The following is a 58,142-nucleotide window of genomic DNA, read 5'->3' on the forward strand; positions in this document are numbered from 1 at the left end:
AGTATCTCCAGTATGGCCGTGCATCCGGGTGACTGATCAAACCGTGACGTAAGTGCAAAGCTTCTACAGGAAAATAAAGCCATGTAGAAATCCTGGTCAGGAAATTAAAAGTTAAAATATAAATATTTATGCCCTAAATTATTCACTTTAAAATGTTAAAAGACATGCACAGGTCAAATCCTCAAGCTTTTGTTTTGGTGCACTACTGATGAAATGTTGTTCACTTCTGTCCGCAAAAAATGTTGGAAAGCACGTGAATGTAATGTGAACCGAACGCACATTGCTTTTCCAAAACAAACAGGGCATACAGAGATGGATTTTGCTGCATTTACTTTATTTATTTACTGAAACAATGAGTTGCTCATGTTTTCACTGAACACAGTGCCACACTTCGCTCTGAAACACGCAGCATATCAGACTTTATTTAAGTAAATCTCAGCCTTTAATTTGATAATTGCACTAAGCTATATGCTTATCATGATTATTATGCTGCCCCATTTACTGTAATTTTACAATATTTTACAGTTCTTTGTTATAAAAAGTTAGCATTACTCTGCTGTACAACTGATGATCTTATTCTGGATATATGTTAAAAGTATATTATTTCACATTTTATTATTTGCATGTTCCTACCAAATAATCAAAGGTAATATGATATTTATTTAGCAAGCAGGCAAAGAAAGTATGCTGAGAAATATTTAATTTTGCCATCTATACTTACATAATAAACTGACTATGTGCTAATCACAAAATTTCTGATATGACATAATCATTCTAGAGTGAGCTATTTGAAGCCTGCAACAAAAAATAGCTACGTTATAAAGGAAGTCACAGATAAGTTTAAATGTATGATTCATCTTATTGCACTATGCATTCATTTCTGTCTGAAGAGTGTCATAAATGTCTAAAAGTAATTCAATGACATAAGGATCATAATATGATTGTCTTATGAGCTGCACGTGATCCAAGATGACTAAGTGTTTTTTGGTGATACTGAAGTTGCCATCTCCTTAAATAAATTATAAATTATATGCAATTTCTTATGTAACTTTGAAACACATTTCCCTGGTTTCACAGACAAGGCTTAAGCCTAGTCCCAGACTAAAATGTAAGTCTGAGTTGGTTCAACTGAAAGAAACTTGTAAGACTAATCTTAAAGGAACACTCCACTTCTTTTTGAAAATAGGCTCATTGTCAAACTCCTCTAGAGTTAAACAGTTGAGTTTTACCCATAGACTCTAAAAAAATATGGACGTGGTGTCCGTGACGTCACCCGTAGGTTTCTGAAGAGCATTTTTGAAGCTCTTAGTGGGCGGGAGTCGGCCGTCGCCATCTTGGAATCGCGTCACTGCACGTCACTCCAGGATAATCGAAAATGGGCAAAGAGGCGGGACGTGGGTGGAGCTGGCTGCTGAAACCACGCCCGCCTAGCGCGACAGTGTTGACAGCAGCGGCAATCCACCTGTCACTCAAGTGGCCACGCCCTAAATTATGCAGAACTTTAAGGCTTAATATAATTTAAACGGATGAGTTATAAAAAAATTCACCCCCCTCACAGCTGACATGAAGGGCAAAGTTAGCTATGTAGACCAAAACCACTTTTTGTACCAGGCTGTAAACATATTTTTTTCTGCTGTAAAGTTGGGCATTTTAACATGGGGAGCCTATGGGATTGACTCCCTTTTGCATCCAGTCTCTAGCGGCCAGTTGATGAATTGCAGTTTTAGTCACTTTCGTGTTGGCTTCAAGAGGGAGTCCGGGAGGTTGCTGCTTGGTTTTACCATTTTCGAATCCATTCAGCCGATCTCCGGGTCTGGTGGTAGCACTTTCAGCATAGCTTAGCATAGATCATTGAATCTGATTAGACCAATAGCATCTTGCTCAAAAATGACCATATATAATGATGATATTTTTCCTATTTAAAACTTGACACTTCTGTAGTTATATCGTGTACTAAGAATGGCGGAATATGAAAAGTTGCAATTTTCTAGGCTGATATGGCTAGGAACTGTATTCTCATTCCGGCGTAATAATCAAGGAAGTTTGCTGCCGTACCATGGGTGCAGCAGGTGCAATGATATATATATATATATATATATATATATATACAGTGCCTGAAAGTGACCGGCACTAAGTCTGTATAGATGCAGAGTTGTATCATTGCGCCTGCTGCATCCATAGTACGGCATCAAAGTTCCCTGATTATTACGCCGAAATGAGAATATTGTTCCTAGTCATATCGACTTAGAAAAATTACAACTTTTCATTTTTCATCCGTCTTTGTACACGATGTACAGAAAAGTCAAGTTTTAAATAGAAAAAATATCAAAACTCTTGGGTCATTTTTGAGCGAGATGCTATCGGTCTAATCAGATTCAATGATCTATGCTAAGCTATGCTAAAAGTGCTACCGCCAGATCCTGAGATCGGCTGAATGGATTCAAAAACGGTAAAACTCAACTGTTTAACTCTAGGGGACTTGGAAAATAAGCCTATTTAAAAAAAGTGGAGTGTTCCTTTATCAGTGCCTTTGCTTTGTCTCAAGATACACACCAGTATTGTTTTTTTAAGTCACGCTTACAAAAATGACTTAAATGTGCTTATTGAAATATGGCCTAATCCTGGCTTAGTTTAAACCCTGGTCTAAACTAATGCAATTTTAAAATTTAAAATACTAGAAATTAACATTAGTTAATGTATTATGAACAAACATGAAAATATGTACCCAGACCTGTAAATGCTGTAAAAATTCTGAAGATTCTGAAAATCTTTTAAAATAAACTTTGCAATCCGACTCACAACTTTTATTTGTGTAGTACACATATTCTGATTAATGTCACTGGAGCTACTGTAAATATTTGAGTAATTGTTAGCAAATATTTAGTGATACAGATATTCATAAGACATAAAATGTGTGTAAATATGCTTGTCATGAATATTTTTGAATCTAACACTGGATTCAAGAATTTTTCAAGAATTTAAAACTATCATGTAACGTATTGCATTAACTGATATTAATGAATTGAACTTCATTGTAAAGAGTCATTTTAATGGAATTTACTTTGTTACGAATGAGGATATATAATACAGTGTAAGCAAATGATGACAGTTTACAAGCAACTGAAATGAATCTGCCAAATTCCAAACAGGAGAAACCTCAAAAACTGGTTTTAACAAAACACAGCTTTGCTTTATTCCAGAAATGCAGCTGACTTCCAAATACAGCAAGACTGGCCTGCACAGATATGCTCTGACGGGGATTTCCACCACCCATCCTCTTTCCTGCTTCTTTGCCCAAAAACCCAGATCTCTTCTTTCAGCACACCAGAGCCGCAGACTTTTCCCAGTCATTTGTAACTTTACTGCAAACAGCAATGCTGTTAAAACCAGAACAGCTCAAATTCTACAATTTCATCATTACTAGACTTTACTGTATTGCCAGCCTTTTTTACATTTCTGCATTTACAAACATGCACAGTCATTTCTACATTCCTCTCTTAGCACAATGCAGAATCAAGGAAATGCATGAGCCTACAAGATTCAAGAAACTAGCTAATTAAAATAATTTAATATTATCTATCTATCTGTCTATCTATCTATCTACACTTTTGCACGCAAGGGTATCAAAACCAGCAAACAAGCATGTGTAAAGGCTACTTGTAACGTGCTGTGAGAAGAGTGCTAAAGATAAAACGCTGTTTCTCCCTGAGCGCTGGAAAGTCCCCACCAGGCGCTGCCTGCTCTTCGAGCACAGACCGAGAACCTCAAAGGCAAGAGGTCAGATCTACCCTCACAGTAAGGGTGTAAACCTCAAAGCTTGAGTGAGTAGGCAAGCCCAAAAAAAAAAAAAAAAAAAAAAACGAAATTGGTTCTTCCTTTGATAATGAACACATATTGGGGAGATTTCTGGTATTTTTCAGCTGGGCTAACCATGAAATGTATTTTTGTTTGTGGCTTAGGCACCATGTGCAATCATATGCATGCCAGAGTACAAGAGATATAGTTGAAGATACTGTATGTGTAGCCCTCATCAAGGCACTTTGGTTCATATTTTGAAGTGTTGTTGCACAGGATTCATATCATTGCATATGTAAATAGGTCATCTAATGGGATTTTGACTGGAGTTTTTATTTCAAGTTCTTCTGTTAGCTAGTGTTACATAACTGTTAAATTAATGCCGTCATCAAAACCTCACTATTTACTAAGTTGTGTATAGCAATACAGACTGGTGTGGTCACTCCAGACATAAATGAGCTCATTCATAGACGGGTGTTAGTTGGGGAAATTCAGGGACATTTTGTCCAGCACTAAGCATAGCTCCAGCCCTTCATACCAACATTTCCTCTTCCTGTCTAACCCTTTGCTTTCAACAGCCCTGCACAGCATGCAATCATTATGAGAACAGGAAGACTTTGTTTTAGCTTTAATGTTTAAACTTAATGTTGTAAAGTGTGTAATTTATGTGATGAACAAAATGTTCCTCTTGCCACACCTTAGCGTGCAGAAAAAATAAAAGTCAATCATTTATACAGTTGGTTAATGGTCTTTACCACAGTTTGAGCATTTCAACACAGCTACATTTACTTAACCAATGGTGTGAGTTTAGGGTGGGACTAACTGTTTGTGCAGCCAATGACAGACATGACACAGTCATTATTTTTGCAAATCTTTATGTTTTGCTACTAGTGCAGAAGTTAAACACTTTGCCCTTAGTTGAAGCCAACTGGATCAAGGCTTCTGTTTGTGGTAGTTTATGAATGGCTATGTTTACATGTACACCAGTAGTCTGATTATTGGCAGTATAATTAGAGGAAGGAATTACTAAGACATGCACAAACTTGCAGTACATGCTACCTGATATTATTTATATTATTCCCTAAGAAATTAGGTTGTTTTAGCGCAATTTTACTGTGGTCTATTTGTTTATACCCCAATCCACAAGACGAAAATCTGGTTAAATTGGCCTGTAATAGGCCACAAATACAAATGTTTTGCACTTCTAGGGTTTCAGCCTTTTTTAAGTTTGTCAGAAAGACATCTAAAAATCTAAACATAAACTTCTGAGCTTTTTGAAGTGTGGTTTCTTCTATTCTTCCATGTTCTGGAGACTGTGTGTGAGTAACACACGATTCAGAATAATCATCAGAAAAAGTCAGAGTGTGATATAAACTCGTAATTACGAAAAATAAACTCTCAATTGCGAATTATGAAGTCAGAATAGCGAGATATAATCATAATTGCGAGAAATAAAGTGAAAATAGCTGTATATAAACTCGTAATTGCAAAAAATAAAGTCACAATTGCTGGCAAATACAAGTTAGTATCATGCAATTAAATTTTTTCTTGCAAGTCCATGTTTTTATTTCACAATTTTGACTTTTTTTCTCACATTTGCAAGTTTACATCTCACAATTCCAATTTTTTTCTCAGAATTGTGAGATATAAACTCGGATTTATGAGTTATAAAGTCAGAATAGTAGGATATAAACTCATAATTGTGAGAAATATAGTCAGAATTGCAAGAAAAGAGCTCGCAAATGCGGGTTTTTATCTTGCAATTCTTCTTTTTTTTGTCTCTCAATTCTGAGTTTTTTTCTCAGAACTGTGTGATACAAATTCACAATTCTGACTTTTTTCTCAGAGTTGTGGGTTATACAGTCAGAATAGCATGATATAAACTTGTATTTATGAAAAATAAAGTCAGAATTGAGAGAAAAAAGCTCACACATGCAAGTTTGTATCTCGCAGTTGTGAATTATGAAGTCAGAATAGCGAGATATAATCATAATTGCGAGAAATAAAGCTGTACATAAACGCGTAATTGCAAGAAATAGTCACAATTGCAAGAAAAAAGCTCGCAAATGCGAGTTTGTATCCTGCAATTCAAGTTTACATCTCGCAATTCCAACTTTTTTTCTCAGAACTGCACGATACAAACAATATCGCAATTCTGACATTTTTATATAAACTCACAACTGCAAGTGAAAAAAGCTTGCATGTGCGAGTTTGTCTCGCAATCAGATTATTTTTTTCTCAAAATTCCAATCAAAATTATTTTAATCTCACAATTCTGACTTTTTCTCACAATTGTGAGTTTACATCTTGCTATTTTTTTTGCTCAGAAATGCACGATTCAAACTAGCAATTGCGTGTTATATCTCACAATTCTGAGAAAAAAGTGAGAATTGTTAGGAGTTTATATCTCACATTTCTGACTTCATAGTTCACAACTGCGTGCTTATATCACAATTCTGAGATAAAAAGTCACAATAACCTTTTTATTTTTTTATTCGGTGGCGGAAACAGACTTCCATAGGTTTGAAACTTACATCGCAACTGTTAAACAATGAGTAGCATGTATGAAATAGTGTCACATTGTTGCATCATTTCAGTGCCATTCACAAATCATCTCCCATGGCCTCATGGGAAAGTCGTCCAGGTACTTTTTCCAGCTGCTATGAATTCAGACATACTACTCTTTTGCTGTACTGGACGTATTCAGAAACATTGTCTGTTTGCATGTGATCCTTAATCGCAGCACTTCCTTAATTGCATCGTAAGGTTATATATAAACATATTTCATTCAAAGAATTCACCGTTCTTTTTTCTTTTCAAGGAAACTTTTAACGAAGTCTGCTACCATTAAAAAAGGAAACAAAGGAACTCCCCTTATCTCTAATGTGGTACATGCGTGTAACTGCTGACGCCACTGGATCAGTACCCTTAGAAAGAGCCCCTGAAGAGGTACGGTTCCTCTTACATATTGTCACATAAAGAGCTGAGAGTTTTGTTTCATGTCTTGGGGGAAAATATGCACATCCACATCAAAGATTTGTGGTAAATGCCTTTGCTACATTGTGCACTGCATCGACCAAAAGCCCCGTTCCCATAACTCAAAGACCCATTTTTCACACATTTTGCAGAGCATGCTATAAGCGTTGGCTTTTTGGCTTTTTGATGTATGTTTTCGACAGAAACCATCGAAATACAAACTTGCCATCAGTGTGAAGGTGTAACAGAAGTAGCAGATGTTGACACCAATAGAAAAGCGTTTGCCTGCTGAGGTTTGGTTCATGTTATATTATACGCCTCGGTCATAAAAAGCAAATAGATACATGCACGAGGGAATTCCCCTGAGCGGCTGAACAATTACAGATGTGTAAATCCCCACTCCACGTCCTAAGCCAATCTCCTCCCTTTGACAGAAGCACAATATCCTCGCACTGCACTGGGAAGCAGCTGGCAGCTCATCTGAACGCAGCTTTGTGTTTTCACCAAAGACAGTTCAACAAACTCTTGATCAATTCATAGGCCTGCATCAGCAATATTATTGTTGTTTTCGCTGAAGCTCTCAGCCGCCTTGCATGCTTTCTGGGATACGCATTATCACGCACCTGGGCAGACGTGACAGGGAAAGTTCAGGGGATTTTAGAAAAGAGGAACTGTAACTATTTAAGGGAAGCTGGTGAAATGTAAAAGAGTGAATGTTATTTAACATTCATAGACTAACTACACCCTGCTGAAATGTTTGGAAACCTTGTTTAAGTTTTATACTTCATGTTTTTATGTGGGTTTTTGCAGGTTATTTTAAGAAGTGTGCAGTTTAGTTTTAATACAACTAAACTGCTGAAGTATGTTGCAAATAAATCTTTACATTAATTTCAGAGAAATTAAATTGAATGAAGACAGTTGAAGTTGTTTGCTGCTGTTTTCAATTTTTTAATAAATATGCAATAGTGATGCAAGATGTCAAAAATTATGTGAAATAGTAATAACAGATAAAAGGCTACTATTCCAATGTTTGTATTTGTTTTACAAAGGGAATTTAGTGATATATATATATATATATATATATATATATATATTCCCTACTAAATTCCCTTTCTAAAATTCCCATAGCACACAAGAAGTGACCGCACATTTATTTTTGGCACAATCCATGTACGGTCAACAAAATTCCAGCATGCAGAGCATCAGTAATGACTTCATGTTGAGTGTGTGAGGGGAATTTTGGGATATTCATGATTCACTCGTGGTGGCTTTACTAAGCGTTGCCATGTCAGATCCATAACGTGTCAGGACACATGTCCACTCGGTAGTGACTTTCAGTGAAAAGCTTGTTTCGTCATACTCGGCTCCACCAAAGCATAACAGCATTTGTCATGTTTCATAGGTGCAATCAAGATCACGTAATAGAGAAAAGACAGTTGCAATGTTTTGCTGGGATGGCTGAAACAAATCCTGTGAGAAACAAAAAGGAGGTTTGGTTTCCAAGCCTATATTCACTTAACTTCAAGGTTACATTCACCCAACTTATCCCTTGCAAAAGTTTTGCATTAAAACAATTTTTTAAATTCGCACCCAAAACACTGGCATTTGCTGAAAATCTCAGGCTATCCAAAAGTGGGATTCTTCCTCTGAACAGATTTGTTTCTTACAAACATGCAGGTTTTCACAAGATATTAATTGATGGACTGGAGTCATACAGTATGGTTTGTTAGGGCCTGAGCACCTCAGATCCATCTTCTCTAACATTAATTGGATTTTTGAGGGCCTAAACATGCTCGAAAAAATTTACACCTGATATGGGTTTCAGAAGTGCGTGTGGCAAAATGGCTCGATAGCACCATCTATAAAATTTCAGCAAAGTGCCTCTCGAGCTGTTTCACATACATGTACGAAATTCGGTAGACACACGTAACACACCAATACCTACAAAAAAGTCTCATGGTACAAAGTTCGAAACCCAACAGGAAGTCTGTTATTTTATTTTTTGGCAAGTTTTGTGCCATTTCAGGCATTGTATTTAAATAAGCTCCTCCTAGAGATTTAAACAGATCAACACCAAATTTGGACAGTCTAATCTAAAGCCCTTTGTGACGTTACATTGTGAAGATCTTGAGTTTTCATTGAAGGGCGTGTCCGTGGCAGCCTGACAAACTTCAATGTTTTGCCATGAAAAGGAAGTTGTTATAATTCAGGCATTAAATGTCTCATTTGCACCAAACTTCACATGTTTGATAAGAGTCCTGTTCTGAACACATGCCCATGCTCATAATCAGTTACAGTCATAGCGCCACCCACCTGCTGGCAAGTGCCATGTTTTACGTAACAAACTCCTCATAAAGATTTAATGACATCCACATTATATTTGGTCAGTCTAATCTAAAGGCCTTTGCGATGTTAAATTGCGAAGATCTTGAGTTTTCGTTAAGGGGCGTGTCCGTGGCGGCTTGACACAGTTCAATGTTTTGCCGTTGGAGAAGTAACCCTGAGTTGTTAGAACTCAGCTATAAAATGTCCGATCTGCCCCAAACTTGTTCACACATGTTCAATAAGACTCCTGACCTGAACACATCTAAAGGCCAATATTCTGTTACAATCATAGCGCCACCTGCTGGCAGCAGGAAATTATTTGTTTTACAGTAATTTAAACACACAATGTCCAATCTGCACCAAACTTCAAGTTTGGTGAGAGTCCAGGACATCTAAATGGCAATATTCAGTTATAATCATAGCGCCACCTGTTGGCAACAGGAAATGTCATGCTTTGCACTAACTCAAACAATGCATGTTCAATCTGCACTACATTTCACGGTAATAAAAGTGCTGGCCTGAAGACATCTACATGCCAATATCCAGTTATAGTCATATAAAGGCGCATATAAATGTGTATTGTTTTATATTTACCACCTTTGAAGCATATTGCTCACCGTTTGCTTTTTTCCTAAAGCCACTGGGTGGCACAGTGCTGATTGCAGCTTTAATTTATGAATTATGATGATGTTTTTATCAGCTGTTTGGACTCTCATTCTGACGGCACCCATTCACTGCAAAGGTGCATTGGTGAGCAAGTGTTGCTAAATTTCTCCAAATCTGTTGGGATGAGGAAACAAACTCATCTATTTCTTATATGAGTACATTTTTAAGCAAATTGTCCTTTTTGTGTGAACTACTCCTTTAACATGAATTCTAAATCTGTTGTGTTTAGTTTGTTGGCTGTATTGTGTGTACAACTCTCCAGCTGTACGGAGGTGACTTCATTCACACTTTTTATTACAGATTAATAAAATGGGAAGTGGTGATGGGGACTTTTCTATTAGGTGATTTCAAGTTGATTGTTAAAAATGTCATCAGTCTTTGATTGATCTATTTTCACCCAAACATATTCTATTTATAGTCATCTTTTTCCATTTTTAGTGGCTTTATTGTGGACAGTGACCATTATGAGTGTTTTGGCATTTACACACTTCCAGATTCACACCATCGCAAAACTCGATCTGTGCTGGTACCTGTGGAAAGGCTGTGAGAGAGCAGGAAACAGCTCTGACATACTCCCACAGTTTAACTCTCTGAGCTGAATTGGGTCACAAGGGGAATTCAGTGTGGTAGGTGTTTAAGAAATGGCCCTGTTTCTCACCAGTCTGTGCACTTCAAATACTTATGGTGCATTTCATTTTCTGCTTTTGTCTGTGAGAAAATATCACGCTGTTACTGAGCTGAAATGAATTAAAATACATTCTATAGCATCTATAGAATATTTCTTTACCCTAATCTCCTTGCCTTTAAGCATGTAATTTCTATGCATGAGCTATTCTTCTAAGAATCACATAGCAAAACCTAAAGGAAGTAAGTTGAGATAAGTCTGAACCATTTTCTCTGAAACAGAACATTCTTATAGATAAGATAGAAAACATTCACAGCTGTGTGGTCAGCACCTTTTGAAACACCAAGTCAGAACAGCCAAACATGAACCTCAGAGGTTTGGGGTCAAGAACATTTCACCTTAAATTCATAAATATGTATTTAAGAGAGAAGTTTGTTTTTATTAACTTTGAGTTAGTAGTATCTTTGGTAAGAATGTTAAAGGTCCAAAGATCTTCTTGTAAAATGTCAGTTACTTCTGAGAATGTGGTCAGTGTGAAAAACAACCACAGATTACATATGGAAACTGATGTGGAATCACTTTTAAATCAGTTAATTAAACATTCTGAGCAGAGGTTAAAGAGGGTTAGAGTTTTTAGAAGTTAAAAGCTTTATGAAGTGGCAATATTTATGGTTTTGTAAAGTCTTTAGAGCACTGTCTTTAAAGTCTTTACAACACATCAGTTTAATTGCAATGAAATGAAACTGTATAGTTTAAATGTAAATAAAATGCAATTAGTTGAATGCTTTTTGACATGCTTAAACAGTACTGAAGTACATTTTCTTTATATGTAATTTTTAAGTAACTCATACTGTCTTTGAAAGATGGCTTAACTGTACTTTCAAATGTACTGACAAGTATTTATGCTATAAAGAGAATAAATTAAAATATTGTAATGTGAATTTGTAATGATTAAGTTGCAATTTAGTGCATTTAATGTTAACTTCAATAACTTCAATATATATATAAATTTACACACTATCCATTTTATGGAAGTGTAAGTAAGCCTATGGACGAGACTTCCAGTTCATTAGCCGCTATGAGGAAATAACAAGAAGAATAACAATGTGCAGTAAATGGTAAAACTGTTTGCACTACAAACCAGTGTGTTCATAAGATAATACATTAAAATAATATAGTAAGCCACACTTATCTGCAATATCAAGCAGCAAAACAAACTCTTTTACACAGCTAAAAACAGCTGGACGCTGATGAGACCCATAGAATTTACAAATGGTTTACAAAAGTTAAATTATAATCAAGTAGGTTTGTTCAACACATCAAAATATGTTTTTTCATGATAAAAGATTGATTTAAAAATGTGCTTTAAAGTACAACTTTTGATTTGACATTTTAAAAGTCTACTTAAATGTTAAGAAACATTTAACTGCAGTATCCAGTACGTATCTGCATAGTATGCAAATTTTCTGTATGACCTATTATATTTTCCAGAATCTGTTAAATATAACTCAAGTACACTGATATCAGTATAGAAGCTGTTCTGAATGGCATACTACCATACAACACCTATTATATTGCAGTATGCTATGAGTATACTGTGAATAGTATGTGAATTTTCTTTTTCCCAGATTACGTTACATTTGCTTAAATTTGATGTATGCATCTGAAGACACTGCATGGGATACTATTTCCCAGAATGCAATGCGCTCCATGGATTGTTTCATCTTCAAATGTGTGAGTGAACTGGAGGCGGGAAATATAGCAGTTATTAAATGTACATATATGCATATACATATAAACTACAAACTGTTGCTGTGTATCTAAAAACAACGTCGTTAGTAGGACATAAATTGTACTTTATTATCTACAGCACATTTCCAATCAAGTAAAATGACGTCACTGTGATTGTTTCAAAGATATTAAATAATAATAATAATATTGCAGAAATATAATACAGAAATAACATGTAGAAATAAAAGTATTTCAGTTATGCAAACAGAATTCAATTCCACTGTAAAGCAGCTCTAAAAAGAAATGGGGTGTATTTATGTAAGGACAAATAGACCAGTTTGACCCCTGGTGAAAAAAACAGCATATGCTGGTAGGTATGTTTTGATGCTGGTTTAAGATGGTCCTTGACCAGCAACATGACCAGCAAAAACTGTTTTATAATGTACTACAGTACTGAAGAATAAATATCTTCCACCTAACTACTTTTTACATGCAATACTGCTGTTTTAGTGTAAACAGAATATATGATTATTTGCAGTTCTGTCCAATATGTAAAGCTCAGCAACTATGAAATGAGTTCAATTTTGCAATATAGCATTGTTTATTAGTATGCCCTGGTGAAAAAAACAGCATATGCTGGTAGGTATGTTTTGATGCTGGTTTATGCTGGTCCTTTGCTGGTTCGTGCTGGTCCTTGACCAGCAACATGACCAGCAAAAACCAGCAAAGGACCAGCTTAAACCAGCTAAGGACCAGCATAAACCAGCAAAGGACCAGCTTAAACCAGCATCAAAACATACCTAACCAGCATATGCTGTTTTTTTCACCAGGGACAGCAGAGGCTATTTACAATAACTGCCTTGCTGCGATAAAGGGATAAACGGATAAACAGCACTGCAAAAGACACGTTTTTTTGTAATGTCAGTGCCGCAGGGAGTAAAAGACAGGACACTGCTTTTGACGCAATTGACTTGTGTTCGAATCCGCCTTTTGTCAAACTCGTGCTTCTCCTTTTCCCATCACATACCAGATCAGAAGTAAATATTTGAAAAGTGCATATAAAACGCCTCATTAATAATACAATGTTATACTTAATTGTAGGTTTAAGGAGGTTTTTGTGCCAATAAAGTGGCAGTCAAAATGCATATATATGATAATTTACACTCAATATGTTTTTGCATACTGTTTTATAATGTACTACAGTACTGAAGAATAAATATCTTCCACCTAACTACTATTTACATGCAATGCTGCTATTTTAGTGTAAACAGAATGTATGATTATTTGCAGTTCTGTCCAATATGTAAAGCTCAGCAACTATGACATGAGTTCAATTTTGCAATATAGCATTGTTTATTAGTATGCCCTGGTGAAAAAAACAGCATATGCTGGTAGGTATGTTTTGATGCTGGTTTATGCTGGTCCTTGACCAGCAACATGACCAGCAAAAACCAGCAAAGGACCAGCTTAAACCAGCTAAGGACCAGCATAAACCAGCAAAGGACCAGCTTAAACCAGCATCAAAACATACCTAACCAGCATCCCTGGTGAAAAAAACAGCATATGCTGGTTAGGTATGCTTTGATGCTGGTTTAAGCTGGTCCTTTGCTGGTTTATGCTGGTCCTTGACCAGCAACATGACCAGCAAAAACCAGCAAAGGATCAGCTTAAACCAGTATCAAAGCATACCTAACCAGCATATGCTGTTTTTTTTCACCAGGGTGAAGCCTTATTAACAAGCTTTTGTGAAAAGAACTGTTAGCGCTCTTGTTTGTAAGGTAACAACCTTGCCAGCTGTGCTGAATTAATGTTAAAAGCTTGTCATGTGACAAGCATACTACTCTGAAAAATATTTTGCTTATACTGTTTCACACGCTACTCTTAAAAAAAGTAGGCAGTATGCACTGTGTACTGGGCAATAAGCAGTCAGCAGTCAGCAGTCTCTTTAGGTAGCCTACGTTTATGTGGCCTTTAACTTCATTGATATTGTAGGCTGTTAATAAAATAAAATAAATAAATAATAAAATAAATAAATAAGTGGACCCATAGTTTTTTAAACAAAGAACGCAAATACACATTATATAAAATTTCTTTAAGTGCAAAACTGTTTAATTAGCAAAAACATGACTGTGTAGTGTGCGCCGATACTGAACCGGAAAAACAATCCACTGTTTCCGGGTCATTCATTCTGCATGTCGCTATTCTGAATAGCCTGCAACACTTTTGCATTTTTACGCTTTATAAATTTCTTACAAACATGTCCCGGGGTTCTAGCGCGGGGTTTGACCGTCACATCACTATCTTTTCTCCGGAGGGAAGACTTTACCAAGTAGGTGAGTACGGACGACTTTATTTGACTTGAATAAGAGCTAGTAAGTGCACAGTCATGTCGCCTATAGAGCAGCTCACATCCACTCTCTCTTACACCAACACTTACTATAAATGCATATTAGTATTACTCTGCCACATATGTATATATCTACCTGTATGTGTGTACTTTTCCCATTTATTTTATATGTAAAGTCCTATTTAGTCTAATAGCTAGACCGTTAGCACTAGCAAAGAGTAAGTGATGGAGAATACACTCAGTGATGGTTAATGTAATAATTTTATCACACATTTGCAGATTTCAATTTAAAACTGTTATAAATGTATGGTAATTGATCTTCTGCAACAGTGATGTGCAGTGATATATAAGTTGGTGAGGCAGTTTTGTTTTCTTTAAGAAAATGTACCATGGCAACCGCAGTTTCCGTCAAAATACCGCAGTTTTGTATGTTAAACAATTTGTAACATTATTATTGTTATTGTTATTGTTATTGTTGTAACAATAATTATTGTTACTACTGAACAATTTACGTAAACAACTTGGCAACAACAATATGTATTTGAGATGGCAAGGTAGTATCAGCTCCATAAAAAGTATAAAAAAAATGTAAAAAATAATAAAAATGATTCAGTAAAATCAATGGACCAGGATTTTTCTTCTAAATCTTGTTTTATTACATTTTTATTTGTCCTTACGGATTTTGTATAAGCTAAAAACTCATTGCAAAATACACAAAATCTACTGTCGTTACTGCAGTTAATACATTGTTTTGATTGTTAAAGCATATTGGTGTATATATATATATATATATATTGCACTTCCCTGTGCTTGAGAAATAAACAATGATGCAATTGGCTGGGTTATAACCTTCCCACACATTAGGCAACACATTCATCTTAATTGCTTTTAATTCAGTTTTTTCCAACCTGTAAAGTCTTGGTGTATTTATTTGTTTAATATTTAATGTTTTTTTTTTTTTTTTTTTTTTTTGGTTTGTTTTTGTTTTCTCCAAACCTTTTTTTTTTTTTTTTTTTTTTTTTTTTTTTTGAGTTTTTTTGAGTTTTTTTGTTTGTTTGTTTCTTCCTCTTTTGAAGCTGTTCCCTTATAGAAATCCCTTTCAATTTTTGTATTAACTTTGCTAGTAACTTAATAACGTCATAACATTTTTACAGAATATGCATTCAAGGCCATAAACCAGGGTGGTCTGACATCAGTTGCTGTTCGAGGGAAAGACTGCGCAGTAGTCGTCACACAGAAAAAAGTCCCAGTAAGTCTGCCGTAATGTATGCATTTTCCATCGAAATTAGGCCAGGCCGTCTGAGAAATATCTCTCACAATCAGCCTGTGTTTCACTGACTTGAGAAATAAACAATGATGCAATTGGCTGCGTTATAACCTTCCCACACATTAGTCAACACATTCATCTTAATTGCTTTTAATTCAGTTTTTTTTCCAACCTGTAAAGTCTTTTGCAGAACTATTGGTGGAAAAGGTGACTTTTATTAATGTCACTGGTAAGTTCAGTTCCAGTGATGCTGGTGATCTAAGACAATCTGTGTTTTTTTTTTGTTTTTTTTCCAGGACAAGCTGCTTGATTCTTCCACCGTCACACACTTATTCAGAATCACAGAGAACATCGGCTGCGTCATGTCGGGAATGACAGGTACAGATGTCATTCAAACAGTCATTTTCATCATGTCTGCTGGAAATGATGTGCTCATCAATGGCTTGTTTTTTGCCTTCAGCTGACAGCAGGTCTCAAGTGCAGCGAGCTCGCTATGAGGCCGCCAACTGGAAGTACAAGTACGGTTATGAGATTCCAGTAGACATGCTTTGTAAAAGGATCGCTGACATCTCTCAGGTTTATACACAGAATGCAGAGATGAGGCCGCTCGGCTGCTGTAAGTGAACACTTGTGCTGAACTTTTTTTAAGGTTTTTGTCCCAAAATAAAATCATAAATGAGAGCATACAGTCATAGCGTTAACCCTCGGTTCCACAGACAAGGCTTAGTCCTAGTCCCAGACTAAAGTGTAAAGTTGTTTCAACTGAAAGAATCTTGCACTGACTAATCTGAAAATATATCAGTGCCTTTGTTTTGTCTCAAGATGCACACCAGTGATGTTTTTAAGGCATGGTTATAAAAATTACTTTAATGTCCTAACTGAACTATGGCCTAATGCTGGCTTAGTCTAAGCCCTGTCTGTGAAACCAGGCCTGTATGTTGCATGTTTTGCAAAAAGTGTATATCTTTTTTCCTAATGCAAATATCTAAACATCCTTGAATCAAGATAAATTTATTTGAATCGAAAAAGAAGATATGAAGTATTCCGAGAAGTTAGTTTATGTTCGAAATGAGAACCAGTATCTGTCAGCGGTATCAGAAAACTTGTTTTCTCTTTGAAGTACATGTATTTTTCTGAACTTGTTGGTAGATATTTGTTCTTGTTTTAATCATACTCTCATTTCATTTTGATGGATTTCAAAGAGAGCAAGTTCTTATCTTTTGTCATTTTGCATTTCAAGTGTATCTTGATTTGAGAGTCTGTAGACATATGCACTGGAAAATAAGATACTGAGAACAGTATCTCTTTCTTTTCTTTTCTTTCTTTCTTTCTTTTTTTTTTAATGAGAACATCTTTTTTTTGTATAAAAGTTATTTCCATATTTGGTGATTGGGAGCAGATGTATTCAAGTTATTTTTTTGTGAAATATATTGTAATATATAAGTAATGTAGATCTATTGAAAGTCTTTTTAATTTACATTTAGAAAACATTGACTTATTGTGCAGTGTTTTTTTAGTGTCACTGAGATACTATTAATTTTTTATTGTTTTTTTTTTTGGTATTTTACTATATTTTTGTTAAAGTTTTAGTAATTTTTGTATGCATTTTGTTTTTGTTTGTTGTCATTCTATTATTACGATAATTTTTTTAATTACATGTGTATATATTTTTATTTCAGCATTATTTATTTTAGAACATCTTTAAAATTAAAAATGTAAAAAATGTTTAAATAAAAAAGTTTAAGGATTTTTTTTTTTTTTTTTTTTTTTTTTTTTTTATGTGACCCTGGACCATAAAACCAGTCATTTAGCATGGGTATATTTGTAGCAATAGCCAACAATACATTGTATGGGTCAAAATTTTAGATTTTTGGTTTATGCCAAAGATCATGTTCCATTAAGATATTTTGTAAATTTCCTACCGTAAATATATCAAAACTTAATTTTTGATTAGTAATATGCATTGCTAAGAACTTTATTTGGACAACTTTAAAGACTATTTTCTAAATATTTGGATTTTTTTGCACCTTCAGATAGCAGATTTTTAAATAGTTGTATCTCAACCAAGTTTTGTCCTTTCCTAACAAAAGCTCATTTATTCAGCTTTCAGATGATGTGTAAATCTAAATTTCAAAAAATGTACCCTTATGACTGGTTTTGTGGTTCAGGGTCACATATAATATAATTTTATGTAATTTATAATTATTATAATAATAATTAATCTTATATATATATATATATATATATAATGGCATTTTTGAAGTTCCTAATATTGTTTTTGGAGTCTCCTACAGTAAGTTCACTTGTATGCGAGGTCAAAAAATGCTTTAGTTTTCTCAAAATATGCATTTAATATCACCTATTTTCCAGCGATTCTCAAATGATTCATTCGAAGCAGTTCAAAGATTCAGTCTCTCTAAACCCCTCCTTTCCGCGAGCGTACTCTGCTCTGATTGGTCAGATGCTCCAGTCTGTTGTGATTGTCATAGTTCTGTATTTTGAATGCTCGATAGAAAATATAAACATTTATTGTTTATTAAACTTACAGGTTGTGAATCAGTGGAGCCAGCTGGTCTAAATAAACCAGACTGATCTCACGGCAATTCGTACATGTTTTACAAGGTGGCTAATTTGTACGACCTCAGTCGTACAAATTCATGCGTTTTTATTTAGTTAGTTATTTATTTTTACTAAATCATACGTATTTTACAAGTTGCACAATTCGTATGAATTTGTACAAATTACCTACACCTAACCCCACCCCTAAACCTACGCATCACTAGGGTTTAGACAATGTACGAGTGAGGTCGTATGAATTAGCCACCTCGGAAAATACGTACGAATTGGTTGTGAGATAGCGTTGAATAAACTGGGTACTGAACCATCTTTCAAGAGCAAGTGTTTTGTGAATCCCACGTTGAACTCCCCAAGATTAGAGAAGCAGTCGTCAGTAAAATGATGTGTTTGTGGGCGGGGTCAGGTTGTTCGCAGTCGACCAATGTAGTACATAGGCGGGCATTATCCAAATGCATTACCCTGTGAAGTTTAGCTGTCACGAAAGTGGGATTCAAATTACTAATGATTTTTTGGGAGGCAAAATATTTCTTTCGTGCACTTTCAGCTTTGCAGATTGTTTACATTCACATATAGGGGCACTTTAGCATTGTATGTTAGTTGTTTATGCACAACTTGCTGTAGAAAGTTCCACAAAGGTTTGTGTTGTTGTATCTTTTCCAGGCATGATTGTAATTGGTGTAGATGAGGAGCTTGGACCCCAGGTTTATAAGTGTGATCCAGCAGGTTATTACTGTGGCTTCAAGGCTACAGCTGCAGGTGTGAAGCAGACAGAGGCTACAAGCTTCCTGGAGAAAAAAGTGAAGAAGAAACTCGATTGGACCTTTGCGCAGACAGTTGAGGTACAGTCGCTTTTAGAATGCAGAATTCAAGAAAACATTTGATGTAGCTTTATCAAAGTTGATTCCAGCTGCTAACATTGGCCACATCAGGTTATAATTTATTTAATGTAAGCAAAATACTACAGGGAAAGTTTTTAATTCTTCTCTAATGTGTCCTATTTACCTCTGATATAACAAAAATACCCCATGAATTAAAACAGATGTTTATGTGTATATACAGTTGAAGTCAAAAATTTACATACACCTTGCAGAATCAGCAAAATAGGGCTGCAACTAACGACTATTTTAATAGTCGACTAGTCACCGACTATTGAAACGATTAGTCGACTAATCGAATAATTATTAAGTTTTTCTGAAATTTAGCATGAGATTGCTTTAATTCTGTGGAAAATGATAGTAAACACAAGAAAGAAGGGGGTACTTCAATGAAAAATGCATAGTTTATTGAACTTTGCTGCTGATAGGCCGATTCATACTAAAAGTAAATAAAAATGCCCTGTCTAAAACCAATTAGGCACAGTGCTCGGTCAGTATAGACATAAATGCATAAATAAAGACACTCTATCATTTTTATAAAGGACGCTTATAAAATGTACAATGTACATCCAAAACAAAACGTATTGACTTCCATGTTATTTAAATCTTACCGAGGCGAGTCAAACCAAGTCAGTTTCATTCAACTGTCCGACGTGCTTTCTCTTTAAATGTTCGTGCATCACCGAGGTGCTGCCGTGATACGCAAGGACTGCTTTGCAAACCATGCACAGGGCTCGAAATTAACTTTTTTACTTGGTAGCACTGGTGCTCCCAACTTCCCAACTCCCAAGTTAGGAGCACCAAATGAATATTAAGGTTGTATTAAATACAATTACACAACCTATAGCCTACAGCCTAGATATGTTATATAGCCTAATTTGCGCACATTGGGGAGTCGCTCTCTAAACTTGGGGTATTAAAATTGCTTTTGAATGCGCGCGCGCGTTTTACTTTCGGTTTCGTTTTAACGATGGTGCTAAACTCTCGGCGGTGCTGAGTGTGCATTCTACAATACAAGACATTAATTTAACAAAACAATTTGAAAGTGGGGGGATTTTGAAAAGTGTGTCCCCAGTGGAAATTACGCCCCTGCGTGAGTAAAACTCTGAAGATGAGTTATCATTTGATGTGAATGTATGCCGCGTTGTACAGTATATGGAGATGGAGGCGCCAGAATTGCGTCTGACAGAATGTGCGCTGTAGCACGAAATATAGTATATTTCCTTAAAAGCAGATTGTGGAGACATTTTATTTGTCCACAATCAAAAATCGTCATATCACACACCCCTAACTGAAATGTAGTTTACAAATCCGGAACGGAGGTTGGTTGAGAGAGAGAGAGAGAAAAACGGCCGGTTCCGAGTTTCAGCGGAGCGCAGTGTCAGTGACCGGGAGTGATTGACGGCTAATGTCTAAAATCTGCAAGTGAAGAATGTACAGATCAAGTTTAATTAGTTGTGTAATGTTGGAGAAAACGGCGAAACTGTCACTGTATCAGCTCACAGCACTCTGGGCAGTATTAGGCTAGCGAAAGTTCTGTAAAGAAATGAAAACAAGTCGCACCACAACAATTTCTCGCACTCGCACAAATGCTTCCACTCGGTCGGAAAAAACATGTCTGGCGACAACTTCGACAATGAAATTCATTGTCGACTATTTCTATTATCGATTTTTGTCGACAACGTCGACGAATCGTTGCAGCCCTACAGCAAAATGTTATTTTTTTTACCAAAATAAGAGGGATGTTACAAAATGCATGTTTTTTTTTTTTTTTTTAGTACAGACCGGATTAAGATATTTCACTTAAAAGACAGAATAATAATAATAATAATAAAAATGACCCTGTTCAAAAGTGTTTTGTTTGTTTTAGTGATAGTTGTTCATGGGTCCCTTGTTTGTCCTGAACAGTTAAACTGCCTACTGTTCTTTACAAAAATCCTTCAGGTCCCACAGATTCTTTGAATTTTTTTTTTTTTTTTTTCCAGCATTGTTGTGTTTTTGAACCCCTTCCAACAATGACTGTATGATTTTGAGATCCATCTTTTCACACTGAGGACAACTGAGGTACTTGTATGTAACTATTACAAAAGCTTCAAACGCTCACTGATGCTCCAGAACGAAAAATGGTGCATTAAGAGCCAGGGGGTGAAAACTTTTGGAGATGTGGAGATGAAGATGTGTACATTTTCCTTATTTTGTCTGTATATCTTTTTTTTTTTTTTTTTCATTTAGTACTGCCTTTCAGAAGCTACAGAAGATATTTACATGTTTCCCAGGAGACAAAATACATTTTCACCCCCGGCTCTTAATGCATCGCGTGTTTCCTTCTAAAGCATCAGTGAGCATTTGAATCTTCTGTAACAGTTGCATATGAGTCCCTCAGCTGTGCTCAGTGTGGAAAGCTGGATCTCAAAATCATGCAGTCATTTTTGGAAACGGCTCAAATAACCCGGGGGGTAAAAACTTTTGGAGATGTGGAGATGAAGATGTGTACATTTTCCTTATTTTGTCTGAATATCATTTTTTTTTTTTCATTTAGTACTGCCTTTCAGAAGCTACAGAAGATATTTACATGTTTCCCAGGAGACAAAATACATTTTCACCCCCGGCTCTTAATGCATCGCGTGTTTCCTTCTGAAGCATCACTGAGCATTTGAATCTTCTGTAACAGTTGCATATGAGTCCCTCAGCTGTGCTCAGTGTGGAAAGCTGGATCTCAAAATCATACAGTCATTATTGGAAACGGCTCAAATAACCCGGGGGGTGAAAACTTTTTGAATTTAAAGATTAGGGTAAATTTAATTTATTTTGTCTCCTGGGAAACATGTAAATATCTTCTGTAGCTTCTGAAGGGCAAGGAAAAAAAAGATATTCAGGCAAAATAAGGAAAATTTACACATCTTCATTCCATTCAAAAGTTTTCACCCCCGGCTCTCAATGCACCATTTTTCGTTCTGACGCATCAGTGAGTGTTTAAACCTTCTGTAATAGTTGCATATGAGTCCCTCAGTTGTCCTCAGTGTGGAAAGATGGATCTCAAAATCATACGGTCATTGCTGGAAAGGGTTCAAATACACAAAAATGCTGAAAAATCAAAGAATCTGTGGGATCTGAAGGATTTTTGTGAAGAACAGCAGGCAGTTTAACTGTTCAGGACAAACAAGGGACTTATGAACAACTATCACTAAACATAAAAAAAAAAAAAAAAACACAGCTGTGGATCATTAATGTAACAACACAGTATTAAGAATCAATTGTATGTAAACTTTCGAACAGGGTCGTTTTTTATAATCTCAACTATTATTTTCTTGTGGACTATTTGTTAACATCTTTTACCTTACCTTATTCAGATCAGTACTAAATAAAAACTAGCATGCATTAAATTTGATCCCTCTTATTTTGGTAAAATAATTAACATTTTGCAGATTCTGCAAGGTGTATGTAAACTTTTGACTTCAATTATATGCTACTTGTGCTGCAGTAGTATGTCTTAAATACTCACGCCATTGTATCGGCATATGTTTTGGCCGTAGCAAGTTCCTGTACTTGCTTTGCAGCAGCTGTAAGTCAGCAGCGTAGCAGATCTATTAAACCAAGACCAAATACATTAACACTGTCATATGCATTACCATGCTAAGTTGTCATGATTTAACTAACTTCACATTTGTGAGCAGTTTTTGTACATTTAAGCAACTCGCCCCAAGGTGTTAAGTAGTTGGGAGTCTAGTTACCATAGTGCCATTTCTTTGGAATGGAAATATCAACTTCCTCTAAACTTGCTTTGCTCAATAATGTAGTTATTACAGAAAGGTTTGGTTAGGTATGCTTGCTTCCTGATTTATTACACAATTTCTTTGTACAGTATTGCTCATCTATGTATTGTTGAAATCTATGAAAAGGTTGTATCAACAGTGTACTAGTTTAAAATGAAATAAAGAATACATTTACATTAAAAAAATGATTTTTGTTTGTAGATTTGGACTAATAAAGTATTTCCATTCCTAGACGGCGGTCACCTGCTTATCAACTGTGCTGTCAATCGATTTCAAGCCATCTGAGTTGGAGGTAGGCGTCGTCACAGCAGAGGATCCGAAATTCAGGTGGGTGGAAAAACCGTGCTACCATCGACGTGGAGAGATCTGCACTCTGTTCTACAGAAAATCACTTCTAGAAAGGCATTCGATGTCTTCAGTATTGATATTCGTCAAGTGATGCAACATGCCTCGTTTATGTCACATTTGACGTGTCCCATATGCCAGATGCGTGTTTATTTTTATTATATTTTTTGCGGTTGTGGCACCTAAAATGACTTGCTTGTTTGCTCTGTTCCAGGATTCTGTCAGAGTCAGAGGTGGACACTCATTTGGTGTCTCTGGCTGAGAGGGACTGAGATCTCCAGGGTGCTGCTCACAGTATTGAGATATGTAGGATCCCGCTCTGAGATTTTGTTCTTGTGTAAATTCCCCGTTCCATTAAATACATTTTGAAAAAAATATTGTCAAGATTCCTGCTCTCTTCCTTTTTCTTCTCACGTAGTAGAGTGAATCTTTCGCTGGGGGAGTCCCCATCACGCGCATCTTTCATTTTCACTGCATCCCGTGTTTTCCCTAGCTGCACTGTCAACAGGGAAATCTTTAACAAACCTGTTTTTCATTTCGTGGAATTCTTTGTGGACTTTGAGCATGTTCAGTGTAACAAGAGTCAATTAGGGCAGACTAGAGATTATCACGCAAGGAACGTCAAACACATGGTTTTGAGTTTAATCACACTGATGATCTGACTTGCCCTTGTTCTTTAGTTACTTAACCAGATACTACTCAAGTTTGTAACATGTGAACAAATAAGAAGTTAGATGATCATTCCTGTTGAACTCTAATAGTAAATCTATTCCACAAATAGATGCTTGATAATAGAAAAGATCAGAAAATAATCAGATTATGTTATTAACACTGTCATGCATTCAATTAATCAAAAGTAACAGTAAAGATATTTGCAATGTTACAAAGTTCCTGAAAAAAAAAAAAAAAAAAACACTTTCAAAGACTTTTCAAGCACTACTTTTTTCATTTTTCTTCAGTCAGCGATCTCACTTATGGTTTGATGTTTTCTGCTATTTAAGAAACAGATTTTGCGAAACTATTATTTTAGATCAGAACTCAGAAATCAAATCACGCTCCGAAGTCCCGTTCTGAATCAAATGATTCACGATTCCTAGGTTTCGATCTAAAGCAAAAGATTCACAAACCCGCTCTGAATAATGATTCACGAACCATCATTTCAGATCAGAACTGGGAGTGTGCATTGCGAATCATTCAAGAACACGCTCTGAAGTTCTGATCTAAATCAAATGATTCGCGATACATGCTCCGCAACCACGATCTGAATCAAATGATTTGCAATAATGCTTTTTGAAGGCCCGATCTGAATCAAATGGAGCGCTTCGAAACAATGAATCATTTTGCAACGCAGTGGTTTAAAAGATTTAGAGTTTCGAAAAGCTCCATTTCACCCATCACTATACGTGCTTTTTAAAATCATTACAATGTCAGAATTTGAAAATGAATGGCTCTTTTAATTTGATCTGTTTTGTTTTGTTTTTTTGTTTTTTTGCTAGTGAATCGCTTGAAATGAAGGATCGATGTCACAAGTTTGAATCAATCGGAGCGGTTCCAGCATTAATGACTCACTCAATTGATTCAGTTGATCTGTTCGTCTTCAGCCATGTTTACACTTTCAGCGCTACTACTGGCTTAGATCGCTGGTTTTATGGCATTAAATGAAAAAGTATTTGTCTCTGTGTGTGTGTGTGTGTGTGTGTGTACTTGTTTTTGCTACATTGTGGGGACCAAATGTCCCCACAAGGATAGTAAAACCTGAAATTATTGACATTGTGGGGACCGGCCTATGGTCCCCACAATATTAAAAAATGATTACAAATAGTAAATGATGTTTATCTGAAAGTGTAACAATGCAAACATGTTTTCTGTGAGGGCTAGGTTTAGGGTTAGGGTTGGGTTAGGGGATAGACAATATCGTTTGGTCAGTATAAAAACTATAGAAGTCTATGGAAAGTGTGTGTGTGTGTGTTAAATCTGCATGAAAAGATATGAAGAAAAAAAAAAAAACGCTTATTTAATAGACACAATGTCTTTCAATAATTCGAACACTTTTCAATTACCTCTTCAGGAATATTACTGTTTTCAAGGGTTTTCCAGGCCTTAAATTTCAAAAAGTCAAACTTCATACTTCATTCCCTTTAAGCACCTTGTATGAACCCTGCATTCAAATCAGCATATGTGACAGTGGACCACAAAACCAGTCATAAGGGTCAATTTTTGGAAATTGAGATTAATACACAATCTGAAAGCTGAATAAATAAGCTTTCCAATGATGTGTGGTTTGTTGGGATAGGACAATATTTGGCCGAGATACAACTATTTGGAATCTGACGGTGCAAAAAAAAATCAAAATATTGAGAAAATCGCCTTTAAAGTTTTCCAAATAAAGTTGTTAGCAATGCATGTTGCTAATCAAAAATTAAGTTTTGATATATTTACAGTAGGAATTTTACTAAACATGTTCATGAAATGTGATCTTTACTTAGTTTCCTAATGTTTTTTGGCATAAAAGAAAAATCTATCATTTCGACCCATACAATGTATTTTTGGCTACTGCTACAAATATACCCTAGTGACTTAAGACTGGTTTTATGGTCCAGAGTTACATATTAGAATAATTTCCGAAGGATCATGTGACATTGAAGACTAGAGTATGTTAAAATAGAAAACTGCTATTTTAAATTGCAATAATATTTCACAAAATAAGTTTTTCTCTGTATTTTTAAGGAGATAAATACAGCCTTGAACAGAAAAAAACATTAAAAATCTTACTGTGTGTGTATATATATATATATAGAATGGGTTTGGAATTCACCTCTCACCATGTGACAGTGATGACGAAGGTTATGTCATACTGAAATCTTTCCAATGGTTTTAACAGTGTCATTGTCAGGAGAGCAAATCAATGGAATTTCCCTAAAATTCACGATCCCTGGCTCTTCCGTCTCCAGAAACATGATTAATGCTATTTAAAAAACAGGAGCTGTGACTTCGCGTTAGGTGGCGATCTGACTAATCCATAAAATTACACCGATCCATCATGTTTTATGGATAATTTGTTATTACAGACCTAGCACCTAGCATTGAATATATAATGCTTATGCACCTCAGACCACTAGTGGTCGAGTGTTCATTTCTCTTTCTTGTGGGGAACTTCATACCAAGCGTGAGTCAGTTATTCATCACTCCACTTTAGCAGACCCAAGGAATTTTATTCAAACTCTAGTGACGCATCTACGTGACTCATATGTTCCAGAAAGGAAATGATACAGTTACTGTACACACCAAGGGCTTTTTTTTTCTGAACCGACACTATGGGCTGGTATTCCACCACTACAGGGGTTTACATGTTCTTTCACAAGTTTCACAACTCAGAAAATTTCCAGGCCTTCTGAAATCATTCAAACCAAGAAACACCCAGACTCGGAAATTCATTTCATTTCTTTTGTTTTTAATGTAAAAATATTTTCACAGTGTAATATATATATAAATTTATATATAGACTATAAACATTATTGACAAGTGTTCCATTTCACATATTTACAAATATAAAAAATATATATCTCTATGTGTATTCACAAAATATACAGATTGTCCCAACTCTCTGGTTTCAGAAATATCGGTAAAGGTTTTGGTCCAGATCTCTGGGGTTCTTTCAGTGTTCAACAGCACCATCGCCATCACATCCCCCCTGTCCTGGAAGGAGTTCAGCTCTTCTTTTCCACTTCGGCGGAGTCCCATCGAGGGATTGGCGTCTTGGGATATAGCACACCTTGTCCCAGACCTTGAGAGAGCACCTACAGCCTTTGCTGCTTTGCATAATAGGAAACGTTGTCCTGACAGCCAAACTATCTCCCACAAAACTGGATGTCGTCATACATCTGTTTAAAGAAAATGAAAAACATACATAAATATGTATAATCGAGCTATGTGAGATGAATTTCACAACATCAGGAATGTCGAAACAGAGAAATTTGTCAAACTTACACAATCTTCATCAGACATGGACTCCTCATCGCTCTCCTCCGATTCGCTCTCAGGCATCGCCCTCAGCTCTTGTGCCGTCCGGTCATACAGCTGCCTCTGGATTTCGCTGTTCTGTCTGCCGAAGGTCAGGTGGTACGGCGTGTACCCGCCATAGGTTAGACTGTTAACATCGGCTCCCAGAGATATTAGCGTGTGCACCAGATCAAGGTTCTGCAGATCCACAGCCAAGTGGAGTGACGTTCGGCCGCTACATTGTTCCTGAACGCAAGAAATCGGACATTAGCTCTCTTTGCAAGCATATAAGAGTTATTTATGAAGCTGGAAAGTGTTTAGACTCATACCGTACCTTTGTGTTTACATCCGCCCCAAGCTGGACAAGACTCTCCACCATCGAGAGGTAGTTGTTAATGGCTGCTATGTGTAGACAAGTGTGTCCTGCAACAAAAAAAAGAACGACGCTACTTTAAAAACTGCACTTTGGTTATTCCAAATGATGACTGGAAGCGCTCAAAATGACGACTTACCACTGTAGTTTGGGAAGCTGAGAATGGCCTGCAGATGCTGGGTCTGAATCTGAGTCAGTACTGAGAAGCAAGCCAGCGAGCCTCTTTTGCAGGCGATGTGGAGGGCCGTGTTTCCATTTTGGTCGACCAGGCGTGGATCGCAGCCGGCCTTTAGCAATCTGTCCACCATGTGTGGCTGCTCCATGATGACGGCGAGATGCAGCGCAGTCTGCAAATGAAGGTTGACGTCAGTCAAGGTTGTAAAACGAGTTGTGCTTTTAAGTGAACGTCTCTTGGTTCAATTACCTGTCTTTGGTTGTTCTGTCTGTTCAGGAACGAGTCGTTCTGACACTGTTTGATAATCTGGACGGCGTACTCTTCCGCCTCATGTATGATGGCAAGGTGAAGATACCTGGAAAATAATGTGGGAGGGTTTTTTTTAGAAAATATTTTAAGAACACTCTCAGAGGATGTGGTTTAGCAGACACACACACAGTACGAGCAGGCGGCGTTTCGCAAGAATGGAGTTTTTAAGGTTATTTCCAACCAGTGTGGCTCCACACATCTGATACATTATCTGCGCTTGGCCGCGCGCCAGGGACTTTCCTGCCTGCGCACTTTGTTTCTTAAGGGCCTCCCACTTTGGGCGCTGCTCCAAAACGAGATTTGTTTACTTCCGCGCTTAAGCGACATTTCGCAAATTAAACTGGTTTGCAGAAGTCAGTGAAGGTTTTTTGTTTTCGGTTTACAATTATTGCTCAGTTGGTTTCAGCTGAGAATATTCTACTTGTATCCTTTTTATCAAGCGAAGGAAATATCTAACGATAAATGCATTGTTTTATTTAATGCAATCAACAATTATTTTTACACACTTGATGCAAGTTGCATTAAAAAAAACTTTTTTTTTTTTGTTTTTTTGTTTTTCTTGCTGGCAAACTACGCGTTTTTATTTTTAGAATAAAACTGGAAAATGTTACACTTACGTGTCTCCATCCTCAGTGACTTCTTGCGTCCAGGCTTCACACGTCCCCTTTGGAATCACGGTAGGGTCTTCAAAACGCAAAATCTCAATTTCCTCCACAAGTTTCCTATACTCGTCCTCCTTCAGCGAATCCACGCCGCTGTCGACGCGTTCCTCGCAGTGTTGCATTTTCCTGTTTTTCATATCCATTTCGTCCACATCACAATCCCCATAATTCATCATGCTAGCTCTGTGTACATCCATCGCGACGCTCGCTGTATCGCAGTCAAGAGTGAAGTGTGCGGAGAGGGCGGCGCAACGCGCTTTTATAGCTGCGCCTCCGGTTCCATTCTGCACATCGGGGGATTTCCAGTGTGCAACTATCTTAACCCTGCTCCGAAAAGGGGAACTCGTAGCGGGCTTTTATTTAGAGAATTTCCCTCAAGATGACTCCGCGAAGTAAGAATGAAAATCTGTATTTTCCTATTACACATTCAAATCTACCTGGTAGTATACGCAGTAAGCCAAACTCACGGGAAAATGAATGACAAGAGCTCATGAATGAAAAGTCGTGAGGAAGGGGACTATTAATAATGCAGGAAATATATATGCAGCTAGAAATAGCTGTTGACAATCAACAGTATTTTTGTTTGTTTGTTTTCATACTGAGGTGCAATGACAAAAATAATGTCTCTGCATTATGTAACAACATTTAAAAGCAATTATCATTTATTTTAAAGAAATATAACAAATCCACATAAATAAAATATATGAAATTTAATTTTAAAAGACCAGTTTTTAATATATGTTAATATATGTTAAAATTACATATGGAAACTTTTAGATTGGCAAATGTTAGTGGAACATGTGGTTAATGTGGTTATTCTGCTACAGGACACATGTGGGAACTTACAGGGGAACTTGTAAGTTCAGACATCCACTAAAAATCACCTTGACACAAATTCTGTCTGAGAAACACTATTGCACTTCCTTTATCAAATGAAAGGTGTCTAGAATTTCAGATCAGTGCATGTAGTTCCAAAACATCTGAAAAGGAAAAATCCTTCCAAAAAAGAATTAAACAATTAATTAAAACATAGCTTGTTTGCTTGCAGATGCCACTTGCTTAGATTTAGATATTGTATGTGTGGCTTGAATGTTTAAGTAATTTTGGAGCTGTTTTTTATGCCTTATAATGCAAAGGTTTTTTTTTTTTTTTTTTTTCAGTGCAAAAAGTGTTGTACAAAATTCTGAAACTTTTTCATAATTATTGTATGAATGTAAAGAGGGCTGAGTCAGTTAAAAGTAACTGAAGTGAAACATCCCACATGGAAGGCCCCTCGATGTTCCACATGATGCAGGTTTGGGGGGTCCACCATATTCCCCTGCACTTTTTTCTGGGGCTCCCCCTTCAAATTTTCTAGCGGCAACCATCTTACTTCACAGTCTTTTTAGTATTTTCCATGACAGCACTTGAAGCAAATGAAACCAGTCAAACACTGAACTATAAAGACTGGAATTTTAACAATCTTACGTCAGAAAATGCTACACAAAATGTTGGGTTATTTTCTCTTTTTTTTCTTTTTTTTCTGGGTTCAGCCTGTTGGGTCATTTTATCAGGTTATTTTTAAATATTTTTACCCAGATTTTGGGTAAATTTTCTGCAGGGTAAAATATGCTGGGTGATTTTTTTTTTTACCTCAAATGCTCAAATGTTTTTCTGCACTCTGCACACTTAATTTTTTTAACCCTAATGCAGGTTTCAACCTGTTGGGTCATTTTATTGGGTTGTTTTTTTTAAATATTTTTACCAAGGTGCTGGGTAGTTTTTCTGCACTCTAAAAAATCCTGGGTTATTTTTTTAGCCTAAATGCTGGGTTTAGCTTGTTGGGTCATTTTATTAGGTTATTTTTAATATTTATTCCCAGGTGCTGGGTAGTTTTTCTGCACTCTAAAACATGCTGGGTTATTTTTTTAGCCTAAATGCTGGGTTTAGCTTGTTGGGTCATTTTATTAGGTTATTTTTAATATTTATTCCCAGGTGCTGGGTAGTTTTTCTGCACTCTAAAACATGCTGGGTTATTTTTTTAGCCTAAATGCTGGGTTTAGCTTGTTGGGTCATTTTATTAGGTTATTTTTAATATTTATTCCCAGGTGCTGGGTAGTTTTTCTGCACTCTAAAACATGCTGGGTTATTTTTTTAGCCTAAATGCTGGGTTTAGCTTGTTGGGTCATTTTATTAGGTTATTTTTAATATTTATTCCCAGGTGCTGGCTGGGTTTAGCTTGTTGGGTAGTTTTTTCTGCACTCTAAAACATGCTGGGTTATTTTTTTAGCCTATGCTGGGTTATTTTTTTAGCCTAAATGCTGGGTTTAGCTTGTTGGGTCATTTTATTAAGTTATTTTTAATATTTATTCCCAGGTGCTGGGTAGTTTTTCTGCACTCTAAAACATGCTGGGTTATTTTTTTTTAACCCAGATACTGGGTTCAGCTTGTTTGGTCACTTTATTTGTTTTTTTGTAATATTTTTTACCCAGGTGCTGGGTAGTTTTTCTGCACTCTAAAAAATGCTGGGTTATTTTGTATTTTATTATGCTGGGTTTAGCTTGTTTTTTTTTTTGTTTGTTTGTTTTTTTATTTATTTATTTTTTGCCCAGGTGCTGGGTAGTTTTTCTGCACTCTAAATGCTGGGTTCAGCTTGATGGGTCATTTTATTGGGTTACTTTTTAATATTTTTACCCAGGTGCTGGGTAGTTTTTCTGTAACTCTGCTGCTGGGTCATTTTTACTGCCAGTACAAATGATGAACCCCCTCACACACCTGCCCAGTGCTGGGTCAGTGTAACCCAATGTTGGGTAGTCTGTGCCAAACTGGTTGCATTTGTCAGCAGTCATTTTGTGTTCTGTGCTGAGAGAAAACCTGACTGACGGGAAATTTCCTGAATGAAATTAAGGTTTGTATTATATTGTATTCCTTTCAAATTATCATTGTGTGAATAGAAAACCATCTGTAGTCTCACATATTTCCTTTTTTTGTTTAAATGCATGTCGCAGCTAACATCTGCTTGAAACACTACCCTTCTACAAACGTGGTATTCACCCGATTTACACTCAACATGACATTGAACAAAAAATATTGTATATGAAGTGTTTTTGTCCTATATATAAAACAGATCTGAGGTTACATTTTTTTCATTTAAAATGAAAAACCTTCAATAGGTTGGCCGGCCCAGCACAAAAAAAACCCAGCATGTGTTCTGTCCAATATTCACCCAGTGCTGGGTTGCCAAACAACCCAGAAATGGTTTGTTTAAACCCAGGATTTTTTAGAGTGTACACTCTTAATACAATCTGTAAAAATAGGGCACCGTATACTGTGTAATTTGAAGGAATTTTTCCTTTTTTTTTTTTTTTTTTTTTTTTTTTACAGATGTTTTACCAGTATTTTAAATTTAACACTTCATTGCATTGTGTTTTAGAGAAATGTCAGTAAAATTAATGGATAATGTCATGTGTAATGAGCTGGCAGTACTTTTTCTGTTATTTTACGGATTTATTTTTTACAGTGTAGTAAATTTCACAAATAATTATATATAAAGAAACTTCAAGAAGCATTTTGAGTTAAACAAGTGTCTCGTTAAAAAATACTTAAATAATCTGTTTTATGCAACTTTGAAAAATCTTGTTACAGTGAAACTAATCTACACTTATTTGCATGACAAAAAATATGCATTTGCCTTCTTCTTTTGATGTGCAGTCTGGTTTCGTATCCGCCTCCTCAAACAGAGCAAGACAGATGGACAGGACAAAAAAATGTAAAAAAAAAAAAAAAAAAGACACGGAAACTCCAGGTAAATAAAGCCTGAATTAGTGTGATACTGTCTATTGTACCTTTCATCACCTGACGTTCGCACTGGAAAATACTGTGGCTCTGTTTGCATGAGGGAGGAGCCATAACATAGCAACCGTTTCTACCAACAGCGCTTATGTCACTATGGCGATACCGTGACATGCGTCAAGACGGATGTCTAGGGCACACCTCGTTGCGCTCTCCTTTCTTTGTTATGAAGCAATTGAAATGATGCTTATGAACTCCAAACATTGTTTCCTAAGTTGGAGTTCAGTGAAAGGAGATTCACAGAAAGCACTAGAAGAACATTCCCTGAATTGTTACACACACAGGTTTGAACTTGAATGCACGTACTGTTCCAACTTTGGAAACTTTGGCTACAGGCTGTGTTGAATGTATGGTATGTGTGAAATCATTTTTCATGTTTTCATGCATATGCAGAGGATTAAGTTCTGTTCTGAATGGAGGGAGTTTTGGGAGGTCCAGGTGTGGGACGACAGTTTGACCCACTATTCTTAGTCTGACAACACTTTAAAGATCAGCGCGTGGGCTGTGTTAATCTGGGGTAGACCTGTTTTGAGCTTGAGTCACAATCCAGCTTCTGTTCATGCTGGTGTTCAGTGTGTCTGAGACTCTGCAAATTGCGCAAGTGCGCCAATAACCAAAGAGTCCTGTGAATGAGAGAGAATACACATACCAGGAAAACCCTTAAAAACCACTTGTTCCAGAGCCTGATGTGTGAGACCCACCCACACTCATAACAGCCAGCCAGTCTGAACAGGCATGTGTTTAATGTTTTGTTACTAATGGTAATTAATTATGTCACATTTTTTAATTTGTATGGAATGTAGCATGATAAGTTACTTTTGTGTTGCTTTTCCACAACGTCAGTTGACGCAATGTGAAAGGTATCGGCTTGGCTTGCACACATTTCTTAATTGAGTTTTTTTTTTTTTTTCTTTCTTTCATTCTTACACGAGGAAATGAGGAAGGAAGAGGTTTTGTTTTTTGGTTAAAGTATTAAGTAAGTAAGTAAGTAAGTAAGTAAGTAAGTAAATAAATAAATAAATAAGTAAATAAACAAAAAGTCAACACAAAAAATCAATTTCATTCTTTTTTTATTCAATTTGTACGTCAACTACTTAGGGAAAGGAGAAGATTTGTTTGTTGTTGTTGTTGTTGTTGTTGTTGTTATTATGCACACTGAGTGAAAAGTGAAAAATATTTAATTTCTTTCAAACTCTTTTATTAAATTTATATGTCAAATGCATGCAAAAGGAAGTTTTGTTTGTAAAATAAATAAATAAAAATACATACTACAAATAATAAGAATATTATTATTATTATTATTATTATGCACACTGGGTGAAAAGTTGAACTGGAAAATAAAAATAAAATTCAGTAATTTATTCAATGTCAAATGTAGGCAGAGGAAGATTTGTTTGTGAAATAAATAAATAAATACTGCATATTATTATTATTATTATTATGCACACTGAGTGAAGATTTTAACTGGAAAAACTTTTATGTCAAATGCATGTGAGTTATTTTTTTAATTAATACAATAAATAAATAAATAAATAAGTAGTAGTAGTTGTTGTTATGCACACTGAGTGAAAAGTTGAACTGGAAAATAAAAATAAAATTCAGTCTTTTATTCAGTTTTACGTCAAATGTAAGGGTGGTTTGTTTTTAAAACAAAAACAGACAAACAAACAAACAAATAAATAAATACTACCACTACTACTACTACTACTATTGTTGTTGTTGTTGTTGTTATGCACACTGAGTATACAGTTAAACTGGAAAATAAAAATAAAATTCAGTCTTTCATTCAATTTTACGTCAAATGCATGTGGAAGGAGGATTGTTTGTGACATAAATAAAACCAATACTAGAAATTATTATTATATTATTATTATTATTATGCACAATAAGTAAAAAGCTGATTGATTTAATTATTTTTATTCATTCTGTGTGTCAGCTATATGGGAAGGGGAGATGTTTTGTTTAAATATAATAATAATAATAATTCTTATTATTGTTATTTGAGTGAAAAGTATAACATTGGAAAATGTTTTATTTTTCTTTGTTAAAATATTGTAAAATCCTAAACCACTCTGTATATTTTCATGGGTGTTTGGACCCCACTTTATTTTCTTTTTGCTTGCCTTACAAGATCACATCATCACACGCATCATACTGACACACAAACTTTTTACTTGAAACGTAACCAGTTCACGGTTCAGTTTGTCATATTTTCAAAATGGACAGTAGTTTCCTGTAAATATGGTGTGATGATGCAAAATGGACTAAATGAACATCCGTGACGTTGATCTGATCTGCGCGCTGTTTTTGAGTATTCTCTGTACATGACACAACAAAACCTAGTGGCCTTTTCCACACCTTACGCCTGCCATACGTCTACATATGAGTCAGCAAGAGCAGATCTTATGATTCGTGTACTACATAATATAAAGGTCTTCATTTTTGTTGATTGTTGTAATGAAGGAAAACATTATACAGTAAATACTGTAAGTGATGTAGCATGAAGCAAAGGCCACAAAGAGTTTCCATTCTCAGGGTCTCCACGAGAATATCTGTAACTGTTAGATACTTGTTATTCTTCAATTTACGAGAAATCGTATACAATGCAATATACAGTATATGATACAATTGTTCTACAATTGAATTATGTGGGTGTATATAATGTTTTAGCTAGCCTGTGTGGATTTGAAATAGTTTTAGTGTATTAAAAAAAAGGTAAAACAGTGTATACAACTGCTGTACTGCAAATGCTGTAACTTCTGCAGGATTATAATGGCATAATATACAGTCAAAGTTTTGTTTCAGTCTGTACATACACACTAACCTGTGTTTTATTTCAAGTGCAACAGGATTATGATGTAAAAATCACTGTCTATTTATATATTATACTACAATCCTGCAGAGAAAATATGTATTTCCTTATATATTAATGATATTATATTCAATGATGCATATTTAAAATATAAAGAATAATATATTGTGTATATCATAGTAGTACATCATACATAAATAATATAATATACATAATAGTACATCATACATAAATAATCGTCACTTTTCATTAATTAAATAAATAAAACATATTTGACAATATATTTTCCTTATGTTATTGTGTGTGTGTGTGTGTGTGTGTGTGCGTATAGTGATTTTTATATTAGATTACATATATTAGTGTTTCCCCTAGGATTCCAGGTATGGGGATTACCAGCGGTACGGTACGGTACTTTTTTCGGTACATTACTCTCTGTGTAATAACAAAAACATTTATTTCAGTGAAAAAATAAGTCGAAAAATCCCAATTTCAACATTTTGAACAATACGGCCCTACAATCTTTTTCTTTTCTTTTTTTTTTCAGAAATTATTGTGTGTTTTATTTTTCTGATAATCAAATACAGGCATTAAATATTTATTTATTTTTAATGAAATTAACATTAAACCTTTTTATTTGTTGCCAAACGAACAGAGTTTTTCTGTTATTTCTGTTATTATTATAATTTCTGCATTTAATTGTTTAATTAAATTAGCCAGAAATAGGAATATTTAAACACCTACATTATACTGTACAAAAGTAATACAAGACTAATACATTTCTGTTACATGTTAAGCCGCGTCTCCACCATTCGTTCATACAGAGCCAAGCGTAACATGGAGGATTCATGTTTAAACCGACACTAGTCCATATCGCGATTCGAATTAAGTGAGAGACCTGCTTTTGACTTATTAAACCAACAATTGACTAATTCTGCGGCATCCTGCGCTATAGAGTCAATTCCGTTTTTAAGAATGGACTCCGTTTTAGCCACGTAACGTTAGAGACAGAAATGACATGCCATTGTGTAAATAAGATAAATAACATAAGGCTATTTTGTTTTTTTAAATAAAAGAACAAGGTATAGACCTGTTTTATAGGAAAATAACCAGAAGAATAAAAACGTGCAGTAAACTGTCAAACTGTTTGCACTACAAACCAGTGTGTTCATAATTAAGATAATACAATAACATAAAATGGTAAGATACATCAATTTGCAATATCAAGCAGCAAAACAAGCTGTTTTGTACAGCCAAAAATAGCTGGACGTGGATAAGACCGGAATCCAAACCCATAAAATTTACAAATGGCCGCACCCACTCTTACGGGAAAAATAAGGTTGAATTGCACATAAAAATACAGTGCAGTTTCTTAATTGCTATATACTTTTATATGTATCAACACATAGCCATAAATGGTCTATGCACATTGCAGTACAGTGAAAAACATAAGCTCTAGTTTCCTATGTATGGAAATGTACAGTCTGTGTAAAGGCAATTTAATATAAGTGGTTCACTCAATCGCGAGTTACTCTCATACCATTAGTTATTACACTCTACAGTTTGCTAGCTAGCTATGCTTTCGTCAGGTAAATGTATATTACGTGGTTGCGAGAATTTCCAAAACATCTCGGTCATCTATTCAGGTTGTGGCACATATTTCCACATATTTTTGTTTCGTAAGGGATTACGAAACCCACCTACTGTTGTATTATTAAGGAATATCTCATAATAACTAAACAGTGGACTGCTCTCAACATATTGGCACATATCTTTTGATATGACCTCATTTGCTGTTGGTTGGAATGTTTTCTGGGGTTATACAGAAAAACGTGTTGGTGACGTGTCCCACCCAGGTATAGTATAATTGAAATACTAAGTTTTATTCATAAATAAATAAATATATATATATATATATATATATATATATATATGTATGTATTGTTTGTTTGTTTGTTTGTTTTTCATTTTTTGTTTTTTAAGTTAAAGTTTTAGTAATTTCGTCATTGTGGGGTTTTGTAGGGTATTTTTCATACAGTTTTTATTCACTATTATTTCATTTTAGTTTTAGTTATATTGGCAGCCTACACTACAAGTCAAAAGATTTTGAACAGTAAGATTGTTTTTCATGTTTTTTAAAGTCTTCTGCTCACCAAGCCTGCATTTATATAATCCAAACTACAGCAAAAAGTCAAATTTTAAAATCTTTTATTATTTAAAATAGCTGCTTTCTATTTTAATATATGTTCAAATGTAATTTGTTCCTGTGATTTTAAAGCTGGATTTTCAGCATAATTACCCCAGTCTTCAGTATATGCTGATTTGCTGTTCAAGAAACATTTTTTAAACATTTTTATGATCAATATTTAAAACGCTTGAGTACATTTTCAAGATTCTGTAATGAATAGAAAGATCCAAAGATCTGCATTTATCTGAAATAAAAAGCTTTTGTAACATTTTACACTATACTGTACCATTCAAAAGTTTGGAGCCAGTATAAATGGGGTATAAATTGATCAAAAGTGATGATAAAGATAAAGATATTTACAATGTTACAAAAGACTGTATTTCAGATAAATGCTGTTCTTCTGAACTTACAGTTAAAAAAAATTCTACTCTGCTGTTTTCAACATAATAATAATAAATGTTTTCTAAGCAGCAAATCAGAATATTAGAATGATTTCTGAAGAATCATGTGACTGGAGTAATGATGCTAAAAATTCTGCTTTGACATCACAGGAATAAATGACATTTTAAAACATATTCAAATAGAAAACAGTTATTTTAAATAGTAAAAATATTTCAAAATTTTACTGTTGTTGCTGTACTTTGGATCAAATAAATGCAGGCTTGGTGAGCAGAAGAGACTTCTTTAAAAAAACATTAAAAAACTTACTGTTCAAAAACTTTTGACTCGCAGTGTACATTAAGTCAAACTAAAATAAAATGAGAAATGTCGCTTTGGCAACTATTGCTGAAATAAATAATTAAAACAAAAAGTTTATTTTTTTTATTTCAGTTTTAAAGTAACATGGTTTTCAATAACCCTAGAACCCATCCTCATGCATGACATCAATTCAGAAGCCTAATGTATAGATTATTTAATGTAGATGGCAAGCTCAAAAGTGTTCAACTGTGACTTCTAAAATGGAATAACTTTGAAATATGCATCCAAGTGAACTTCATTAACATTGCAGATACATCAGGCTCTTTGCCCACCTTCTCCGCCTTGTATTTTTGGTGACCTTGCATACTGCTGCTGCTGCCGGAAACAGTCTCCTCTGAGCTGCAGGAGATGCATGATATTAAAATCAGTTCACCAACAAAGTTCAACACACAAAGGTACAGTATATCATAGGATGCTTGATCTGTGCTCACTTCCACTCTCTCTCACTCCTGACAGGTGAGAAAACCTGTTCGGTCACAGGTTGGGTTGTAGGAGAGCAGCATCCACCTGAAGAAAACAATCTGAATGATACTGAATGACAGTAAGTGTGAATAATATATTGTACAGAGCTTAAGTTTTACCTGAGATGACATAAACATAAGATCTACTGTTTGTCATCATGAACGTGACAGGTGAGCATGAAGACCTCCATTGGTCAGGCTGATGGCTGGACAGGAGATACTGGATGGAGTTTGCTGCGGTGGAAAACTTCACTGGGAACAATGCAAAATATACAGAATTGCCTAACAATCTTTGGATAAATCTTCAGATTGCTTGCCGTCCTCATATAAAATTTAATTTGATTATACAGCAAAAATATCAGGGGAAATTCCAGAGCAAATTGTGTGACAATAGGCAAATGGGCTTTGGAGTAAAAAAAAGTCTAAGAACCACTGCTGTAGATCATGATCTTTAGTACTCACATCAAGTATTATAAACTAAAACATATATTTGCAATATTTGTGTCCGTTGTTGACTTAAGGTTTCTTTCTAACCTTAATTTCTGACCTGTAGATGAAGCACTTTGGCGAGGCATTGTTGAATGTCGATGTCGATCTTAAGATGTGAGTTAGTCATTTTTAAATGATGCAAAAATGCATCTATTTCATAATGTTTAAAAGATGCACTTTCAGGATATGTAGTGAAATGTACTAATTTGACTAATAGAACAGTTTGCAACTGACTTGATTCTGGTCAGCATTTTAGCACATGCAGGTGGGATTGTGGCTTGAAAGCGGAGGTGGCAAAATAGCCTTATTACAAGTCATCCTGACGCCTCTTCAAAACTACATATTTATCATCTTTTTGAACTTTCAGAATTAATATTTAAGGGCAATGTGGGCTTCTCTGGGACAAAGGCCAACTCATATTTGAGGTACATGATGAAAGCAAGTGATAGCAAAGAATGAGTAAGTGATTTGGGATTATATTTAAACTTTAAAATGGCCATTTACATTTTTAGGACTTTGCAGTGCATCAGTGGTTGCGTGATAAACGCATTCTTCTCAATGAAAGGAACTGGAATGAATGAATTGTGAATGTAATATGTTTGCAGACAGCGCCCTCTGTTGGTTGACAGTCAGGTTTTATGTACGGCAAATGTTTCTAACATTAGGGGGCGCTAAAAAAAACACCGATTTCTCCATTTAGCCGCATTCACATGTCCTAACCGAAGCCATAATGTTCGGCTTTGGCTTTGTTTTTCTATTGTCTTGCACTCTACAGTCCTTATACATTATATGTATGCATATTTGCATTGCTTTAACCGTTCTTCATAGATCCCACCCTCTCGCAAACCACGATTGGTCAATTATGTACAACGCCTGCACGCCATTGGTCAAACTACTTTTCAATCATTACTTACAGAATGGCGCTTAATTTTTTTTATTTTTTATTAGAATGGCGCTTAAAATGACAAAACTATTTGAATTTGAATTGTGTCAGTTTGAATTATTGACAAGTGTCATTTTACAAAACTGAATATAATGTGGCATTTAACATAGTTTTGAATTTTAATTTTTTAAATATTTTTTAAACATTTATGTAACCCAGTCGATTTTTATGGCAGTTTTATAGACATGAAAATACATGTCTATAAAATAATTTGAAAATATCTATGAAACTATGCCATAAAAAAACGTGTTAATTGTTCATTACTCAAGTAAAAGAATAAAATAAAACGATGTTAAATGGCAAAAAATAATTACACAATTCAAATTCAAATAGGTTTATATATATATATATATATATACATATATTTATGTGTATATATACACTACCGTACAAAAGTTTGGGGTCAGTACATTTTTATTCTTTTTTTTTTTTTTTTTAAGAAATTAATACTTTTATTCACCAAGGATGTATTAAGTTAATAATTAAAAGTTTATTAAAAGTTAATAATAAATAATTTACATTGTTATAAAATATTTATATTTTGAATAAACACTGTACTTTTTAGGGCCCGAGCACCGGTGGTGCGAGGACCCTATTGGAATTGCTCTGTTTATTATTATTATTATTATTATTATTATTATTATTATTATTATTATTATTCTCCAAAATGAATCGCATTTTTGAGGGCCTAAACATGCCCGAAAACTCACGAAACTTTGCACACGCATCAGAACTGGTGAAAATTTACGTCTGATATGGGTCTCAGAAGTGGGTGTGGCAAAATGGCTTGATAGCGCCACCTATACACTTTCAGCGGAGTGCGCCTCGAGCTACGTTTCAAGTACATTTACGAAACTCGGTACACACATGTAACACACCAATACCTACAAAAAAGTCTCTTGAGGTAAAATCCGAAACCCAACAGGAAGTCGGATATTTTTAATTTTTCCAGCAAATTTTGTCTCATTTTTGCCATTTCCAGGCGTCGTACTTGAACGAACTCCTCCTAGAGATTTATTCAGATCAACACCAAATTTGGTCAGTCTAATCTAAAGCCCTTTGTGACGTTAAATTGCGAAGATCTAGAGTTTTCGCTGGAGGGCGTGTCCGTGGCGGCCTGTCAAATTTTGATGATTCGCCATGAAAAAGGAAGTTGTTATAACTCAGCCATACAATGTCTGATCTGCCCCAAACTTCACATGTTTGATAAGAGTCCGGTCCTGAACACGTGCCCATAGTCATATTCAGTTTTAGTCATAGCGCCACCTACTGGCAACAGGAAGTGACATGTTTTATTCTGTAATGGACTCCTCTTAGAGATTTATTCAGAACAACACCAAATTCGGTCAGTCTACTCTAAAGGCCTTTGCGATGTTAAATTGTGAAGATCTTGAGTTTTCGTTGAAGGGTGTGTCCGTGGCGGCTTAACAAAATTCGATGTTTCGCCATGGGGATAGAAATTGTTGTAACTCAGACATACAATGTCCGATCTGCCCCAAACTTCACATGTTCGATAAGAGTCCTGGCCTGAACACATCTAGAGGCCAATATTCAGTTATTATCATAGCGCCCCCTGTTGGCAACAGGAAATGACTTATTTTACACTAACTTAAACATGCAATGTCTGATCTGCACCAAACTTCACATGTTTGGTAAGAGTACTTGCCTGAAGACACCTAAAGACCAATATTCAGATATAATCATAGCGCCACCTGTTGGCAACAAGATATGTAATGTCTTACACTAGCTCAAGCATACTGTGTTCAATCAGCACCAAACTTCATATGTTTGACAAAAGTGCTGGCCTGAACACATCTACATGCCAATATTCAGTTATAGACATAGCGCCACCAGCTGGCAGCAGGAAGTTTGGCACATATAAATGACTTTGACATATTCCTCCTAAATTTATGATGTGAAAAGCATAGTGCCCACCATTCGCCACCGGTCGGCGGTGAGCCCGGGTGCGAGGGCCCGTTCATCGCTGCTTGCAGCTTTAATTAAACTTGTTATTCATGAAAGAATCCTGAAAAAAAAAAAAAATCACAGGTTCCAAAAAATATTTGGCAGCACAACTGTTGATATTATCCAACACTGATCATTCTAATAATAAATCCGCATATTAGAATGATTTCTGAAGGATCATGTGACACTTAAGACTGGAGTAACAGCTGATAAAAATTCAGCTTTTCATCACAGGAATAAATTCTATTTTAAAGTATGTTAAAATAAAAAACATTTTTTTATATTGTAAAAACATTTTGCAATATTACTGCTTTTTTTTCTATATTTTTAATCAAATAAATGCAGCCTTGATGAGCATAAGAGACTTCTTTAAAGACTATTACAAGTCTTACTGACCCCAAACTTTTGAACGGTAGTGTATATATATATATATATATATATAAGCTCTAAATTTCAGCAAGTATTAAAATACGAAAACAAATCCAAAACCGGACATTTTAGAAATTTCTGCCAGGATATGTTCGGGAAAAGAGGACTTATTGTCACAGTATGTCTAAATTACATTAGTTTTAAGGCTACTAATGCGTTGTTGCCTGGCAGAAAATAATACATTAATAATAATAATAATAATAATAATAATAATAATAATAATAATAATAATAAGAGCTGCCACAAAATGTCTGTAAAATTTTTCATGTGTGTGTGCGTGTAGTGATGTTTTATGCAAAATAATTACTTCTTAATAATAAGTACTACAGATCCCATCATCCACCGCGTTATGTATAAACAGAATCTGACCAATGAATGTGCGCGTTTTGTCGATCACGTGTCTATCAGCCTGTTGATTGGTCATCCACGAGTCCATGTTTGAAACGTGTTTTTCTTCGCCGGCCGGTGGCGTCGTCTTCGTCTCAGTGGGTTGTTTACTGTATTAAAGACTTAATATAAGATGCCAGTTCACCCGCGGGACAGAAAAGAGAATAACCACGAAGAAATGGACGTGGACTATCCCGATCAAGAAGCCAGCAGCTCGGACGAAGAGGACTCTGTGAGCTCGTCCGCGTCTGAGGATGGAGACACTTCAGGTACAGACTGAACACGTCACATCACGAGAAAAAAAACAGCGTTATTTTGTGTGTGGGAGGTGAGACAATAATAATAATGATGATGGTGGTGATGTTCTTGCAGACATGGATGATGAAGACTGTGAAAGGAGACGAATGGAGTGTTTAGATGAGATGACAAATCTTGAGAAGCAGTTCACAGACCTGAAGGATCAGTAAGTGATGTCACTTTCATGTAAGTTAAACCTGAAATATGTCACGTGAAGACTCCAGCCAGTGTGATATGGCTGTATCTTTAGGTTGTATAAGGAGAGGCTGAGCCAGGTGGATCTTAAATTGCAAGAAGTGATAGCTGGCAGTGCTCCAGAGTACCTCGAACCCCTGGCCACCCTGCAGGAGAACATGCAGATCCGAACCAAAGTCGCAGGTCAGTTCCAGACAAACATGTTGTCAGAAAGTACAATAATTGTGTTTTTGTTTTAGATCAGGATTATTGCATGCACCATAATAAATTGACCTACATTTTGCATCTACATCTAACCTTACTATTTCAAATAGCTTTTTTTTTTTTAATGTATTTTAAAAATGTCATTTATTCCTGTGATGCAAAGGTTGGAAACCTTTGGAAATCCTTCTGAAATCATTCTAATATGCTGATATGCGCAATAAACATTTCTTATTATCAAAATGCTTCTTTATATTTTTGTGGAAACCTAAATAGATTTTTTTCAGGAGTTTAAAAGAACAGCATTTACTTAATCTAATAATAACAAATTATATAATTGTTATATTTTATAATAATGTTATAATATTTCATAATATTATATTTGTACATTTTTTGTGATATTGTTTACTGCCTCTTTTGATCAATTTAATGCATTCTTGCTATAAAAAGTATACGTCTTTAAAAAAAAATCTTATGTTTCAAATAGTTTTCACAAATTAAGAATAAAAAATCTAATATAAAATTGACCTAATAATAATAATAATAATTGTAAATGTTTACAAATTAGACATAACAGTTGACAGTTTATTCCTGTGATGCAAAGGGGTCATTCCAGCTGGAATCATCAAATTTTGGAAAAGTTCCCCACCTGACCTCCTCAGATTTGTCTGAAAAAAATCCATGTGATGGGTAATATGCCCAATAGATCATATACAAAATTTCAGATCTCTACTGTGCATACTTTTTTCACCAAAAAAGTTTGTTTTTTACCCCGTTTTGGCATCACAGTCTGAGTGACCATGTTCAGACTGAAATATCTCCAGAACTATTTGTGCCAGGTCCTGGGCTAAGAGTCCTAGTCCAGAACTGCATGAATTACAACTCACAGCATTGTTACTGAATTTACACCTGAATGCTGGCCCTCTACTTTTCTTGGAAACTATTACTTTAAGGGTTTTCAGATGTCCATAGAAACCTCAATTTTCAATGTATAAGCATCAAACTTGGTAAATGGTCTGATATGTACCATGTCTTTCACATCCTTTGACATCAGACAATAGAGTCTGATGGATGTTGAGATATTAAGGTCCAAAAATGGAAAAAAAACTCATTTACACCAATGTTCAGAGCAATATTTCCCATGAATGACACCAGGTGTGAACATAAAACTTGTTTTTTTGAAAGAGCATATTGTTATTGATAAAATATAAAAAAAATTGGGATGGGGTTTTGCCTCATTTTTCTGTAATGATTTTTTTAAAACTCAGAGTTTCGTCACTGATCCTATTGTTCACTTTTGCTATTCAACTTGGTATGGGCATTTCAACAGAATTTATTAATGTTCCACTTATACAAAAAATACAAAGACAAATGAAAATGGATGTATTATTAATGTATTAGTCGGTGAATCCGAGTTAGTTCTCCCGATGTGCGTCGTAAATGCGTTCCATTGTAACAGCTGGCAAAAATATGGATGCCTATGGATAATTCCAACCGACTCGGTCTGCACTGAACTGGCCCGAGTGTGTGTTTCGGACCCCCAACTTAAGTGGCCGTTCCTTTGCACTTTCCCGAGGTGGAGGTCGGATTTCCCCGAGTCCCGAGCACAATGGAATGCTGCATTATAGCATTAATTTAGGCACATGAGTTCAAAATAGCTGGTACTACAGTAGTTGTGAATGGCACACAACAATGATTTTTTTTTTTTTTAATTATTACAGAAAAATGAGGCAAAACCCCATCCCAATTTTTTTTATATTTTATCAATAAGAACATGCTCTTTCAAAAAAAAAAGTTTCATGTTCACACCTGGTGTCATTCATGGGAAGTATTGCCCTGAACATTGGCGTAAATGAGTTTTTTTTTCAATTTTTGGACCTTAATATCTCAACATCCATAAGACTCTATTGTCTGATGTCAAAGGATGTGAAAGACATGATACATATCAGACCATTTACCAAGTTTAATGCTTATACATTGAAAATTGAGGTTTCTATGGACATCTGAAAACCCTTAAAGTAATAGTTTCAAAGAAAAGTAGAGGGCCAGCATTCAGGTGTAAATTCAGTAACAATGCTGTGAGTTGTAATTCATGCAGTTCTGGACTAGGACTCTTAGCCCAGAAAATTTCATGGACCTGGCACAAATAGTTCTGGAGATATTTCAGTCTGAACATGGTCACTCAGACTGTGATGCCAAAACGGGATGAAAAACAAACTTTTTTTTACAGATTTTTTGTAAAAAAAAAGTATGCACAGTAGAGACGTATATGATCTATTGGGCATATTACCCATCACATAGATTTTTTAAAGACAAATCTGAGGGGGTTAGGTGGGGACCATTTGATGATTCCAGCTGGAATGACCCAAAGGTGAATTTTCCTTTAGAAATTATTATATGTTTATTTGCTCAAGAAACATTTCTTATTATCAAAAGAAAAACAGCTGTGTTGCTTAATATTTTTGTGGAAACCTAAATAGATTTGTTTCAGGAGTTCAAAAGAACAGCATTTACTCAATCTAATAATTACATAATATTTAATAATTACGATTATATATTAGAATAATCTATCATTATAATAATATAATTATACATCTCTTGCGATATAAGTGTTTACTGTCTCTTTTGATCAATTTAATGCATTCTTGCTATAAAAAGTATACATTTCTTTAAAAAAATATATTTTTTATTTAATGTTTTTTTTTTTTTTTTTCACAAATTAAGATTAAAAAAATCCAATATCAAATAATTGACAGTAATAATATTAATAGTAATTGTAAATGGCTACAAATTAGGCATAACAGTTGACAGTTTATTCACGTGATGCAAAGCTGAATTTTCCTTCAGAAATTAATCTAATATGTTGATTTGCTCAGGAAAGATTTATTATTATCAAAAGAAAAACAGTTGTGCTACTTATTATTTTTGTGGAAACCTAAATAGATTTGTTTCAGGAGTTCAAAAGAACAGCATTTACTCAATCCAATAATTACATAATATTTAATAATTACGATTATATATTAGAATAATCTATCATTATAATAATATAATTATACATCTTTTGTGATATTATGAGTATTTACTGTCTCTTTTGATCAATTTAATGCATTCTTGCTATAAAAAGTATACATTTCCTTTAAAAAAATCTTAATTGCATTTTTTTCACAAGTTAAAAATCAAATATAAATATAACAAAAAATCTAAATCAATCAAATATAAAACAATTGACCTAGTAATAATAATAATAATAATAATAATATTAATTTGAAATGTTTACAAAGTAGACGTAACAGTTTACATCTTTCCACAAATTAAAATAAATAAATAAATAAATAATAATAATAATAATAACATATATAACATATATATATATATATATATATATATAAAGCCTAATATAAATGTTAGACAAAAAGACCCTTGCAGTAAAGACAAATAAATCCTGGTGTTAATAGCACACAGTAGTTCGTTTTATCAATTTGACTACTTTCTCTTCCTACAATCCTCAGTTTTTTGTTTGATTTTCTGATGTTATTGTGATATTTTTTCAGGTATCTATCGTGAGCTCTGTTTGGAATCTGTCAGAAACAAATATGACTGTGAGATGCAAGCAGCCAGCCAGCATTGGGAGGTAAAATTCACAAAGCCCAGATCAATATTTGTGTTGGCCTCATTCGTCATTGACATTCACAGTCGTCAAATTTTCAGTTTATTACTGAGGTTTCATGTTAATATACCATATTCATGATATGTTTCGACAGAGTGAGAAGCTCCTGCTTTTTGACACGGTTCAGAGTGAACTAGAAGAGAAGATCAGACGACTAGAGGAGGACAGACACAGTATAGATATAACTTCAGGTAAAATACAGATGACAGCTCATACTGTGCAAACTGTACATTTAAACATTATATTCACTAATAATTTATTGATGTGTTTTTGCACCAGAACTGTGGAATGATGGTCTGCAGTCTAGGAAGAATAAAAAGAAGGATCCCCTCAGTCCTGGAAAGAAGAAGAAACCTGTCGTTGTGTCAGATATCCTTTATGAAGTAGTTGGCTTTGCACATCTAAAGGCATTTGCGAGTGTTTTTCTATTTGTTTATGGCAGCTGCCTTATTGCTATTCTGCCTTATTGTTATAACATTCATTTCCTGAGCCGTCCCACGACCATACATTGTTTACATGTTGCAAGACCTAGATATACTTGAAGACTGGACTGCTATAAGAAAGGTTATTGCACTTTACCTGTTTATTTATTTATATACTTTATATAATTCTTTATTAAAGAATTAAAAAATTCCTACATATTATACTAAAAATATTGATTTTTTTTTTTTTTTTTTTTTACAAATTAAAAATAAAAATACATAAAACAATAATAAGCATTGTAATAATAATAATAATAATAGTAATAAATGACATTAAATGACATTATTGTTACAAGCAAAAAATTGGCAGACGTCATATTGATGATCATTGTTATAAAGGCAAATCCTGTTGTGTCCTGAAAAATCCATAAATGTTTTTGCAGGTATCTATTTATACCTATTTACAAATTATTTGAAAGTGAGCTTGTAGTTCTCTATCATTAATAAACCACCTCATTTTCCATAGGCTATGGCTTCAATGGGTCCTCATAGAGTAAAAGTAGATGGTAAGAAGGATATTTATCATTATTTTTTGTTTTTGCTTGTAAAAGAGTTGACTATCTGTGTATCAGCCTGTGTTGACTGTAAAGACTGTTTTAAGTGACTGTGAAAAAGCATTTCAGGTGTCTGAACTGTATCTGTGTATCAGCTCCGTTGAAACCAGAAAGACACCATCATGTTGCCCGATCAGAAGATGGACGCCTGTTTTATGATAACAAATGGTTCAGCAGGGGTCAGGCCATATGCATCAACAGGAAGGACGAATTGCCCACCAGGTGTGTGTGTGTGTGTGTGTGTGTGTGTGTGTGTTTACACAAATAGGTGATTCATTAGCTGTTCTATCCCCAAATAACTATAAGAAATTAAAATTATTTATAAAAGAAATTAATACTTTAAGTCATTAAAGACGCATTGTTTTCTATGATTTTTTTTCTTCCTTTTTTAAATATTTTTTTTTATTTTACTTTCTTCAAAGAAAGAAAGAAAGAAAGATGCTAATAATAAGAAGAAATGTTTCTTGAACAGCAAATCAGCATCTTAGAATGATTTCTGAAGGATCATGTGACACAGTAATGATGCTGAAAATTCAGCTTTGATCACAGGAATAAATTACATTTTAAAAGATACACTACCTGTCCAGTTTTTGAACAGTAAGTTTTTTTTTTTTTTTTAAAGAAGTTTCTTCTGCTCACCAATCCTGCATGTATTTGTTCCAAAACAGAGCAAAAACAGTAATATTGTTAAACATTTTTACTATTTAAAATAATTGCTTTCTATTTGAATATATTTTAAAATGTAATTTATTCCTGTGATAAAAGCTAAATTTTCAGCATCATTACTTCAGTCTTCAGTGTCACATGATCCTTCAGAAATCATTCTAATATCCTTATTTGCTGTTCAAGAAACATATTTATCATTATTATTATTATTATTATTATCAATATTTAATAGTCAAGTACGTTTTTTCAGGATTTGTTAATCAATAGAAAGATCCATAGATCAGCATTTATCTGAAGAAATTGTAGAAATGTGTACTTTTGTTTATCAAGGATGCTTTAAATTGATCAAAAGTGTTGATAAAGATATTTATAATGTTATAAAATATTTCTATTTCAGATAAATGCTGTTCTTCTGAACTTTCTATTTATCAAAGAAACCTGAAAAAAATCTACTCAGCTGTTTTCAACATAATAATAATAATAATAATAATAATAATAATAATAAATGTGTTTTGAGCAGCTATGCATTATTACTAATTACTAATGTAATGTAAAAACACTCTCAAAATTAGGAATTATAAAAAAATGAGTAAATGATATATAATATTATAATAGTATAAACCATATGTAATTATAGCAGATATTTCATGTAATATATAAGGTTTTTTTAATGTTTTTAAAATACACCACTCACCCTTATTAATTTAATCAGAAATACAGTAAACAGTAATACTGTGAGATATTATTACTAAAATATTATTGACAATTTAAAACAACTTTCTTTTAATACACTACCAGTCAAAAGTTTTTGAACAGTAGGATTTTTAATGTTTTTTTAAGACGACTCTTCTGCCTGTATTTATTTGATCAAAAGCACTACAAAAACAGTAAAATTTTGAAATATTTATACTATTAAAAAAAATTGCTTTCTATTTGGATTTATTTTAACATGTAATTTATTCCTGTGGTTTTAAAGCTGAATTTTTAGCATCATTACTCATTACATGATCCTTCAGAATCCGTCTTAAAAAAAAAAAAACATTAAAAATCCTACTGTCCAAAAACTTTTAACTGGTAGTGTATTAAAAGAAAGTTGTTTTAAATTGTCAATAATATTTTAGTAATAATATCTCACAGTATTACTGTTTACTGTATTTCTTATTAAATTAATAAGGGTGAGTGGTGTATTTTAGAAACATTAAAAAAACTTATATATTGCATGAAATATCTGCTGTAATTACATATGGTTTATACTGTTATAATATTATGTGTCATTTACTAATTTTTTTATAATTCCTAATTTTAAGAGTGTTTTGCATTTGATTTTACATTAGGTTTTTTGTCTTCTTTATGATGAAAAATATATACTTTTCACTTTACATAAGAATTAAAGAAAAACATTTTCTAAAGCATTTATTCATCTTAGTTAATGTTAACATCAGCATTTACTAATGCGTTATTAAAATGGCAAGTTGTATTTGTTAACATTAGATAATGCACTGTGAACTAACATGAACAATGAATGACTGTATTTTTATTAACTAGCATTACCAAAGAATAATAAATAGTGTAATAAATGTATTGTTCACTGTTCGTTCATGTTTGTTAAAACATGAACTAACATTAACTAATGGAACCATTTACATAAATAATTACAAATTCATTCTAATTCTAATGCATGTAATTCTGAGTTGCTTATTCACATAGTTCTTGATATTAATATAGTAATATGACAAGCAATTTCGTGAATAACAAAAAATTACTGTCCAGTCATTACCATCATGTCAAGTGTTTTAAAGAACGATTAAGGTAATCTAAATAAGTTATGGTTATGATGGAAAGAAGAAGTGACAGAAAACACAATGACAGTTTATAGATCAAGACTTTGTCTAATGCTTTGCTTTTTTTTTATGTCTTCCAGTGCCACGATAACCACTATCAACCATGATGAGGTTTGGTACAAACGTCTGGATGGCAGCAAATCAAAGCTTTACATCTCTCAGCTCCAGAAAGGCAAATACACTATAAAACACTCATAAAGATCCTTCTCATCTTCCTCCAGTCTCCATTTCCAGTGTCAAAACCAAACCTTCACTGGTTCCACGCCGCTCTCCGTTAGTCACCGCGTCGACTCGTTATTGTTGGATGGACTCGGGTCTTACATGCATGTACCACATGTTTGCACTTCCTAAGTTCGAGCTGCTAAACAAACACCTGGTTGCCAAGGAAACAGTGAAAGTGTGTGCCTTGATGACAAGGATGAGCCAGTGAAGCCTTGTTCAAAGCAGAAGAGCAGTGAAACCCAACTTATTGGTATTGCTGATACTGAACACAAGACAGTTTACATGCCTTTTATGAAATACAGAGTTTGATTTATGGAGCATGTCTCAGTGTCCTGAAATGAGTTCGTGCCATGTATCCTGTTCTGTGTCTGTGAGATGCATAATGTTTTAAACAACAGAACGGTCCACGAAGTGTTATTTTTCTACCTGTTATAAAAACAATAGACGATTTCACTCTGAAAGACTATAAAATGTGTACAGCAGTATTTAGGAGAATGCCTTAGTTTAGTGTTGACGTAACAGGGCTTGTGCAAGTCATGTACTTGTTTTGTAACCGTTATTATTTTCTGTTAAACCAACCAAATGTAGCATATTCTGAGCCTTGTGTCTGGCTATATAAAAAACTATTTCTGCTAAATATCATATTTTTTAATTGCTCAAATGTCAGCTAGAGATTTTCAAATGTAGCAGTTGTACTGAACAATGTTGTATTTTCAGTATGTTCGCATCCATTTTATAGTGTTTTAGTACTTGAGTGATTTGTCATCTTGTGTGGCGTTGCATGATTTGACTCTTCCTTTATTTAATTCTTATTACTTATTGATTTAAAAATGCTTTAAAGGAGAAGTCCACTTCCAAAACAAAGATTCAGGTATAATGTACTCACCCCCCTTGTCATCCAAGATGTTCATGTCTTTTTTTTTTTTTTCTGTCGTAAAGAAATTATGTTTTTTGAGGAAGACATTTCAGGATTTTTCTCCATATAATGGACTGATATGGTGCCCCCGATTTTGAACTTCCAAAATGCAGTTTAAATGAGGCTTCAAACGATCCCAGCCGAGGAAGAAGGGTCTTATCTAGTGAAACGATTGGTTATTTTTATTTTAAAAATACAATTTAATACTATTTAATCTCAAACGCTCGTCTTGCCTTGCTCTCCCTGAACTCTGTGTATTCTGGCTGAAGACAGTTAGGGTATGTCGAAAAACTCCAATCGTATTTTCTCCCTCAACTTCAAAAATCATTTCTAAATCATCCTACATTTCTGCAGAAGTACTGACCCAGTCTTTGCAAAGTGAACATGCAAAGAAAATCAAACACCCTCAACAAAAAAGGTTAAACAGCGATATAGGTTTTGATTTTGAAGTTGAGGAAGAACATGAGGCAGAGTAAGACAAGACGAGCGTTTGACAGTAAAAAGTATTTAAATTGTATTATTTTAATGAAAATAACCGATGGTTTCGCTAGATAAGACCCTTCTTCCTCAGCTGGAATCATTTGAAGCCACATTTAAACTGCATTTTGCAAGTTCAAAATCAGGGCACCATATCAGTCCATTATGCTGAAATGTTTTCCTCAAAAAAACATAATTTCTTTACAACTGAAGAAAGAAAAACACGAACATCTTGGATGACAAGGGGGTGAGTACATTATATGTGAATCTTGTATAAGATTAAGTGGACTTCTCCTTTAACTGACATGATACCAAACACTACACCAATCCTGACAAAAGAATTATGTCTTCCAGACATCACAGAGGTACAAAGGTCCAGCACATCCAGTTGACAGCTTTAATGTAAATCTCCTCATATCAGTAAGGAGTCAATCATATCTGAGTATTATGTGACCTATAAAACACAATTTTTGTAGCAGGTGACGCATCTTGCTGTGAGGTTCAGAAGAAGCTCTGATATGACTGTGAATTCACAGAATGTAATTATATTGCTGTATTCATCACTGGAGTTTTTGTTCAGAAGTTCACAGTGGAAATGTCATATTCTGTTATAAAGGTGATTTTGCATGGCATGCGTTGTTTTTGTGTTTATCCTGGGCTTGATGAGAATAGCAAAAAAAGAAATTGCTATATATACACTGCCGTTCAAACGTTTGGGATTGGTATGATTTTTAATGTTTTCTAAAGAATTTTTTTTTGTGCTTCAGATTGCATTTATTTGATCAAAAATACAGAAAAAATGGTAATATTGTAAAATATTATTGTAATTTAAAATAATGGTTTTCTATTTTAATATATTTTAAAATGTAATTTATTCCTGTGATGCAAAGCTGAATTTTCAGCATCATTACTTCAGTCCTCATTGTCACATGATCCTTCAGAAATCATTCTGATATGCTGATTTATTATTAATGTTGGAAATAGCTGTACTGACTAATTAATCAGTTTGTACACTGTGATATGTTTTTTTCAGGATTCTTAAAGGAATAAAGTTTTCAAAAGAATTTATTTAAAATAGAAATGTTTTGTAACGATATACACTACTGTTCGAAATGTTGGAGTCAGTAAATTTCTTTTTATTTTTTGTTAAAGAAATTATTTTTATTCACCAATGATATGTTAAACTGGTTAAAAGTGATAGTAAAGACTTATATTTTAAAATTTCTTTTTAACTTTTTATTCATCAAAGAATTCTGAAAAAAGAATCGCACATTCTAAAAAAAAATTAAGCAGTACAACTCTTTCCAAAAATGAAAATAAATCAGCATATCAGAATGATTTCTGAAGGATCATATGATAATGAAGAGTGAAGACTGTAATGATGCTGAAAATTCAGCTTTGCATCACAGGAATGAATTATATTTTAAAGCATATTAAAATAGAAAAACATTATTTTAAATTGTGATAATATTTCATAATATTGCTGTTTTTTCCTGCATTTTTTGACTAGATAAATGCAGACTTAATGAGCATAAGAGCCTAAAAAGATAAAGATATCTTGTAAATAAAACATTAGAAATCTTACTGATCCTAAACTTTTGGGCAGCAGTGTATCTCTCTCTCTCTAAAAAAAAAAAAATCAAAGTAATAACAAATGCATAATTACAAGCAAGAGAGAGTGGCATATTTTAAAAACACTAAAATTAATCAATTAATAGTTAATTACTGACAAAACACATAACATTAAAAATAAAAACATCAAATATAATTGTCCATTAAAACTACAATAGTATCTCAGTCACACTAAAATTTCAAAAATAAATAAATAATAAAATAAACTAATTTCTCAGAATATGCAAAGAGTAAAAACGACTCACAAAGCATATTCTGCTATGCATGCCATTCATGTATGTTAAAAAGATTGCTGTAAAAATAAATATTGTCTGCAGAATAATGTATTCTAGAATATTTTATGCTTCACAAAAGAATTAAAAAGGTTTGGAAGAACTGAATAACAACATTTTCATTTCAGGTGTGTACTGTAATACAACAAAACACATGACCTGTGGACCACAAAACTAGTCATAAGGGTCAATTTTTGGAAATTGAGATGTATACATCATCTGAAAACTGAATAAATAAGCTTTCAATTGATGTATGGTTTGTTAGGATAGGACAATATTTGGCTGAGATAAAACTATTTGGAAATCTGGAATCCAAGGGTGCAAAAAAATCAAAATATTGAGAAAATCGCTTTTAAAGTTGTCCAAATGAAATTCTTAGTAATGCATGTTACTAATCAAAAATTAAGCTTTGATATATTTATTGTAGGAAATTTACAAAATATCTTTACGGAACATGATCTTTATTTAATATTCTAATGATTTTTGGCATAAAAGAAAAATCGATCGTTTTGACCGATATAATGTATTTTTGGCTATTGCTACTAGGGGTGTAACGATTCATTCATTTTCTCGATTCATCGATTACAAATCCTGCCGATGCATATGCATCGATCTTGAAACATGGATTTTTGAATCGTGAATCGTTTGTTTCAGTCAATAATCGATTTAATATTTTAAAATCGAATGAATCGCGATTATATAACGAATATACGATGGATAATTTAAAAAAATAAATATAAATCTTAAATTAGTTGCGTCTGCGACGTAAAGTGCGCCCTCACTGCAGTGGCGCAGTGGATTACGTCGCTAATCTTCAATTCGCGCCTGTTTGTTGTCATCTGAATAAACGCAGCAGTGCACAATGGAGGGAGAAGGAGAAATTTGCAAGGCACCAGCCAACATGAGATCAAAGGTTTGGGATTACTTCGGTTTTCACAAAGTAAATGGAAAGATTGACAAGTCCGTTGCAGTTTGCAGACATTGCAAATCTGAGTTAAAATACTTTGGAAATACAACGAACCTTAGCAACCATCTCCGCAGACGTCATGCCATTAATATAGACATACCTGCACCTAAAGCAGCTAGTATTTCCGGGTCAGACGGGAGAAGTGCTACTCCTAACCTATTTGGTCAACGTCAGAGTCTTCCCGTTACTGCCCGTTGGACTTGGCCTGTTGCATTTCTGCACTTTGCTGTATTTACACACTTTCTTTGCTGTATTTATACACTTTCTTTGCTGTATTTACACACTTTCTTTGCTGTATGTACACACTTTGCTGTATTTCCTAAATGTTCAGGAAATGTGTGCAATGTTTACAATAAAAGCACTCATGGTGCATTGAATATGTAGAAGTAGTATTATTTTTCTGGGTTTACTTGCCTTAATGTATTTTGAGTCCTGAGAAGTTAAGCTATTGAACTGAAGTCCTGAATCAAGTTATTAAATCTATTGAATGGTCATGAATTTCCCAAAAAATGATTTTATTTGCTCAGATACAGATGTATACTAAAATTAACAGAATAGAATCGTTAATAATCGAATCGAATCAAATTTCATTGTTAATCGAATCGAATTGAATCGTTCTGATTTGCAAAAATCGTTTTTGAATCGAATCAAAAACCTCTGAATCGTGAATCGAATCGATTCGCTGTCTACCCAAAGATTCACAGCCCTAATTGCTACAAATATACCCGTGCTACTTAAGAAGGTTTTGTGGTCCAGGGTATGGGCATCTTGACATGCAGAATCTATTTCTGCAATCTGAATTCTTATGTACATTATCCTTACTTCTTTAGGACATTTATGCAGAGAGATTTATGAATGAAATTTAATCCTTCTGCTCAAATTCTATGAATATTCACAAAGCCTATATATATTTTCCTAAAAAACTTGTCATGACTAGTCATTGTAAACAAGTCCTAATATTTTAACTCAGGACTTTGTATTTAACAAATGTTTATTGAATGCAGTGCCTGTCTATGACCATGTAGAGGCAGTAGAAACTTACTGTTGTCTATTTTGTTGGTCACTGCATGTCTGCTGTACTGCTGCACCACAGCCGCTGCTTTCCAGGGTCTTTCATCACTTTTGTGGCAGCCTCTCTTCAAGTAATCTCATTGTCAAGCCCTGCAAAAAAAGTTCATTAGCAATCTCTAAACAGTTAAGTCTTTAGTAATATTTCTTAACTGATATTTAAGAGCTTTTACAGCCAACACATTCTCTTCAGTCAGCAGGTGACTAATGGTGGTACTCATAATGAATTGTTTATAAGTCAGAAGAACCTGACACTTGTTCACAAGGCCCCGAGCTAATGAACTCGAGAAAAAGACAAAGAACACCTTTATGAGACGATGACTGAAACCTGCCTTTGTGTTTGAGACCAAGCGTTGGTAGCCCTGGACTGATGAAAAAACTTAAAAAAAACGTAAAAACACTACAGCAGCAAATTATACATAGCCAAGAGCAAAATCAACTTCCTGCAAACGCAACAAAAATCATTAAAGCTGAAGTGAGCGCTTTCTGCTTCTCTAGCATAACGAAATGGAACTGCAAAAAATAACGATGTAAGTATCACTTAAATTCGTCTAAAAAATCCAAAAATGTCTAAATTAACAGCTTTTGAAATAAATGTATCCGTATCGTTGAACACTGCCTAATATGGACAATTTTATATCCAATAAAATCCTATTTGGTAGTGTTCCAAAGCCATTTGACTCAAATTTTTGGCAGACATTTAAGATTTGTGTCCTGAGTCGAGTTTCCCACACAAATGAGGCAGGCGTTTTCTCAGCGAGTTGACTGAGGTATGTAAAGCAACACCTGTCCTAGTACCTGATATCCACCAGACTCAAAGCAGGCCAGGCATGTGTTGCTGTTACGCCGTATAGAGAAATTGATATGGAAATCATATTGAAATCATCAACGGACTGCGCCAACCGTTTGTGGAGCTCCTCAAATGCCATAGATTAGCTCTAATGGACATCTTGCTTCGGTGTTATCACGAAAGAGGAAATTATGTAACATTACTTGCATTCCTGTCTATTTAAAACTTCTGTTTAAATGCTCCAGGAAAAGTTTCATTTATCAGACTTCTTGTCTTGTGAACTCTGCTTGACCCAGACTGATGATGTTAATTTGTTCTGGAAGAGAATAGAGATGCATGACGGCACTTATTTGACCTCAGGTGCTTTTACTTTGAGCATCTGGGACTGAGATCAAGCATTATTTATTACTGAGCATGTTCAGTTTCATGTTCGGTAGGATTCAGGATGTTTTGCCGATTTTATTTTTTTTTTTATTTTTTTTGTCTTGCCCTGAAAACGTCTGGTTAATTGCTAATTTTCAGGCAGCTAATTGCTAATGTCCAGTCTATGTTGGCGCATGTTTGTTCATTAATCCTAATTGTGAATGCTGGGAGTCTCAGTGAGATCATTTGCCTCTGTTCCAGTCTCAAGTAAACATGTGACATCTTCAAGGGCAAATGCAAAGCAAGCAATCCAGAAGGGAAATGTACTCTGAATGAGCCTTGATAGCTCACATACATTATGAGGTCGTCTATTTGACGCCTGCATTTACATCTGCAAAACATATTTTTTAGAGTGTTTGCTCATCTGTAATACGTCTATAGGACATTTCCT

The 58,142-nt window shown here is 34.5% G+C and overlaps 3 protein-coding genes across 3 annotated transcripts; 2 read left to right on the forward strand and 1 right to left on the reverse strand.

Moving 5' to 3' along the window:
- Nucleotides 1-14,269: 14,269 nt before the first annotated feature.
- On the forward strand, nucleotides 14,270-23,681 carry psma6b (proteasome 20S subunit alpha 6b). The gene is made up of 7 exons (XM_051092123.1): nucleotides 14,270-14,451; nucleotides 15,620-15,714; nucleotides 16,029-16,110; nucleotides 16,193-16,348; nucleotides 18,970-19,148; nucleotides 23,190-23,284; nucleotides 23,517-23,681. Exons 1-7 carry the CDS (start codon nucleotides 14,376-14,378, stop codon nucleotides 23,572-23,574), a joined length of 741 nt encoding a protein of 246 aa, XP_050948080.1. The 5' UTR covers nucleotides 14,270-14,375; the 3' UTR covers nucleotides 23,575-23,681.
- Nucleotides 23,682-26,732: 3,051 nt separating this feature from the next.
- Nucleotides 26,733-29,065, reverse strand: nfkbiaa (nuclear factor of kappa light polypeptide gene enhancer in B-cells inhibitor, alpha a). Its single transcript, XM_051139073.1, has 6 exons — nucleotides 28,776-29,065; nucleotides 28,099-28,204; nucleotides 27,814-28,021; nucleotides 27,636-27,724; nucleotides 27,290-27,547; nucleotides 26,733-27,183 (listed from the first exon to the last, which is right to left on the reverse strand). Exons 1-6 carry the CDS (start codon nucleotides 29,015-29,017, stop codon nucleotides 27,151-27,153), a joined length of 936 nt encoding a protein of 311 aa, XP_050995030.1. The 5' UTR covers nucleotides 29,018-29,065; the 3' UTR covers nucleotides 26,733-27,150.
- A 14,072-nt stretch (nucleotides 29,066-43,137) lies between these two features.
- Nucleotides 43,138-52,205, forward strand: brms1lb (BRMS1 like transcriptional repressor b). Its single transcript, XM_051139072.1, has 10 exons — nucleotides 43,138-43,350; nucleotides 43,454-43,544; nucleotides 43,629-43,756; nucleotides 47,326-47,405; nucleotides 47,536-47,632; nucleotides 47,721-47,810; nucleotides 47,941-48,005; nucleotides 48,390-48,429; nucleotides 48,573-48,699; nucleotides 51,065-52,205. Exons 1-10 carry the CDS (start codon nucleotides 43,215-43,217, stop codon nucleotides 51,180-51,182), a joined length of 972 nt encoding a protein of 323 aa, XP_050995029.1. The 5' UTR covers nucleotides 43,138-43,214; the 3' UTR covers nucleotides 51,183-52,205.
- The last annotated feature ends 5,937 nt before the right edge of the window (nucleotides 52,206-58,142 follow it).

The sequence above is a fragment of the Labeo rohita genome, chromosome 20 (assembly GCF_022985175.1).
Source record: "Labeo rohita strain BAU-BD-2019 chromosome 20, IGBB_LRoh.1.0, whole genome shotgun sequence".
In the NCBI taxonomy this organism is placed as follows: domain Eukaryota; kingdom Metazoa; phylum Chordata; class Actinopteri; order Cypriniformes; family Cyprinidae; genus Labeo; species Labeo rohita.

Excerpts from the sequence above, each read along its gene's own strand:
- psma6b (XM_051092123.1), top strand. The coding sequence starts at position 14,376 with ATGTCCCGGGGTTCTAGCGCGGGGTTTGACCGTCACATCACTATCTTT. Across the intron at positions 14,452-15,619 it reads GGGAAGACTTTACCAAGTAG|AATATGCATTCAAGGCCATA; the intron begins GTGAGTACGGAC and ends ACATTTTTACAG. Across the intron at positions 16,349-18,969 it reads GATGAGGCCGCTCGGCTGCT|GCATGATTGTAATTGGTGTA; the intron begins GTAAGTGAACAC and ends TATCTTTTCCAG.
- brms1lb (XM_051139072.1), top strand. The coding sequence starts at position 43,215 with ATGCCAGTTCACCCGCGGGACAGAAAAGAGAATAACCACGAAGAAATG. Across the intron at positions 43,351-43,453 it reads TGAGGATGGAGACACTTCAG|ACATGGATGATGAAGACTGT; the intron begins GTACAGACTGAA and ends ATGTTCTTGCAG. Across the intron at positions 48,430-48,572 it reads TCATAGAGTAAAAGTAGATG|CTCCGTTGAAACCAGAAAGA; the intron begins GTAAGAAGGATA and ends TCTGTGTATCAG.
- nfkbiaa (XM_051139073.1), bottom strand. The coding sequence starts at position 29,017 with ATGGATGTACACAGAGCTAGCATGATGAATTATGGGGATTGTGATGTG. Across the intron at positions 28,205-28,775 it reads GTCACTGAGGATGGAGACAC|GTATCTTCACCTTGCCATCA; the intron begins GTAAGTGTAACA and ends ATTATTTTCCAG. Across the intron at positions 27,184-27,289 it reads CCATGTCTGATGAAGATTGT|ATGTATGACGACATCCAGTT; the intron begins GTAAGTTTGACA and ends TTCTTTAAACAG.